Source organism: Festucalex cinctus, chromosome 14 (genome assembly GCF_051991245.1).
Source record: "Festucalex cinctus isolate MCC-2025b chromosome 14, RoL_Fcin_1.0, whole genome shotgun sequence".
Taxonomy (NCBI): domain Eukaryota; kingdom Metazoa; phylum Chordata; class Actinopteri; order Syngnathiformes; family Syngnathidae; genus Festucalex; species Festucalex cinctus.
The window spans coordinates 13,794,033-13,854,380 of NC_135424.1; the positions used below are offsets into that span (position 1 = coordinate 13,794,033).

Sequence of the window (60,348 nt, forward strand, 5' to 3'; positions counted from 1 at the left end):
ACATATAACATTATTGCAAAGAAATGTGTAAGGTTGACTTCCACTTCCAAATGTTCCATTTACCATATGACCACACATCTCTACAGTAAAAAAAATAAAAAATAAAAAATCCAAGTTATCAAACAGGAGTCATAATCAAAATAAATACAGCAATTCAGATTCAATATGTGAAAAATTGAAAAGCTGTGCCAGCAAGCAATATTCTCTAACATGATGATTGTCACTGCATGCTTGCTCGGCATTCTACCAGATGAAGAGGGTGGGGGGGGGGGGAATCCCAACTGCTCGAAAGTGTATCCATTTATCCATTTTCTATTCTGCTTATTCGAGCAGGATGGCAGAGGTGAGCTGGAACCTTTCCGAGCTGGCATCGGTAGCAAGCGTAACTATGACAAAGTAATTCAATAAAGGCAAGAAAGACCGACAGTATATGTAAGTTCCGTGCTCAAGGTGCTGCTACTGGATATATTTTCATGAAAGCCACATCAATAAATTATTTGAGTCCCAGCACAGAAAGATGTAGGCTGGACTACATACATTTCTAAACACAATTTAAATCTGTTGAAGTCGCTTCTTGAAGCATCCTTGAAGTCTATTCTTCCATTACCCCCCCCCCCCCCCTTTTTTTTTTTAGTAGTAGTACCTTTTCCTCTATATTAGACGCTACATGTTCAATTTAGTCTATTGTAGAAGTGATAAAGAACCTTGACTAATCAATACTCTTTTCTTATTGTCGTGTTAGTATGCAGTTAAAGGTCCATTAAGCAATTACACTTATAGGATGGCTTCAAATTAAGGAGAAGCTAAACAGCTCAAGATGCAATTAAGGTTGATTTTTGAACCACTGCAAAAGAAATTACAGTCAGCTATCCTGCCCCACACATAAAGCGATTCAGCATTACATATTTACTATGTATCGGGTTTTTAGTCTCCACAAGTTTGAAGCAAATTTGAAAGAAAATAACCAATCAATAGATAGATAGCTAGCTAGACTTAACTCATAATATGAGTTAAGCAGCAAAATCCAGCCATTTTTATCCATCTCAGGGAGCGGCCAACTCATAATTGTGTAGCTAGCAGCTAGCTATAGCTAGCTAGCTAGAGCTAGCTAGAGCGAGCTAGAGCTAGCTAGCTAGAGCGATCGATAGATAGATAGATAGATAGATAGATAGATAGATTTCATGTAAATCTATAGTATCTGACCTTCAAGTCTGATTTGACTTCACATTTATAAATAGATGTGCGAATCACTGAACAGTACGTTAAAGTGGGTTGATCTGTAACATAATGTGGCCTTAACAGTGAGTGGCAATCCCAAATGTGAAACAAGTGAAACTTAAAGGTCATTCCTAAAATTGTTTGAGTACTGCCACGAAACTAAAACAATCCAGAATACAGACCCCCCAAAAAAAGGAAAATGGGTTATTTATTATCCATGCTCCCAGTAGGATCTGCAGCCAACACGCTACGAGATCATGAATATCTCTAGGCAGATAAACTACAACATTTCCTGCATAACAAAATCACCCTGTCCTTTAGATTAAATTAAGGTCCTTAAGTCGTGTGCGTGAGCAATCGATTCCCTTTGGCTTTTGCTCGTCTGGAAAATGAAGCCATTGTAGTCAGTGGAGGGAATGATATTCTGAGCTTTGTAGACGAAGGTAAATAAACATCCAAAGAGGAAGGAAAGAGCGCTTTCTGAAATGAGACAGATAAGGCTTAAAAGGGGAACTCAAAAATTGTCTGGCGACTGTTCGGAAATCACTTTGACACGTGCATGAGGATGCAATTCACACTCATCTTCAGTGGTTTGTAAAATGTTACTTTCATTTTACGTAATGTTTTACCAGCAGTTTTATATAAATCAACTTGCTGCATTGTATATCTCCTTTCATTAGTCATTAATTTGTGTATAATTGCATTATCTGTTCACATGGTGTGTGTGATTGTCACTTCCAATTCAAGATTCTATTATGAGACATGTTTTCATGATGGAAGCTGGAAGGAATTCGCGTCCCAATTTCAAAGTCAATCATTTGTCTTCTCAAGACAGCATGCCATACGAAGTGTCGTTTTGACACGATTAGCTTGAACTGTTGATAGAGGGTTGAGTTCTCTGCTAAAGGTTAAAAAATATTCAAATTTTAAATATATTTTCTTTTGATGAGTATGGTACAGCTGAAGATATTGCTGATTTTGAAGGTGTAGTTGGATTCAATGTGCATGTATAAACCATTTTTCATTCTTAAGCATCAAGGTTAGACACTTGACTCAAGAAGAAAACTAGCTAATTTGCTTTGTAGATGAAAAGCAACCACAAATTTTGATGCAAGCTAACTTCAGTTTTTTGTTGCATGACAAGCAAAATCACATCCAAATGAAGCTTTGTGCGTGCTTTCCACGACATTGAGGTTGTGGATGTTCCTCCCTCTTATTCACTCCCATCCATTTCACAGAAGCAATCCCGTTCGCTCCCGGCTGTTTTACTGGATTTTGACTGATTTTGCAAGGCCCACAGAATATTGTGTTCTATATTGTTATAAAAGCATGGAACCTATCAAAAGAAAGATTAAAGTCTCTTCTTTCATCAGGAAAAAAAGTATGTTTCTATCCGTTTCCGTTTCGCAGCAATTAGCATTAGAAGAGAGCTAAGTTTCATCAGTTTTCACAAATCCATTTAAAATTGTAAGTAATTTAGTAATTTTTTTTTCTAGATGGCTCTGGTTGATCTCCTCTGTTCTGCTGCCACCTGCTGGCCGTTTGTGTATTAACTACCATTTCTGCAACCGTTCTTTGCAGTTGAGAGTCTGCATCAAAGCCTTCTGTATGCTCTAGCATTAAAAAAAAAAAACACCCAAAAAAAAACATAAATACGTCTTTGGGACACTTAGAACATAAAAAAAAAATCGGATTTATACGTTATTGGGAGCAAATGAGTTAACATTGTTTTAACTGTCCCCCATCATTCATGATCTTTTACCGCAGTTTGAGCTCTCTGTATGCAACAGTGGTTAAAAATTCAATTTCGAGTTCTCTGAAGTTTTGTTGAAACTACTCATCAAATGGATTAAAAACATTCAGTATCTGAAATTACCAACACCATTTCTATTTACACTTTTTATTGAACCGCTCACCTCAAGCCATTAGACAGGATTGTAGCATCTCGGATATTCAAACTCCATAAAATTAGCTATTATGCTGATGAGTGACATTTTTTACTATATTCAACAGCTGCATCCATTTCCCTTCCATCATTCATCAATAACTTTGGGAAGGTTTTCAGGCTACTCCGTTAACTGGACTAAATGCGAGATTTCGCCTCTTAGGAAAATCGACTGGGATGCCGAGGATAGGGACTTACCCAATAAACGTACAACCCAATCCATCAAATAGCTCGCAATCCATATCTCAACAAACCCAAAGGACACATTCAAATTGAACTTCACACCACTGCTACGCTATATCAAACAAGACCTGAGTCGATGGAATAAACTTCTACTATACCTAATTACTGGTTTGTTTGTTTCTTTATTTGTTTTGTAATTGCCTTTGGTCCCATAGTGGTCTGTGTGTGTCCTGTAAAATGCGCCTATATGTTCAGTGTGGGGGGGGGGGGGGGGGGGGGGAGTACCCACATTTGACAAGTATCTCTTTCTTGTTAAGGTTAAAGAAATACCATATAAATGTCCTGAAGTATCGTGATATATTTAATTGTCACAAAAGGGGATTGGTCTAATTTCTACCAGAAATTCTAGTTTTAGGTTTAAAAGACTCCACCAAGCATGTATATACTGAACCTCACTCAACAAATTAGCGTGTTATTTTTGAGTTAATTTAAAGTTATTTAACGCAGCTAATTTTTTAAACACGTGATAATGACCGCCCCTTACTTGGAAAGCCTGTACTGGGGGAATTCCAGTCGCAACGCAGCAGCCACGTCCATGTCATGAGCAGTAATCAATTTAATAATAATGCATGTACTTGTGGAGACTGGGGTCAAGTTGTATTTTGGAATTTTAAAAATGTGCAGAAATATGCAAGTTACTTAATGTTAAAGATTAGATAGCTCTTAATATGAAAAGAAAATGCACGGAGCTGTCACCAATGTCTTACAAACGCAATTATGCCATCTAGTGGCAGAAAATGACCTCAACACAAATCAGTATATCTTTTCTTTTTTTTTTTTACAGTACAGTACATCTTTTTAATTTTAACTCAATTAGATGAATTATGAAATTACTGTATCAATAACTAAAAGATGGAGCCATATTTCTATTAGTTTTTTTTTTTCAATTTTATGTTAAGAGTATGAAAACTTAGAAACTAAAGAGAATAAAGGTGATTTTTTTTTTTTGCAATCTCCATAAATAATTGATTATGTACAAATGCAAAAGTAATTTTCTTTATACATTGTCCTCAGGGCTTGCACCTTTAAAAAATGTAATTGTCACACGTGTAAGAATAAGCTAGCCACTGTAAGTGTAATATAATGAATGTTTAAGGGATGGCTAAATCAGTTATGACATTGGATTAGAAGCCCAAAATGTAATTTCCTGACTTCATGGGCATGAATATTTCACAATTTACAGTTCCCAAATATCTTTCGAATTTTGTCAGAATATCCCAAGAATTACAGAACACTGTACACATCCTATGCCTTTTCTCGTTGAAATGAAGTGCATAACCATCCACAAGCATACATGCTATACCAGTCCCAATGGTGAGTCCAGTTTTCATTGGTGGAGATTGACTTTGCAACAATAGCGGATTCAATTTACGGGATCAGATTTTAGAATGAGGGGGAAAAAAGGTGGAGGCACTCCAAAGACCCAGCTATTTGTAAACATGCCATTAAAAAGTTAATTTTCCATTATATACTCCCTTTAGTGATTCCATTTTAATTACAACACATCTTAAACAGTCCAGAGATTCATTCAACATTTCAGCTTTATAGTCATCGGCATTAAAAAGACGTGATGAGGTGCTCACAGGTGGGCTGCGAGAGTCTCACCTCAAAGCTGTTCTGAACCATTCTTGAGCAAACTCATGGTTTGCTTTCCTTTTGCCTGGCGTGTTTCGTCCAAACTTTTAAATACTTTGAATATATTTCTTTCTGGCTGAAATTTATAAGTTTGAATTAATATTTCAAGGACATTTCAACATTTTCTTTTTTTTTGTGAATGGAAAACCTTTTGGGGATGAGATTCTGCTGCGAAACCGAATGAAAACATAGTTTTAAAATGAGCTACTAAAAATGTAATATATGTATGTTCCCCCACCACTGCAAGCTTATTACAATTCTGATGATGTTAGACATTAATCAAAGCATCCAAAGACAGACAAGTTGTATGAGAAGGATCACTTTTTCAATCAGGAAAGGGCTGCTTTTGATTGGGATGCCTACTCAAAGAGAATAACTGCTTCCAATGCTTCCAAATCAATAGCAGCGGTACTTTGGAGACAATATCAAAAGAGGCCAGGGTCCAACAGTGGGCGGGCGTCTGACCATGAATCATTAAATGAAGGTTGAGTTACATAAAAGGAGAAGATGTTTCATTAGCGCAGTCCTACACGGTTACATGGAGAACTTCTGCCTCCGGCTTCACATAACAATTGCCAACAAGGAGGGAAAATATGCCAAGAGGTCTGCAGCAACTATAAAAGCGATGTTTGTGCCTACATGTGACAATAAACTAGTAGGTGGTTCTCGTCTGGGATCAGATTAATGGTCGTTGATGTCCTAATCAACAAGTAGCCTTGTAACATTTAATTGTGCCCTACTTTATTTCCAGTCTTCACTTCAGACGTTACAAAGTAGATGGTTGCTTTCATCCTTGCTATGTCACCACATCAACACGTTCCTGAAAACAAATGTACTGTCAGAATTCTGACATGAAAAGCCTGCACAAAGCAGGAACATTTCTTTTGTGTGAACAAAGAGGCAGTGATTCTTTCACTGCGAAAAACATACTCAGACATAAATGTGTCATTGTGAGATGTAAATCCTGCATTTCATATGAACACTCCGACAGTTATTATTTGCCCAATAGCACATTGTTTGCTTGATGGGCTTTCAGTTCTCTGAAGCCAATTTGATGGTACATTTTATGGATGTATGATGTGGGCTGAATTTAATAAAAAGCTTTCTACACAATCTACTACACAATCCAATGGCTTCCAATACAAGAGCTGTATCAAATGTCTACCTTTCAGAAGATTATTTTATATATTAACGTTGCGATAATGATGATAAGACCTAATGCTAGAGTGTTTATCTAATGTGATAGAAGGTTTGTGCATATAATACACTGCAAGAAATGTATGCTCAGAGAAGACTACAATTAACATTTGTAACTTGACTTCATTTTTTTTTCTGCACAGCTTACCTTCCAGAGCAAATTTCCACTGATTAGCTGTAGTAAGACTGTAGTAAAAAGAGCACAAACAAAATGAAAACACTAGCAACGGGCATCAAATACACAACAACACTAAAACTGTATGCTGTGTGAAATAAATATCATAAAATGTATTTATTGACATTCTTGGACAGACAAAGACAGTTCGAACCTGGGTCTGTCATGACTAGGGTCATGCAAGGGTTATGTTTGGGTCATGACCGTGAGGTCAAGTGTCTGTTTTGAACTGATGTAATCAGCATCTAGTTTCAACTGGGCTTAAGCTATGTGATGTAAGAAGCTATGCGATGTCAGGAATCTTTAATCTCTTTATCTGGTCAACAGCCAATCAGATAATACCATGTCAGTCCTGTTACCCACATGTCTAGTCACAGCCAATCAGGTCGATTCGTTGTCTATATAAGCCTGTCTAAGAAGTGTGTGTTTTTGTCGGATTATTACCACTGTTCCTCTGTGCAACTCTTGTTTCTCATCTAGTTAAGTTTGTTCCACGCCTCTCGATGTGAATAAATAGCTCAAATCTTATGTGTGTCCCACTTTGCTGCACTAAATAAAATGGTTAATGTAAATGAACTCGGGCCTTCCCACAATAGGGAGTAACGCGCAATCAAAGTGATTTTATTGAGCATTTGTAAACTTATTGTCCCTTAACGTTGAAAGTAGGCAGAGAGGTGCTGTGTGAGGGCTTAACAAGAAATATTTCTTGACATGTAAACCTTTCTGGACCATATACTGTATCTCAGGTATATTAATACTCTTAAAATGATAAACAAACAGTTCTGTCCTCGAATGAACTCAGATTGTTTTGCAAGGAAATATTACGTTAAAATGCAGCATTAGTGTATCACATTAACTAGATTACATCAATGTGGAAAACGTTATTGGAAGTACTGCTGATAACCTTCTGAACGCATAAAAAAAGTGTCTATATTAAAGTTTCTAGCCATGAACTTGCACCCAAACAAATAAACTCTTTCCAAAGACAACATTAATTTCTGGGCGGAAGCAATAATGCAGTTGTTTAGAAGTTATTTGAGTATTATCAAATGTCTGTGAAGCAAATAAAATGGGAAATTTGCAAGTTAAACTCATTTTTGCAAGGACGGAGAAGATGCAAAATAAGGGTGATTTTCTTCTCTGCGTCGGCTCATGTAAAAAACAGTCACGTTTTCTTTCTGATCCTGCCATTATTGCAAGTACGGAATCTTTTGTGTTCTGAAAGATCAGTGCAAGGAGAAGAAGATGGGGGGGAAAAAAACATGGTGAGCTCATCCATTAGGATCAGGCAGATAAATAGGAGGAGGACGTCTCTTTCTCAGGAGTCGAAATGAAAATAATCCAAGTCTCTGCTATCATACCAGCCCAGTTATGTCTAAGAAGTCATCTTACTTTTAATTTAAATTTCCACTGCGTCCACTTTGACAGTGTTTGTGCAAAGGAAATAATAGGCTCTGAGTTCAGACGCCGGCCACGCCACTCCGCAGCAGGTGTGGATAATGAAATTAATGTTGAGTTTTACTTGGCACTTCCACTTTTAAGCATCTTGGTGTTTTGCATTCCCACTCACTGTCACTCTGTCATAGCTTGCTGAGACATTAAAAATAAAGGCCTGCTGTTCGTGTTATTAACCGTCACCTATATTGACAAGATACATGTTCTTCAGATCATGGTTATTAGAGTTAACAAAAACTAACAAAATAACTCAAACTGAAATAGGAAAAACATTTTCCTTAAAGGGACGGTGTGTATTATTTAGTGACATCTAGTGGAGAACTAATATAATGCAACAATTTGGAAGCAAACACACTACGGTGCCTCAGCGAGACCACACTTGCCATTTATTATTTTAAGTGAGAGAACAGTTCGCCGGGCTGCTCACTCATTCCTGAGCAACTAGTTATAGCGGCTGAAAAGAGCGGCTAGCAAGAACTAGCTTGATCATCTAACAAGATCGGTTAGTGGCACAAACTAGCAAAAGCTAGTGAGTAGGAAAGCAGCGGGAGACAAACAGTGAGAGCCTGAATCACAGGACTCAGCGACGACCACCTGCAGGCTCCAGCTGTGGAAGGTAACAGTGGTTGACCCATTGGTTCCGACATAAGCTGCAAGCACCACCAGACGCTAATTACCTTCACAAAGTTCAAAGCAGAAAGATTGAAATATGTCACCCTCTTGTAAGGCGTGGCATGACCTATGTAATACAATTAGCGATTACTAGACCCACGATTATATTTAAAAAAAAAAAAAATGTACGTTGATGTGATTGATTTTTTTTTTTTTTTTTGGGGGGGGGGGGGGGGGGTTATAATTGAAATTAAGTGTTTTTTTAAATGAATAAATTATTAGTTTACCAGTAGATGGTGCTAAATAATACACACTGTCCCTTTAAAGAAATAAAATAAAAATGCTTTAAAAATGCAATATTAATGAAAATTAGATCTCACGTTCATAAGACTATCTATAAAAACTATAATTATAGCGGAAAATTCCTTTGTTTTGGTCATCATCAAATATATTTGAGCTTTCGGTGTTCATTTTAAATGTATTCCTTTATACATCTGTAAAGAAGAAGGAAGGTCAAATAGTTGTTTGAAATTGTAGTTTACTTCATTAAACAATATTTCGTGACTTTTTTTTTTTTTAAATCTTACACACAGAAAATATTCAAGATTTTTTAAAAGCTAAATCTAATACCAACATTAACAAAAACAGAACATAATGAAGTATTTATTTGGGGGAAAAATAACTTTAAAAAATAATAATAATTAAAACTAACTTAAAAAACAAAAGTCAAAATGAAATAAAACTAACCATAATAATAAAAAAACATTATAACCCTGCATCGGACACCTACTCCAGGGCTTGCCCTAATTAGGGTGAGCTGGAGCCTATTGTACTGTCTTTTGGTGAGAAACAGGGTCACAATTATTGACATCTATGCGGAAGCCAGACTCAAAATGATTCTGCCACATATCAGCCAAAGTTTGCACTTGCTGCAGCTGTCAATGAACTTTTTAACGTATCGTGAAAAGAAAAAAGAAAAAAAAAAAGTTCATCCCTAGCTGCCCTGTCTGGGCATTGTAACCTCGTAATGGAGGCCTGCCTGAATGTAAATGCTCCCCGACAGTCCGGAATAAATTATCCTTGCCCGCGCCTTCTTTGGGATTCTGCCGGGGACACAGTGAACTTAAAGACTGCAGCAGGGAAGAACAGCTTGTGATATATCAGACAGGAAGCTGCCTGGCCAAGCCACAGCAGCGCCGCAATTTGGCGTTTGTTATTCAAAGCTTGGTGCACCAAAGAGCGTTGAGGGATGTTGTTCAACACCAGGCCTGAGGTGTTTTCAAGCGCAACTCCGGTCCGACTGAAACTGAAAGAGCTCTTCGGCAAGCAGAACGCGTCGTCAGTAAACACCTGGTGCGGTTAAGAAGCAGCGTGCGGCGGGTTCAAAAGTCGAGCGTTTTGTGTTTACTGCGCTGCCACCTGCACAAACTATCAGCAGGACTCATTCCAGAAGTCACTGAGCATACGCTCTGATAGACTGAGGCGGTGCAGCCGGTGATGTGGGACTCAATAACTCAGAGTGGCAGCATATTCTCGGGACGTGGGGTGAAGCCTTGGGCAAAGCAGTGACAGCCCAGCACACCCACCCACGTTCAGCTCCAACCAACACCAATTACTGTTAACTCATTAAGCTCCCTGAGAGGCCCGAATCAGCGAGTACGCTCGTTTTCCAAGTGGGAATGATATATTGGCGGCTTTCTCTAATTAGAAAGTCCAAAGTCTGGTAATTACATGTTTTTGTGCACAATAATTATGACTGGATGTGTGGGGTGATTTTCACAATTTGTTTGGAGCCCTGATATCAAAGAGTTGCCACTCACATAAACAGAAGTTCAGTCTCAAGAAGAACTCATTTGGAAATAACAGCTGGAAATGGAATTACCATTGAGTTTAATCACTGAGTAAAAGGCACGTCAAAATACATTTATAGTTAATTAAAGCAAAAAAAAAAAAAAAAAGTTTTTGCTCACAAGCTCATCACTGCTAGCTCCATCGGGACTGACTGCTTTGAGAGCGTTTGAGGTCAGCTAGAGCTAGGAATCAAATGTAAAGGCTGGAGTTTTCTGGATATGCTTGCCACAATCCCAAAACATGAATACAGGGTAGGTTAATTCGGAACTTGCCCAAAGTGGCTACATTTAATAGCAATCTGAAATCGAACGTCGAGATAACCGTCAAAAGAAAGTAGAACTACCGAGACGGTTCCAATAAAAAGCTTCACTGCATCACCTTTCAAGTGAAACTCATTGCTGCTTACGCAGAAGAAGCTTGCTAGCAACAGTTTCGACTGGCTACTAGTGCGCCTAAACACATTGCTGAGTTGCTCCTTCTCGTCTGTCAGTAATCATCACCTGCTGGGTGGTGAATAAGCTGCCTTTACGAGTGTCATACTCACAAAAAACAAAAGACAAGAATAGACTGAGAAGCCATGCTAAGTGCTAAGCTAACCAAGATGAACACGCCTAGAGTGTTTACCTCAGCAATTAAGTTTTTGGTGATTTTTTTTTACACTTAATGCCAAAATCTGTCTAGAACCGAGTTAAACCAGAGGGTATCCAACTTTGAACAGCAAAACTGCTAGAAAATTAGTACATGTGTGGACTCAAGAGTAAAAATCATAAACTAAACTAAACCGGAAGCAGAAATGAAGTGACTTCCATTTACAGTGTAGATCAGCCAGGTACATTAAATAGTATGAAATATTTATAATTGATCAGTAATGATGTTTGTTTTTACAATAGAGTTCATACATTTCCTCAAAATTACATTACATCAAAGCTTTTTATTTTATTCGTAATCAATCTAATTTTTACGGAGCCTATAAGGTGATATGGTAGTGGGAAAAAATAATTTGCGTTCCCTCGCAACAAACTGCGTACCCCCGCAAAGATTGCGTTCGCTTGCAAAGATTGCGATCCCTCGCAAAGACGTTTGCGTTCCCTTGCAACGAATGCAAGATAACGTCAAGTATTTTTTTGCGAGTGGATGTCTTATTTATTTTTACGCGAGTACTTTCGGGTCAGTTTGGATAAAAAAATATACTTGCAAAAAATACTTTTGTGTTATCTTGTGATCACGTTTTTGCAAGGGAATGCAAAGTTTTTTGCTAGTGGGCACAAATACTGTGAGGGAACGCAATCTTTGCAAGGGAATGCATTTTATTTTATTTTTTGCGAGAGCATGCAAAGAACGCAAGAGAATGCAAAGTTTTTTGCGAGGGAACACAAATTATTTTTTGCCCTCTACCATGTCACCTTTTTAGACCAATATCAACTGGCTCCAGCTCAACCATGACCCCAACGAGAACAAATATTATAGAAAATGAGTAGACAGATTTCAGGGCTGGCAGAATAGTTGTGATAATTCCAACTTTTGTTGAACACGAAAATAAATCTGCTGTGCCTGCCCATCAGTCGATATTCAAAACAGCAGGGCGCACTGAGCCGAGCCCTGTCACTCTCATAGCTGCTAAATTTGGAAAACTATTTGTTGTATTGTTGTTTTTCCTTTCTTTCACTGCCACACTTGCATTTATTTCAAACTGAACGCTCCGCTGCACGTCAAAAAGTGTCACTCACGGGTCAGCGTTCTCGTTGCTTTGCAGACACTCAATAAATTACTTCAGCAAAGAGAGCTCCAACATTTGTATTCGGTTTTAATATAAATGCGCTTGAAGCCATAATCTTTGATGATTTTATGGCGTTCCAGAAGAAAAGAGCTGATTTATATGCTATTTTTTTCACTTGTAGTTGTCACTTCACTGTAATATTGCTGGTTTCCAACTGCATACACCTTCAGTATATATCAGAGGTTCTTAATTTTGGATCATTTTACTTTTTAATAAAGAAAAGTTCAGTGAATGTGAATAATAAGGTAAAGATACATCGAAAATATACACTGAAAATAATAAATGAGTCTTTCAATATTCCATCCTTGCTGAATATACAGCATTCTTCAGCTCATCAAGGCTTAGACGGAACTGTCAAGACGTGTTTTCAAAAAGAAAATGAACCTTCAATGTATCTTGGGGTGAGGCACAGAACATGTCTACAGGCAAATGGAAGTCTGCAAAGCTCTTGTCAACACCTGCATGCCTCAAATGGTGCTGAAGTTTCGAGGCGCGCTGCTGCCATATCAGCCACAGACACGCATTGAAATTCCCCCCTGCGTGCAAAATATAACACAAAGCTTTAATGCGTACTTCAGGGCTTTTAATGACTGGCCAAGATTTCTTTTTCAAGGGAAAGTAAACCATCACAAACTTCATTCAGGCAACATTTCAATTTTTATTGCATTCACTCACAGGACTTTTTATTTGTTATTGTTTATCTTTTTTGGCACTGAAATGTACTTTAAAGTATTTATTTGGCTGGAATTACTGTTCAGTGCCAGTCTATGGTCCTTTGTGCTTGTGAGAGGCAGCTAAACTTACTCGTGGAAGCACACAGCAGCAATAATCATACCCAATTAGCAATTTAGTTACAAAAAGTAACTATTGCAATTTATTCTTTGAAGTGTATTAGCCCAGTGAGAATGTTGAGTGGAGAAACAGTGATTCAGAGGGTGACACCATTTCATCAGAGAGCGATACTTTATGAGCCCCAAGATGCAATATTTTATACATCCCGTCAACCTTTCCAGGGTTCGCGTCTAAGTCGGAATGAACCCTGCCTGCCTCTAGAGTCAGTACAGAGACGAATGGTCACGTACGGTGCCACAAAAATCAAAGCGCAGACACCGCGCGTGACCCACAGTCGCACCATTCTTACTGCTTCATTTTCACTTGCCGTGCTGGGTTACATTTCACACCACTGCGTGATCAAATGAGTTTCTTATCAGAGCTAGATTTGATCTAGAAGGCAAGAAGATACTTATTCCGCACTCACTGCATCTGAAACTGAGAGACGTTTCACAGCGATGACATTTCTTTGTGACGAGTTCAACTCGATGCTTGCTGGGTCTTATTGATATCACCGCAACACTATCTTGTGTGTGTGTGTGGTGCAGAATTCATGCTGTATAATCCCCAAACAAAGTCCCATCAACTGCTTTGTAACAGAGCTGCCAGCGCACGTCAACAGATAGTGGCCCAGTTTTTCAGCGTTGCCAGCGGATCATTAGTTGCTATCGTTTTGTGGAAACTCGGCTCAAGTTGGAGTGCGGGGAATACGCTTACTTTCTTCACTCTAACTGCAAGTCCTTCCAAATGATATGCAGGCAGCGAGAGATGTTTTAGCCTCTCAACTGCACAGTGTTGGATCACACTCAAAGCTACCGTCTTCATCATCCGCAGCCCAGACTCACTTGCTCTTGGCTAACCCATATAAATAAAACACTTCAGAGCAGGTTGACAGATTGAAAGTCAAATTGTGTCGTACTTCTTAATGATTGGTGTGAAACACGACAAATTGATTGAAATTAACTGGCTGGGACTAACTGTCCTGTATATTCATTATTGCCTCTTACGCCATTTGCCTAATTTGTTTGGATCAAAAAATGTCCTTAGAATATGTTCTGTCTCAACATGTGACTCGCAAACACATGTGCAAACCCAGAAAACAGGCAAGCAGTGACGGCGGTTATCTGAACTCATCAGCACTGTAACGTCATTTTCAATTGACAACAAGTAGCTATATTCCAGACAAAATGGCCCTGACAGGATAAGAACCCTGAGGGGATTTTCTGCTGAATTCACATTACACAAACAATATTAATCAAAATACAGGGAGTCGAGTTCCGTTCCTACGCTGGCGACGTAGACCGAATTTCCGCGGAAGTCGGGTTTCACCGCTAAGGTCGAAATTTATGGTCAAAATAGTTTGTACAGTAATTTTTAAAAAATTTGCGGCACTCGGAAGTCAGCGGAACCAATATTTCGTGTTTCCTCACAGACATTTATTGCTGGATGGACGCCCGTTGCTGGAGGTAACAACAACAACAGCACAACTTTCAATAACTTTAAAACGGCGTGATTATTGTGGGAAATGTTAACGAAAAAGACGCTGCTATGGACAGGCACGGGTGTCGTAAAGTGGAAACGTCCTAGATTGAGTACGTTGTCACGTAAGATACAATATTTAGACTAGTGGGGGTGCATAGAGCATATTGTAAAGAATATTTTTTACTTGACCTCCTTTATTGCAACGATACCTTGGTTTTATGCGTTTAAATTGTTCTGTGACCAAGTTTTAATACCCAAACCGCTGGTATATCAAATCAATAATTCATCAACAATTCTAGCCTAGCATGTGTGCCTTTGAGTTTTGACCTACTGTAGCTCCATCGAGTCTTCTCATTTTGTATTTTAGTGTCGGCCGTTTGTCCTGTTCAATAAACAGTTCAAACTGCATTGGTGACTGTTGCACTCGTGATTTTTCTTCCACTTAAAAGGTAGATTCAATGATGTTCTCGAAAAGTGGAAGCCAAACATCTGTTTGTCACGTTTGAAAAACTGTTTATACGGAAGACCATCCTACCAGCTCTCCTGCTCTTCTGGGGGAAACGCCTCTCAAATGTCGCTAACGTGCGAGCTCATCTTCAGCATCATCTTCATCATCTCCCTGCAGCTTGTCCAAAATGCTGCTGCTCGTCTCCTAACTGGTGCCCATAAGAGGGAACACTTAACCCCTATTCTGGCCTCTCTTCACTGGCTGCCCATGAAATTTAGAATCCACTTTAAGATTCTTCTATTTGTTTTCAAATCTCTCAATGGTCTTGCCCCACCTTATCTCGCCGAGCTCTTGCACCCCTACACACCTGCCCGGTGCCTCAGGTCAGCAGACCAGAATCAATTGGAGGTACCGAGGGCTAAGCGGAGGCTTAGAGGAGATCGAGCCTTTGCTGTTGCACTTCAAAATGTTTGCTTTGTTCTTGTTTAACTGATATTTAAAACGGATATTCATATTTATGTACAGCACTTTGTACACAGCAATGCCTGTTCTTACAGTGCTTTATAAATAAAGTTGAGTTGAGAGTCTCTGTAGCCGGCCTCGCTTCATACTGATGTCCTCTTGCAGCTCTCAGCTATTTTCAAAGTACGCGGTCAGCTCGGTGGAGCTACAACGATGAATGGCCGAATCCGAAGCTCACTACACGAAGCTAGCTACATGCTACAAACACTCGAAGGGCGCACGTGCGGCTAGGAACAAGCACGCACGACGTCCTTAGACATATTGATTGACAGGATCGAGAAACAATAGTTACGATGATCCACCCGGAAGACATAGCAACAAAAATATCCTTGAACCCACCTTTTAACTTAGTAACTCTCATTTTGTCTCGCAACACAAAACAACAAATTTGTGACAGCTCATAGCTCTAAAAACTCATAACTCGGAGCACCGACAAGTCAAGGTACCAATTCTGACTGTTCTGTTGGTTCTTGTGGATTGTCAGCCAACAGTTTTTAAACCAGGCTGGTGCCCCCAGCATAAAGAAGAGGCAGGCAGTTGTGCAACTAAGGGTCCAGACGGTTTGTTTGAAGAATAAATGGTCGCCAATAGTGTATCATTCCTTTGTTCCTTGTTACTGATAAGACTTCAATTGTTCAGCCCACCAAAGTATACCAAACAAGAGTCAATAGCAGCAGGAGAATAAGCTGCTTGGCGAAGGCAGGGAAGATCTGGCTCATTTTACAAAGCACTTGGGGCATTATTGCAATGGGAAATAAACATTCTTTGCAACAGAATACATTTTTTGGCAAGAAGCATTGTTGCTTGTTGGCCATTGACTTAGAAACTTTGTAATATAAACAATATGCTTTTCTCAGGGGCATCTTAACAATAGTCAGAATTTTTGGTATGTTAGACAAAATAGAAGTGTGGTATAAGTATTCAAGTAATAAGTGATTAGCCCATCTGTGTCTCACAGGTGGGAAGTCCAGGGTTTGAAACTTAGCTCAGACCCTGTTAGAGATTTACAAAAAAAAAGAAAAAGAAAAAAAGAAGTAGCAGCTGTTGGCTTTCAGAGGAGTTAGAAGTGCAAAAAGAAATCAAATAGAAGACGCGTGTCCAAAGTTTTGTCTTACACAGTCACACTCGCACTTATTTGAGTCTGCGTTTTGTTAACGCTAGCGCAACACTCTTCACCCAAGTAGTCAAAAAACACCCCAAGGCACAAGCCCAGCAGAATGTAGACAAAGCTTCACTTTCAGAAGTGTTGTTGTCTGCATTGTCAGATCAAATACTTGAAGAACCCACAAAGACAAAATTCAACACATCAGACAATAATCCTCCTTGATCCACAAGTGGGTGGTGACATGCATGGACCACGCCGGAATTAAATATGCATGTTCTTCATGGAAAACGAAGCAAGCAGATATTAATCCCAGCACGATTTACCATGCTCGGGGGATATCGCGTTGGCTGCCTGCAACGCCAAGGGCCATTGGGTTAACATTTGGCTCAAAAGGAAAGTAACTTACGAAGAAACAATTGTGGTGACAGAAGGATGTTACGAGCCAGGAAATTAACGAGCCACGACATGAATAAAATGCGTCATTGTTTCTCCGGAGTGCCAAACAGTCTCTATGCATCATTAAATCTGATGCAACCTTTAATTTAAGTTTAGCCAAATGTGTAAGTGCCCCTATTCAATTTTCTGTAAGTCTGCCTAATAAGGGAGTTTTTATTTTTTTTGTGTTTTAAGCGTATGGTATCTTGGTCTTCCTGTCCCTAATTCTTTGCAGTGTTGGTTAGTTGCCCCACATAAAGCAATGTCAGTAATGCTGAATGTTTTAATTTGGTTGTTAGGGATTATTTGTTGTTAGGATCTGTGATTGTCTGTTGACCAGTTCGAAGTGGACCAAGCCTTTGAATTGCACTTGTCAAGTTCCAAACTATCCATCCATCCATTTTCTTAACCGCTTGCTCCTCACAAAGGTCATGGGGGTGCTGGAGCCCTGAACTGGTTGCCAGCCAATTGCAGGGGCACCAAACTACTTGACAGAAAAACAACATTCAAGGCCCTGTTTGCAAGTCTTGCACAAACTGCAGTCTGCGGAGTTTCTTTCTTTTGGTATTTGGTATTTGCTAGACTAGTTCACATAGAAGATGTGAATGGCGTCTGTGTCATTGTGGGAGTGAAGGCAGCCGACTCCCGGCCAATCGAAGCGGCTCCCCTCATTAATCCATATAAAGTCAGTGCAGAGTGGGAGATCGAGATCGGCACGTGCAAATTGTTTTTACAGTAAAATGAACTATAGAAAGATTTTCCTCTCACAGATGATGATGTAGCAATTGGACACCATCTTGCACCCCCTCTTGTATGTCTATGAATTGATTTCTAAAATGATTGAGAGTTCCCCATGCTGATGTCTGTAAGCGCTTTGGGCACGACATAGTGTAGCTGAAGTGATATATAAAAAGCAGTCCATTTACCATTTCTGAATGAAATACTATGACATCTTCCTCACAGAGCTCAAAGTCTGTCTGCTTTGTTTAAATCCACCAAAATCATTGTTATCTATGCCACAAGTTAGACCTGATATTAGCTAATCTAAAATCTAGTCTCGCCCACAAATGGTGCGAGCTGAGGTTTATTTGAATAAATAATAATAATTGGGGAAAAAAAGAAAAAAAAACGCCTTCTTAATGTGACAAGCTCTCCTTATAGATCAGAAAGCAAGAATAGCTAAGACACAAAAAAAAAAAAGTTGTCTTGTAGTCACAGTGCATATATTCTAATTACTGTGACTTCTGTTGGCTGGGTCTAAGGACTGGGGGGAAGTTCCAATGATTTTTATTTAGGAGATGAATAAGGACAAAAAGTATCCTGTCTTATCTCACTAGGGTAAAAACATTTGTCTTTTAATGCAAAGCAAAACTAGAGCGCAGTGTACTTGGTCGAGTGGATGATTGGATAAGGCAAGGGACGCTCTCATGGTTTAAATGTCAACTGGTCAATAAAAGGCTGGCGTCCAGTCACTTCTCATTTGTACTGAGACAGAGGACGGTATTAAAAATTGAAACTAAAATTACCAGCCTGACATTTCCACTTTTACTCACCGTTGTTTCTCATGTCCGCTTTGCACTGTGCGTCCTCCAGTAATCGTGAATCAGCATCCCTTCGATTCCTAAAAAAAAAAAAACGTTTGACTTTCACGTCTTAACCTGAGATTCCCACAGGAGTCAGGAATGGTATTTGTTTTTAAATTAAAGCTGAATGTCACACTCAACGTGCTCCTTCTTCAAAAGGTTTACTTGCTGGCCTCAAATGTAATAACATCATTTAGGCGTATGAATTAAATTCTGAGGCCGAGATGTAGGAATTGTGGGAGAACAGCTGTTGGGCCTGTCGAGCACATGCATTGATTATCTTGGCAAAAGCTACGTGAAAAGACTAACTCAATTAATGTTAAAATCTGTTGGCTAAACAGGAAAATAAAGATGGCAATCAAAATCTCTTCCGCTTTTCGCTACTGTGTGGTGCCAACCTGGCTCGACCCAACTGGATTCACTCTTTGACATTTTAACATTAGCAAAAGCATTATTTCCTGAGGAAGCGCAGATCCTTAAAAATGTGCAGCAAGATGTTGGACATATTTTACCAGTCTGTCATAGCAAACATCAATTTTTCTTTTGCCTTCTGGGGGAGCAGCAATACAAAAAAAAAAAAATATTGGTAAACTCAATAAGAAGGCTGGAGACATCAGGGGCTGATGACATCATACATCAGAATCAGTGAGGGACTAGAGATCACTCAGCAAACTTCTCTACATCTTGAACAATCATTCACATCCTTTTCACGACAAAATAATTCTGATGCAACGGTTCAGATCATCTTTTATTCCATTCTGGATTTACGGAAATGGATGTGAGGAAAGTACTCCTGCATACTATGCAATAATGTTTCACATGTATATGCTTACACCATCTATATTCATATTAATCATACTTGGTGTTCAAACAAACTTCATTGTGCAATATTCATTGGCAGTTTTTTTTTTGTTTTTTTTTGCATGCAAAATATTTACTAGGTATTTTATAATTCATCGATATGCTCATTGTGGATCATTGTCACTATGATTATTTCCTTTTGCCCAAGTTGCAGGGCTATGGCTGTGGTATAATTTTACAATATTTATATTTGAATTATTACTTGTCACAAAAACACGCAAATATCACTTTAAATCTCTGCCTCCTTTTCTTCTTGCTTAGATTAGAAATAGTAAATAAGGAATAGTAAAAAAATGTTTTTCATTTTGCTTGGGTGGTCCCCTTCCAGTGCTGCCTTTTTATTTGTTTTAATTAGTAGTGTGAACAACAACAACAAAAACAATATTATTATCATTATTATTATTTTAATGTAATTTAAGTATATATTAATTCAATTTCGATTTTACATTACTTTTTTTTTTCTTAATATGACAACAATTGTGGTGGTTTTTGGGGGGGCTCATTTAAATTAATTTCAATGGGGATTTAATTTTTTTTTTGTCTTTTTTTTTAATGGTTGTTCATATTTTGGGTACACACGTCTACAAATGGCAAAATAAACACGAATGTTGCTGTGCAAGTGCAATTATGATCTTGATTGAAACAAGAAAAAATGTACTTGAGCGTGTAAATTAATAAGTATGACAGCACATCCTAATTATGTTGTTAATGTGAGTACCGGTACTTTGTACAAGAAAAAATGGCACTCGATGCATACGAAAACAAAAAATGATTAGATATTGAGAGTACAGTGCTTCTTTCCCCACTAATAGGCTATTATATAGTCAATAAAAAGAAAGTTTTACATACAATATAGTTTCAATAGTTTCACCTTTTGAAGTCATAAATATTTTTCATCTATTGTTCTTTTTCTTATAACAAGTGAGCAACCCTGACATTTCTTGGTACACAATTCCTTTAAGTGCCGGTAGACTATTTTGTGCATGAAGTATCTGAATTGTGATTTGTGATGAAAACAAATAGGAAGCGAATGGCTCAGCAGGAGGTCCTTCTCAGAAAATACTGAATCATGTATGCAAAACTGGGAAACCAAACTGTATGTGCTTTTTATGGCTGCTGCCACACACAAAACATCTCATCAGCTGTTAAAAATAGTCATTGTGTGCCATCCCTTCCCTAAAGGATACCGTGCAGATTAAATTGGCAACAATAAATACGTTAGAGTTTGAATAAGGACAACAACGCTGGCAATGAGGCACCCTGCTGTCTGGTGATTAAACCACTGAATACAAGTAAACAAATAAACAAACCACAGAGCCAGAATCCTGCCCACAAAAAAAAAATTAAGCTCAGAGCCAAGTAAAAGGCAGGCTGCAGATAAAACTACTCTCCTCAACAGACTCAAATCTCGAGACAATGGCTGTTCTCTTGTCCCATTGAGGAGAAGAATATTGTGCATGGATCGCTTCAACTTGCCATTCAGTAGAACAAGCTTCTCATAGCCGTGTAACTTCAAAAGGTTCTATTCAGTTAAAATCTGAGTGTCCAGTGTCTGCGATTTATTTTAATTCTCACCTTATTATGTATAAACTATATTTGTTGAGGTCTACTTCTCATCTAAACTAGTGGCAACAGTCTCAATGCTTAATTCCAGGCTGCTACATGTCCAAATATGGACATGCTGGCAACCTGGTCATCGTCATCTTTCTTTCCACAAAACCTTTCAGACTGAGTAAGTGCAGTGCGAATAGGGCTTTAAATCCACGCTAATCTTTATTTGGCTTTACCCACATTAACTCATTCACTCCCATCCATTGTTACTGAAGCAACCCCCTTCGCTCCCAAAGTATTTTGACTGATTTTGGAAGGCCCACAGAATATTGTGTTCTATTGCTATAAAAACATGGAACCTACCAAAAGAAAAAGATTCAAGTCTCTTCTGTCATCAGGGAAAAAATATATATTTGTAGGCCTACCCATTTCCATTTTTCACAATTAGCATTAGAATATAGCTAAATTGCATCATTATTCACAAACCTGTTAAAAATACTGGTGAAAAGATCTTTTTGCAACATGGCCCTGGTTGATCTCTTACACTCTGCTGCCACCTGCTGGCCGTTTTTGCAAAGCTACCATTGCTTTAAGCAACCTCTTCAGGTCAGAGGCTGCATCAAACCTTCTGTATGCTCTTGAATAAATAAATAAATAAATAAATAAATAAATAAATAAATAAATAAATAAATTTTGGGGACCATGGCAATAAATAAACTAGAATGTTTTATACGTTTTGGGGAGCATTTGAGTTAAGAACAAGCTGACCAGTCACAAGAAAGTGGTACAGAGAGTTTATTGGCTGGTGAAAAGAAGACAACAGCAAATGACCAAATAAGAGCAAAAATGTAAGAAATCAAATCCACATCCAATATTAAAACTAACAAATATTCGCCTTACTTGCAAGAAGCCGATTACCTCCACCTGTGTCATCAAGCAGGATTAAGCACAAACTACTGGGATGGTTTTTACTCAAGAAGCTGAAGGCTGAAGCAGAAAGAATCAATTTGATTGTGGGGGCAGATCTCAAATGCAGGCTGCATACTGAAACCATCATCGTTTTGACAGCATGTGATGCTTTGTCGGTTGCTCTGACTCCAATAATGATGCTACTAAAACAAAAAAAGTAAAAACATACACAACAACAAATTTCAGATCCCCAAGAAATTGCATCTGAATGCTGAAAGATGAAAGATGAAATATGATTTCAAGCATAGCAAATTCTAAATATCATGCAAATATGCCCTCAGGGTGCTGTGAGAAGTATGACACAAGAGTTAATTGCATGGGCATATAGAACACTGACTTTTCCACTGCTTGCATACTCATATTTTATCACTTGAGGACTGCCCACCTCTCAAGTGCCAAAATCACAAAACCAAGTAATTGTTTTTGTGAATTTTCTATGTGAAAAAAAATAAAAAATAAAAAATAGGGGTTTCATCCGATTACATTTTTTTAATTTTTTATTTTAATTTTTTTAAATCACATGACTTCAATAGATAACTCACAATTAATCCAAAACTTTAGATCTGTTCTAAATGTACAATAAAATATATATATATTTTTTTTAATGTTTTCATACTCTTGTTAAAAGTGAAGAAAATCTAACAGAAATTGGCCTCATCTTTGACTCATTGATACAGTAATTTCATAATTATTCATAAAATTGTGTTAAAATTAAAAAGATGTACTCATGTAAAAAAAAAAAAAAGAAAAATGTGATAATGATGTGTTGGTCATTTTTCTGCCACTAGATGGCATAATTGCATTTGTAAGATGTTGGTGAGAGCTCAGTGCATTTTTTTTTTCAAATTAAGAGCTGTCTAATCTTTAATATGAAGTAACTTATGGACTTCTGAATATTTTTTAAAATTGTAGAGTACAACTTGACCCCGTTCTCCACAAATATATGCATTATTTTTACAATTACGGCTGCTGCGTTGTGACTGGAATTCCCCCAGTACAGGCTTTCCAAGTAAGGAGCAGTCATTAATCGTGCATTAATAAAATTACTGACATGAAAGGAACTTTAAATTAATTCTAAATGAATTTTGATACTGAAACAAGGCCCAATATGCTTCGTTTAAGAAAAATACCTGCACATAGCATAGCTGCTCAGTGGTTGTCATGGTAACAAAACCATATTTGCATTGTCATGTCACAGCAATATTTGTACTTTTTTTTTTTTTTCAAACACTCATACTCAATATTTCATACCTGGCAATACTGTCAGTATTCATACATTATCGTTTCAATTTTAATGCAAATGCTTGATTCTCCGCATTCCCGCAGCTATTGTTCGATGCCAATCAACCAATACTTAATGAGTGATGTCGTGCGTCTCAAACTCATCTCGATGATGTCACTACATCGCATGGGTCAGCATGTAAAATGTGTCACTCAAACAGGTGTCACTTCTCACATGTATTTCTGCCGTTGTCTGCAACTTGATATAATGAACTTTTTAGATGATTAGTGAGGCGGCAGAAGGTGGCAGCGAAATTAATCAATCATTCATCTCTCTAGTGCATTAATTACACTCATTGATTACTATGTTTGAGTGACCTGTTGCTAATGTTCTCATCTGCTCAGTCTAATGTGAGCTGATGTCTCTTGGGTGCTTGTGCAACATCTGCTCGTTCACATCACCGGCCCACAATTTGTTTCCTCTGCAGTGATTACAAAAATTCAACAGGAAGTCCTCTGGAGCGAATAAATCGTGTATGCATTAAAAAGAAAGTCGGGCCGGATTTCTCCCTTTTCCTGACGGTGCCACACAAAAACCTGGCATTCATCTGATAAGAATGGGCATTGTGTGTCACTCCTCTATAGAGCCGAGCAATTCCTGCGCCGGTGAGATGTCAACAGTGGTGACGTCACGTCAGAAAAATGATTTGCTTTAGTGAACTCAAATGAGAGAGAGAGAGAGAGAGGAAAAAAAAAAAAAAAAAAACTCATTTGAATGCTCACTTTTGTCTGCCTATTCATTCACTGTCACCTTCAAGTCAATCAGTTTGTCAATGTCATCGTACCCGACTGAAACTTTATTTCAATGTTTATTAATATTAAAATGTGTCATGTAGAGTTGATTCTGTGCAAAACAGCTGTGAATTTTCCTCATCTGCAGGCTACCTTTGTCCTTTTCTGCCCACCATTATCTATACAAAAACATATTATTGAAAATCAGTGCAAAGCATAATTCACACATTTTTGCCATTTAAATATTCTTTCAAAAATACTCATATCACATAAAGAGGTGTCAATAACAGTGGTGTTGAATAATTACATAAAAATGAACATTCAAGTGAAATGAACGCTCATATTTGTTTAATTATCCGTAGTTCTCATTTCAGCGTTTATATAATGATGCATATCATTTTCATGTGTTAAAAGACATAATCATGGTGCCGGTAATCAGACATTCTATAAACGCCATGCTGTAAAGAAACTTTTCATTTTGTATTGTGTACTTTTACTGTTAAAGGGATACTTGACTCATTGAGCCATTTTCAGCGGTAAAAAGTTGTTTTGTCCAGAACTAATTTGATAACTTTATTTTTCTTGTATAATTAATAACGTAAAAACTAATTTGTCCACTTCCTGACAACTGAAAATGACATCACCTGTGCTGAGGAAGTAGGTCACGACCAATCATGGCTTACGACAGCAAGTGGGAAAAATAGTTTTTAAAGTTATTAATTCTAAAAGAAAAATAATGAAGTTACCAAATTAATTCTGGACAAAATATTACTTTTTGCTGCTGAAAATGGCTCAGTGAGTCAAGTATCCCTTTAAATCTTGTAGATAAACACTACGACATTTCGATGACAGTTCTTTTGAACCAAAATATTTTTCACTTGAGCAAACATCTTAGCGAAAGGCAAACAACATATTGCTGTTTGATCCAATGTAATTTTATTTTCCATGACATTAGACGACTACAAGCCCCTAGACACCAGTATTGTTCTAAGAATACCAACTTTGATGTCATGTCAATTCATTTGAACAGGAACAAAAGTGTGACATAGCAACTTGCACTTGCCGATAACTTCTCACTTGAATCAAATCCCTGGAGAGCCCTTATGATACGCAGTACTTTATTTTGAGCAAGCCGCTAAGATGTTTGTTCATTTGCTTCAAGTGCTTGTTTTTGAGAGCAAGCATCAATTAAAAATAACACTTAATTTTTCTATCTAATGTCCCTTCATTTGAACTGAAAACATGAAAGGAAAGTATCTGAAGCAATCGAGCAAGCGTTCTGATGAGAGGCTAATAAAAAGAGACATTACAGGGGATCATTAAGCACCATGATTTAAAAAAAAATAAAAAAATAAAATAAGTTATCTAAGCAAATATCGATGATTTCAAGTTGGAACACATCCCCCCATTAAGTAACAATGCAATTTAGTCATAAATAAAACACTACATGACAACACTTTCAATGTCAAAATACAGTCTGAGACAAGATTGTGGGACTACAAAATTCCTGCATAAATAAGAATGCTCTATATAAACGATAGCTAAAACTAAAGAGGCAGAACTAAAATGTTATTCAACACAAATCTACAAAATAAATGAATAAAATAAATACAACTACAGGCCTGTGTCATTATCATGCCAGTTCACTAAAATACCAGTAACACTTTATATAAGGTTGGAAAATTTCATTGAAAAGCATATTTTACTGTCAAACAGTTCATATGGATTTAGAGAAAATAAATCAACAAATAACGACATGAATGGAATTGACAGAAGAAATTACAAGTTACAATGATAAAAAAAAAAAAGAAAAAAAAAAGTGGTGAGCGGTGACCTTTTCGAATGGGCATGCTGGACTAAGGAAAATGCTGAAAAATTTAGGGGTATTTTTATAGTTAATTTTAACAAATATTATTTGTTATTTAATACCACTGTGTAGGTATAAAATTAAAGGGGAAATAGTCACTGCGGTGAGTGAAATGTCACTATCACATGCCCTCAAATTTGCCAATACGTTGGAATTTACAGTATTCGGAACTGGCTCGTGCCCACGAAGCGGGCTCAACCCGGGAGAGGAAAAAAAATGACATTGCTGTCATATGAGGACTATTTGCACTGGACTTTACGACAGTAGTCGGAGATTTTTTTTTAACCGCTTGTGTTTGATTGTACTCTTTCTGAGCGACAATTAAAGCATTTCCTATTAACTACAAACACTTGTGCGGATATTAGATCACTTTACAAACTCGGCGGAGCCATAAGCGATTTCAACCAACAATCAACAGTTTGTTCACCTCTGGACAGCGAGCCATTTACATCCTGCCTTGAAAGTGCCGGACGAAATTCTTCCCCGTTTTCGTGATGACTACTTCAGGAGTAGAATGACCACTTCAATTATTCTTTTCCTCAAAAGTTCTCCGGGAAAAGTGCACTCATTGGGATTCGGCGATTAACTTGAACTGAACCAGCGACTGTTTACCGCAGAAGAAGCCAAGTAAGCCAATTATGCGCAAGCGCGTTGTGAGATACGCTGCTTGACTGCCAGCTTTTTTGCCATTCAAAAAGGCGCACGTACAGAAACAACATTCTCGGAAATAACGCACAATTTGATTTCTCATTGTGTATACACGAAACAAGCTGTCGGCTCCCCGCGAGGACAACAGGACAAAACATAGGAATTTAAGACCAAAACAGCAAAACTATGGTATTGTATTTTAGAGGACACTGACAGATAAATATTTTCAATGATTTTATTTTGAAGGGCTTTGGCATGCATCGCATTAATAGCTTATTATGACCACATGCCACAGCAAAAAAAAAAAAAAAAAAAAAAAATGTAGTGAGTCTAGAGTCAAAGTTAACCACGTCATGTTACTTCAAATTTTGGAAAGATATGGTATGTTAGAAATTTATTATTTGAGAAACAGACGAGTTTGTGCAAATGTGGGACGACTACATGATAGCATCATGTCTACAGACAACTTTTGGGGTGCCACAGGCATCAGGATTGGGTCCTAAATTGTTCATTTGTTCAAAATCGGTTGTAAATAATTGTCAACAGGAATGTTTTACAAACCAACAAAAGAAATGTAATATGAGTGTGGAGATGTATGAATGTTTACTTCATCTTATTATTCAAATGCTGCAACTTGTCTTCTTGTTTTTGTTCATCTCATTTTAAAGTTAGTCTCAAAATAAACATAACATTCATTTACTGAAGCTGTTGTCGTGCCGTTTTTCCTCCTCTTTCCTTTCCAAAATTGCACATCTGATTGCTCTGACCTTTTTCTTTCCATGTTTACGATAAGTGAGCAAATTCCACATGTCATATCACGTTGTGGTAAACAAAATCGAAAACCATTTCGGTAGCACTGATTTTGAATATTTTGGGTTATGTTGCAGCTCACCCAGAAATGCTGGCTTGTGCAGCTGCACATATGGCACACGCCAATAAATGCCGGCCAGTGACAATTTGTGAAGACAGTAAATGGAATTTCATATAAGGAAACAAATGATGTTGGAGAGATTGTGGCATTATAAAATGTTTGTTTACTTAGTGACTGGGTATTATAAGTGAATCAATTTAATTCTGTACGAGTTATTATGACACATCCTTTCCGGGCATTTGGTGCGTGCATTTTCAATATTGTCTCAGCATTTTTACTAGAATATTTTAAAATCATTGCACTGCAAAATTATTTTTTCTTTCAGGTGCAAGATTTGATTAATTGTAGTCAGACGGGTGGTGCTGATGAGCATTCATTTTGTCAAATCTTGATTATTCAGAAAAGATCAGCTTTGATCATAACCCCCCCCAACAGATTCATATTATGATAAATGCCATTTTTATCAGGCAGACACGCATATCTAATGCTGTGAAAATGGTCTGACAGTGAAATGGTGATTACATAGAATTAGCATTGTGAGCGAGCGAATCGAAAATGGCAGCAGAGATTGCGGAGAATAATTCATCTTGGTTGAAATATTAATGTGCATTGTTTGCCTTGATATTCCACAGGCCTCTTTATTAACTATTAAAGCCAAAGGAGCTGTCACCTCAGCATGTCTGGCTGTGGAGCTGCCATCTGGAGCTGAAGACCGACTGCTGACTTCACCAAGATCTTGCACTGAAATGTCGTGATGAGTAATTCTTTTCATAAACCAACTTCTAAAAGCTATTTTGATTTTATTCATCAGCACACAGCTAGAATCCGAAGGTGGTTGGAACTTACTGGGCCTCATCTCAGGGAGCGGCCATTTTGCTACTTGCTGTCGACTGAAGATGACATCACAGAGCCGAAGGGCTTAGGTAACGATGGTCACATTAGTAAATAAAGTTCAATAAATTCATTAAAGAGGAAGTCAGGCGCACCCAAAAAAAAAACAAAAAAAAAAACTCGACAATAATTACATTTGTGGAATATGAGTTAAGCAGCAGAATGCAACCATTTTTGTCAATCTCAGGGGGCGGCCATTTTGCCACTTGCAATTGACATCAGTGTTGCTCAGGGCTCAGGCAACGACCAATCACAGCTCACCTGTTTTCTGAAGCTACACATTTTTCAGCTTGTAATATTTTCTCATTTATCTTTATTTTAAAGTGGAAGTCAACCTTAAACATTTCTTGGCAATAATATGTTATATGTGACCTCACTAGTCTAAACATGACATTATGATTAAAATTACATTTGTGGAATACGAGTTATGAAGCAAAATCCAGCCATTTTTGTCCATCTCATGGGGCGGCCATTTTGCCACTTGCTGTCGACTAAAGATGACATCAGTGTTGCTCAGGGCTCAGGCAACAACCAATCACAGCTCACTGGTTTTCTGAAGCTGAGTTGTGGTTGGTTGTTACCTGTGCAATATTGATGTCATCTTTAGTCGATAGCAAGTGGCAAAATGTCCACACCCTGAGATGGATTAAAAAAAAATACAATAAAATAAAAAAAAAAAAATAAATAAAAAAAAATAAAATAAAAAAAAAATAAAAAATTGGATTTTACTTCATAACATATTTCACAAAAATAAAATTAATCAGAATGTCAAGTTTAGACTAGTGAGGTCACATATAACATATTGTCAAGAAAAGTTTAAGGTTGACTTCCACTTTTAAGATAAATGAAAAAATATTACAAGCTGAAAAATGTGTAGCTGAGTGGAGAAAGAAACTTTAAGTATCAAGCTATTCATCCCCCATACCAGCTTAATCTTCCTTCAAGGAATTTAAGTTTTTATTTTCATTTGGTGGTTTGCTAGTTAGCAGCAATATGCAAACATGACTTAACCAATTACCACGAACCTTTGTGGCTACAGTGGAGCTTTGGTCATAAAAAGGAATTTGGTATAGATCCAGATTTCATTTGTTCTTTTGGTTAATATTGCGAGACTTTGTTGAGCCTGCTTTTCCTTCACAATGAATGACTCTTCTATGGTACAATTTGCGAATGATCCAACGGATGATTGTTCGGAGGTTTGCACTCTATTGAGTGCAATTATAGCTGATGATGTGACTGTTGTCAGAAGTAGAGAGGATGAGTTCTCAAGTGTGTACGCTTTGCTCACATTCAACCAGATGCTCCAAAAAATGATAGGATGGCGCTTCACAGTGCGGGTACAAAATGACCCTAAACAAAAGCGAAGACAAAGAAACGGAAGATAATGACCAAGTCAGTCTTGATCTCAACCCTCCAGAGCGCACTTTTCACTTGTTGAAGACAAAACTCAAGTCGGAAAGAGACTGAGGCCGCAGGGAACACCTGATAAAGCATCTGCATGGAGGAGAATTTAAATTGGCTGATGACTTCGAGCTCCAAACTTCAAACGTTGACTGCAAACTTTTTTTTTTTTTTTTATATGTGAGCGATGTACTTTTTGAGACATACTGAACTGTCAGAGTCTGTTGTCAGATATGAAATGAAAAAGCATCAGGAACATCGATCAGGTTTATGGAATTACAGTGTCAGCTATCGGACATCAGCTTAAAAGTCTTCACGTGTCATAAATGTTTTTCCAGGTTTATGGAATTGCATCATCGGACTTGCGTCACTATCGGGAAACATCGGCCAACAGACAAAACAGCAAACGCTACACTGTCGTGAATTTTTTATTTAGTACATATTGAAAAATATACTATGCTAACTATGATTATGCATAACAACAAGGTTGACTTGGGATTACCAGTAATGTAACCAAATATTTCTGTGAGGGGCATTGCTTTAAACCACAGATATCAAACTGACAACCCAAAACAAACACATTGGGGCTCAGTTTCTGGCTAGTGGACATCACAAAATGAAGTTTATAATCAGTAGGCATATGTCATATGCCATCAGAATCATTTGTCAAACACTTGAAAGCTTTATTAAAAATTCAGTTAATTGTTTCTTTTTTAGAACAGAGCTTTACTATGATCCCAAAAGATGACACTTTATGTTGATAATAATCTGTACATGTGCACAAATCTCTATTTATAATTAAATTATTTATGTATTCTTTTTTTGGTTGTATATTTTTATTTCCAAATAGTTCAAGAGACCACATAAATACGAATAGAGTTTCAAAGTTTAATAATAAATTAGACAATGACTGCACAGCACTCAGTTTTATTTTATTTTTTTTTTCTTCAATCAGAAATGCTTTGCTTAGGGGAGTTACTTGGCTGAACCCCCCCCCCCAAAAAAAAAACATGTCATAGGGGGTAGGTGCATCACTGAAAAAAGGTTAAGAACCACAACTCATCGGAAATGGCATCAAAAGTGATTATCAGCTCAGCACGACAAAGTAACAAGAAAAGACTTCTTGTGGCATTTAAATGGTCTCCTGGGCTCTCAGATAAAGCAAATGCAATCAAAAATGTCTTTATTTGTATGAGTTGCACTTTCCTTAAAAGAAAATCTTTAATCTGTTGATGGTTCATTTTAAATGTCATTAAATCTATTCCTGTTGGCACTATAAAGAGGTTTGTGTTGCATTTTGCTCCTTTTATGGTACCCAACGGGAACCGAACCTTAATTGACCTTAATACAGGGGTGTCAAACATGGCCCGCGGGCCAGAATCGGCCCATCAGGGGGTCAAATCTGGCTCATTATTTTCACGAAAATTAACTGTAGTTGCTAATTTTGTCCACTGGAGGGTGCACTGACAACCACTTAAATGACTGCAATTTGGAAAATTGAATTTAAAAATAAATAAATAAAATAAAATAAATAAATAATAATAACAAAAAAAGTGTCTTAAAACTAAGGTACATATTGATCTGTGATTGTTGGAGTACTGTTGTGGCTTGTTATTCTGTTTAACCCCTCGCCGACACCCCCACTTTTCAGCACCATCCATTCACAACAGCCTCACGGGGGTAAAAAGAAAAACTTTAGCGACTGTGAAAGGGATTTAAGTGTTTTTCCCGTGACTGACAGGTGACTCACTGTAAGTTAGCCGGGATTGGCTCCCGCTTCCATGTTGCCCCGAGCAGGATAGGGATGGATGGATAGCTTGTCAACCTGGAGTGATTATACTTAAAATGGCGTAGACACCAAATTGTTTGGGACAGCCCTTGAATTAAGCCTAAACTTTAGGCATATTTTAATTGTTTAATCAATGATGGTTTAAGGTTCAAAATGTTAATTTGTCATACTAGGGGTGTCAGACGACTAAAAAATTTAATTGTAATTAATCACGACTTCAATAGTTAACTGCAAATTTTATATCTGTTATAAATATACAATAAAATGGACAATTTCTGAAGTTTCATTTTCGTTTAAGAAAATAGAAATATGGCTGCATCTTTTAGTTATTGATACAGTAATTTCATAACTCGTAAAATTTAGTTCAAATTAAAAACGTACTGTAAAAAAAAAAACAGTGCAATATTGATTTGTGTTGAGGTATTTTTCTGCCACTAGATGGCATAATTGCATTTGTAAAACGGTGACAGTTCAGTGCATTTTTCTTTTCATATTAAGAGGAGAGCTATCTAATCTTGAACTTAACTTGTGAAATTCTGCACATTTTTAAAATTGTAAAATACAACTTGACCCCCAGTCTCCACAAATACCTGTATAATATAAATTTTGATCGCATCTTTAAAAAAAAAAAAAAAAAAAAAGGCACTTTAAATTAACACACGGATTTTGATATCCCTCAAATACACAGCAGAAAAATAGTGTTTCTCTGAGATATGCTGTATTAGACACATTATTTACACCCCAGAGACTACTTGATGATTATAGACATTGTATGTTGTATATACAGTGTAATGATGTTACTGTCCACATGATTACAATTATAGTGTAATGACTGCTGTGTGTGTCTATTCATGTTACACAAGACCCTTGAGTGTCATCCACAATTCCCCAGGTAGCTTGATGAGTCACACAGGACAATTCAAGGCTGTGATCAATGTGCGCTGCATCACAGCTCAACCAACCGGCAGTTTAATTCACCTACACTTTCTAATCGGAAGCTCCTTTGTATTAATTCCCAGCTGCAATCACCATATTAGGTTTCATATTAATCCCTGCAGCATGAAAAGTGCATGCAGAGGCCCTCCTCAGTGAGTGTCAAGAAAATTAGCACGGGCGCCAAGAAATGTGCCGTGACCGCTGAGGGTCTGAGACTTTCAAAGAGAGATGGGTTCATTTCCGCACAAGTCCCCCCTGATTTAAACGTGTGGGCTTTATTTCCTGAAATGATTGCAGCGCCCAAGTGTCTCCAGTGCAGCAAAATGAAGTCTCTGTGCAAACTCGGATGCGCTTTCTGCTGACTGGATAGAAAGTGAGGTGGCTGCCTTGGGATAATTTGCTGCAATGCTGCTGAATTTAGTGTGGAAGTATTCATTAATTTATGCTTAAATGAAGAAACGCAGCCTAAAGAGTCATTTTCTCGGACACGTGAAACGATGTTGTGTTTTAGTGTTTTGGAAAAGCTCATGAATTATACATGGAGGTTAGGTAAAAGGGTTAGTACTAAGTGTAACTGAGTGTAACATGATTTCCCATTCCAGTCAAAGGACTTGAATAGGCCAACACTTTGAATGGTATTTTAAACCAAGAAAAAACAAATACTGTCCTGATAAATTCTATTCACTAGAAGGAAAATAATAGCATTAAGCCCATGCACACTGCTATTAGATAGATTTAGTCCCATAAATATAAATACACTCCTCAAAAGTATTGGAACAGTCATGTAAATCCTTATTTTTTTTGCTGTATGCTAGTAATAACGTTTGGGTTTGACAATAAAAGATGAATATGAGACAAGAGATGTGGAGCCCAGATGTGGCCTGTTACATTGATCATTCAAACAATAAAATTTCAGTTTCACTCAGTCAGGCTCCAGGAGCTCTTTTACCTGTGAAGCACCTGTGGCTAAAGTGCAACTGTGGCGGGGTTGTTACTTTTTGAACTTGGATTTGTCACCTCTGAGTTTCATATTTGGGTTTTGCCCATGAAGACTACATTTATACTAGTTAGAGGTGTTACACTAAAACCAATAAGAACAATTGCACACAGTCTTGTTCCATCATAAATACAAAATTTGTTATGTCCAGAAGAAGATAGAAACCACTGGTGAAGACCGACAAACAATATTAAAGGGGGGTGGGGGGTCAATCCGGGGAAACAGCAGAAGTGACGGAAAAATATTTGAGAGCCACTGCAAAAAGGACAGTAGAAAAATACACATCTTGGGTTTTCGTACGTAAAACTACTCAGCAGAATATCACTGCCAAAAGTCACGCGAGTTTTATCTATAGTTGTAGAATTGTTTTTTTACGTACGCATAACATTTTTTTGCACTTGATTTTTTTTTTTTTTTTTTTTTTGTAATTGAAGATATGCTTCTTTGTGCGCGTAGATCAGGTTTTGTGCACATAGATCACATTTTTTTGTGTTTACAGGGTTTTGGCATGATTCCATAGGTCATTGGATGTGATTGGTGTGTGCACAAGCTTTAGGTTAATATCAAAATTTGATATTTGTCCACCATGAGAGACTGCCAAGTGATCAATATTGTTTCCCCCTCCCAAGAGAAAGTACAAAGAACAGCTATATTTTCTGAAAATCACTCACCGTGAGAGCTAATGGAAGAGGGAAGTTCTTCAGGCGAATGCAGCATACTCATCAAAGTCTCCCTGTGCGCTGTGATATGACACACTTGAATGTGGAAAAGGAACATTTACGTGAAAGACGACCCCCGTTAAGCAGTCCAGACACGTAACAGGAAGGAATGAGAATGTCATGCTGGTATTAAGCAAGCAAGTCAATGTCATCTGCTGCAACGCAAACATGTTATTCTTGGAGCCCTGTGACACTTTTGCGTGCACGCGGCAGCTGAACGACTCGAGGCCGTCCTCGACCAATCTCCCGCGGACAATTAGGGAAGCCATTAGGATTTATCTTCATTTACTTTCTGCTACGCTGCAATCCCTGAGAAAGGGATTTCATCATCCGGTTACTCTGCATATTTCTTGAGCGTCTCATCTGCAGGTAGCGTAAAATCAATATCAAGCATGCAGGCACTGTGCAAACAAAAGTTACTGACGACACCTCTTGTCTATTTAGCTGCAGTAAAAAGATAATAAATAAAAAAAAATCTGCTCTCCCCATCTGTCTGCAGCACACTAACTATCTGGCAGTGAGAATTTTTAATAGAACCACACAAGCGAACGCGTTAGAAACGGTGACAAATGGAATCTGCTGTGTATGCAACTCTCCAGGGACCCGCTCTGCCTCTAAACAGGACAATGCTGAAGATGTGCCAAAAACAAACAATTGGCAGCACGACTGCAGGGAAACGCGGGACCTTCACAGAGCATAATGACAATAACTTGACTTGGGGGACGATCATAAAAGAATTACACTTGACAGCCGTAATGCCCCCACCAACCCTCTAATAATTAACGACTGGACTTGAAACAATGGCCCTTGTGAGATGATTATCCAAGGGAAGGAAAAACATTATTTATTTTTTTTCTTAGTCAAATCTGTGAGCAGTTCAAAAGCATGATGCTGTTTTATGGCTCCGATAACTACGTACATACATCTTACTGGAAACAAAACAAATCAGACCGCAATGGCAAAAATGTCTCACTGTAGATATGACCTGTAAAAGGTACAAGAGAACGGACCTCAACAAACAAAAATGACAAAAAACACAGCGAGCCAGAAGGACTGAAAGAAGACAGGGACCTAATGCTGCATTTGAGGAAGGCGGGAAGTCGGATTTATCTCGCTCGGATTGTCCCAGTTTCTACCTCAAACAATTTGAGGTGAATGTAAACAACAAAGATGGCTGACAGTGATTCTGATAAATAATTTTTTGTTCTGGTTCACACTGTCAGACACGCAGTATACGTTGTGTTACGTAAAGTTATTTATTTTGAATAACTATCCATCCATTTAAATATCACTTGAGAAATAGAAAAAGTATATGTGGAAAAAATCTACTTAAAGAGTCAATGCTCTTTTATTTAAAAAAAACAAACAAAAAAAACCTCACTATTAACTTCAGTAATATGCAAAAAAGAAATGTTCTAACATATCAACGTACATTATTTTATATATATTTATGTATATATAATCGTAGGTCCAGTAATCCCTAATAGTACATTAGTCTTCCTGCACCTTACCAAGAGGCTGACGGGTTTCGCCGCCATCTTTGTACGACGGTTACCCAAAGGAGACAAACTTAGCGAACTGATGCACTGTATTGTGCATGCTTCAAAATGCACGTACTTTGAAGGTGGTAGAATTATATTAGTTCACCACTAGATGGCACTACATTCTACACACTGTTTCTTTAAGTAAAAAAACAAAAACAAAACTCTCAATTTGAAATGTACTTAAAGTAAAAAGTATAGTAAAATTAGTACTTGATCGCAATTTAATCATACTGGTTAAAGTAAATATCAATTAAAAACGAAGTGGCATGTAACGTACTAAGTAGTGGTGGTGGTGGTGGGGGGGGGGGGGGGGGGGGGATGGAGTGCCCCTTCATAAATTTAACTCATGTAATGTACAAATACTTACTTTAGTGCACCACCTCTAGATTCCGGTGCACATTTCCAGGTCAGAGGTCAGAACAGTCCGACTTCTCACTTTCCTTGAATGCAGCATAAATATAAGCAAACTGGCAAGACAACAATGATCATGCGAGTGTTTGGAGGGTGCTGATTGGTTTAAAAAAGGAAGCGGGCTGACACAAACAGGTGGAAATGAAACCTAACGAGCAAGACATAGAAAAGGCGCACAAGGAAACAAGACTTTACATGAAACTAAACTATGTGTTATCGAAACAAAGAAAACCGATAATGACAAAACGTCTGCTTTATTTGACACACAACACATTCAAAGTCACATACTTTGGAATGTGAGGATAACAAATAATGAAATAAACAAATAGCACAGTTTTTTTTTTTTTTTTTTTTTTTTTTTTTTTAAATCAGTGAGGTTTCTACAGTGTATTTTTATACTTATGACAAATGTTGAAATTACTGCTTTAAAAATTGCTGGAAGAGTTCATAAAGGTTTCATGATGGACTTACACGAAAATAATTTGACTGAGTTGGTTTGTGTGCAGATGTCAGCAAGCTGCATTTCTCTATAAGTGCCGCTGAAGGGTAATGAAACAATGTGTCACGGTATGTTCATGCTATATTTATAGATGTTCAAAAGAATAATGTGGTGTTCTCCCAGGACGGCAGAAAGATGCCATCCGTCAAAGCCGAGCCCGGCTTCTGTATTTTAGTACACAATATGCTGAATGAAAAAATGTTGGCGGGATGCCATAATACTGTTGTTGATGGAAGTGTTGCCATGCTTATGACACTGAGATTTCTGAAAAGTCAGTTGGAGATTTTCACTGTATCCCGCTGACTTCAACATGCGATTGATTTACTGTACACGCAGAAATCGTTATTGACGGCCCAGCAGTCGACAACCCTCGCCAAACCTCAAATTGATTGTTAGCTCTCGTGCCAATTGCAAATAGATTTGAATGTATGATGAATGTCTGTGTGAGCCGCTTGCAGGGTCAACAGTTCAAAGGTCTTATTTGCAGCCAGATGCCGGCCATCTCCTTCGCTGCACTCATTGGTCGTGAACAACATACAAATGTGCAGATTGACGTACCAAAGATGTTTACAAATTGGGGATAAATAGAGGCAAAACTTGAATGTTGTTTGATTCATGCGTTTTAAATATTCATAAATAACCTTTGGCACTTTGATGGATTTTGTGTCGCCCCCGTAGAAACTTTTAGAGGCTTTTATAATTGCTTATAAATGTGGTGTGCATAATGGAGGTAAACAACCAAGGTTTTCGATATTTTATTAAATAGAAAACTAAAATGATCAAAAAACTGCAAGTGCAGTTTTGGAAAGATGCCCACTTGGCTGAATTCTTTCCATTCAATGTTAAGTAATTTAAAAAAAAAAAAATCATCAAATTCAATTTGTTGATTCACACATTCATACTGTTTGACATTACAACCAATGGCTGGCACCCTCTATAATTATTCACACAAAGACGTTAATGAACCATTACTGTAAAACCTCCCGATAATGGTCTCGTGTCAGAGGGTGCATTTCAAGTCCTTTATTTCCAACCCTCTGTTATGTGTAACGCGACCCGGATGGCTCCCGTTGCCATATTATTGAGTCTCTCAATCCCTGGATCACCGAGGCTCCGTAGGGAGCGATCAGTGAGGAACAAGTGTATGTATGCTTTGCAGAATCAGTTTTGGTCGTACCCTCCTGACTGCCAGCAATTCAAATTTGTCCTCTGTAGTGGACCTTTTTAAACCTGAATATCTCCCACCCAATGCATACGATTGAATTAACTCCTTTTGTGATCTAAAGAGGACATTCAGAGCTTTCCAATGATACCGAATGTGTAAGGGTGGGGCATTGCTACCTTTGATTGCATCATAAAAGAAAATGGCTTCCCCCAGTGCAAACACTTTTTAGGGAAGAGGAAAAGTGTACAACACTTTTTATTGAACAAATTTAGGCTTTAAATGTTGTTAGCATGTTTTCTATAAGACTCTTAAGAACACATTAAAGTATTGTTTGAATTAATTTAACTGTATTTGAGCCTAGCATTTAAGTTTTAAAAAATGTCCTCTGTAGCGGACACATAGCTTAAAAAAATTTTTTTTTTTCCCTCGAACATTTCTTTTGCAGTATTCGAGTTACTTCACAAGTATTGGGGAATATCAAAATAAACATGATTGGACAATATTTTTTCCCTGGTAGTCAGGAGGATATATTTGCAATAATTTTTTTTAAAAGTAAATCTTACAAGTTGGTTTATAAAGTGCAGGACATAGAAATTACTGTTCTTTCTGGTATGTCAAATACAAAAACAAAGACATTTATTTTCCCTTTACTGGGTCTGCACTTAGCATGCAATATTCGAACACGTATTTAGCCACATCAAGAAAATTAAAACATCCCCAAAAGTCAAAAATGTGTTGGTGATTCTGCCATATTTTTGTGTTCCACATTATCCCATTTCATAAAGAATCATTAATTCATCATAGTTTAAATGGATGTTTTTAGTCTGCCAATGTTTCAATTGGATACTTTATTTTCATTATATAATGCACGCAACATATCAATCACATTGCTGTTAAGGTCGCTTCTGTGCTGTGTGTTGCAGTGCCGAAATAACATCTGGAACATGCACTATGATGACAGGCGGGATGTGTGCCTGTGCATAAAAGAGATCATTATTACAGTGTACAAAGTGTGGAATTGGGTTTTGGCAGATTTGTTTGAATATGTGCAAATACGGTATGACAGGATTTTATTATTTTTTTTAATCAGTTTTTGCCAAAGGATAAATACTGCATATTGTATTTTTTTTTTTAATTTAACAGTTTCCTAACTGGTTTATTTGGATCTTACATATTTTCTGATCGTATGTTGTACAGTAATAATTGGAACGATAGTAGTTATGGAACCAAATCATCATAGCAAGGCATATGTGTCCTGCCTTAATCAGTGACGTTGATTTGTTACTTACTGGACATCCTCTAATCATGACGACTTTAGTGATGGGAACTTAGAAAATATAAGTCAGTGTGTACTCTTCATACGAGAGTGGCATGTCAATCAATTAGTAACTCGCAAGTGCTTCTGAGCCAGTTGAAACAAATTAGAATGTCCTCTTCAGTTGAAATTCCTCTTTCGAAACGTTGGAGTGGAATTAACAAGCCAAGCGATCAACATGGATGAAACGTGCCATTAGCACAAGGACGAAGCGTCATTATCTCTTTATCTACTTTTAGGAGAGCGCTGTATCAAAGCCTGAGAACGAAACCCCGAGTGACGGCGAATCAGTTTGCAGTGAGAACGATCGTGGAAGTTAAAGTCATGTTTGCAATGGGAAACAAAGCCCCGAGGAGATTAGTGCCGGATGAAAGACTTTGAAAAGAGGCACCGACACAAAAGGTCAATTCATTCCTGTTCTCACAATGAGACTCCTTGTCTGTAATTATATATTTAATTTCATATCCAAGGTAGCATTAAATGGATTTCTTACAATGATACAGCTAATCTTCTTTGTAATATTCACAGTCTGTTGTTTTTTTCGTTTCCAACACGGAGGTCAGAAGTAAAATCCCCGGAGCTAAGAGTGAATCAATTTCTCGCTCAAGCGGCCAGAAAATAGGCAAATTAGCTCAGGGAAGGTGCTGGGAGGAGTTCGGGTGATTGGCATACAAAGTCAGTTGTATTTGCATTAATTGCTGGTGTGGCAAGAGAATCACTCAGAATAACTGAAAACGTCATTCAAAATCTGATCCACAACCTGATCTTGAATACTTATCTGATAAATGGTTTTAATATGATTATTTGTGCATGACCGATGGTGTTTGTTTAATGACTGGCCAGTTTTCGGCATTCACATTGTCAGATATTTTCATTGGGAAGCAGCGTACATTCTTCCACTCTGATAATATCTGATTTCGTAACCACGCATTGCGAATGAATCCGGCCCACAATTCGTGACAAAGATGAATAAACAGTCGAGCTGATGCATTGAGTTTCATATCATTGTATTTGAGAATGCTGGTGGTCTTCCAAAAGGTCACTGATTCTAATGACATTTCTGAGAGCTTTGGTAATGGGGTTGACTGATGCATGGCGAACACTCACAGGCACGAAAACACAGCAACGCACAGCGTGGAGCATGTTTGCTAATTGATACCGCCGCCTTTTACGCAAGCATGGCTTTGTTCTCTCGGTACCTTGCATTGTTTGTGCCTAATTTCACGATTATTTGATGCAGGGACTAACAAAGCAACTCATCGATAAATGATCAGATTGGAACAATATGTTCTACTCCAGTCAGTCAGTCTGATTCGTTTATGGATTTGTTTCTGTAGTGCTTCGGTTCACCACCTTCGCAAGATCTCAAGACTCCGTCCCATTCTATCCCTCCCAACAGCAGAACAACTTTCCTCTCGACTTGATTACTGCAACGGGCTCTTCACCGGACTACCTTGCAATTCCATTCAGAAGCTGCAATATATCCAAAATACCGCTGCCAGGGTGCTGGTAAAAGCCAATAAATAGCAACACATTACTCTCATTCTCAGATCACTTCACTGGTTCCCTGTTTCATCCCGGATCAATTTCAAAATTCTTTCACTGACTCATAAATGTATCCATGGATCTGCACCAACCTACCTCAAAGAACTGATCATGCTACAATCCTCCACCCGCACGCTCAGATCCTCAAACACGTTGCTCCTCAAAGTACCTAAAACCAGGCTCTCCACCATGGGAGACAACATCTGCGCAGCCGCACCACAACTCTGGAACAGGCTCCCAACTCAGTTGAGGGCCACCCAGAGCCTGGACTCTTTGAAATCAGGCCTGAAAACCTTTTTATTTAGAAAGGCTTTTGATATTTAATTGAGAATCCGATTTGATTCTATTTCCTATTTTCTTTCTATGTTATTTTATTTTCTGTGGCACTTTGAGATCATGCTGATGAAAAGTGCATTACAAATTGAATTCATTATTATCATTATCATTAAATCAGAAAAATTGAAAATTGTCATATTTCATCCAATTTTATGGAAAATGCTATATTGGGACATACTGTATAATTAATTATTTTAATTATCTGTCATTGTCTGTCTCTGTACTTGGTATCGTCTCGAAGTCTTGGTATTGGTTACTACTTAAGTAGTAAGGTGGTAGAAAAAAGGTGGTATTGAACGTCCCTATTTTAAGAAAACAGGGATCAATAGTTAAAATAATACACAAATAAATAAATAAATAAATAAATAATATGATAGAGAAAAACTGATCTCAGTTTTGGATTCCGTATCCAAAAATGTGTTTAACACAGCTGTCAAACTTAACTCAACAAAAACAATTGTATTCCACAGTGTAATTGAATGTAATATCATTAGAAACCAGAAGAAAAATGATGTTGACAGAAGCTGATGAATTGGCCAATAGGAATCAGAGGAAAGGAGGACATCAGAATCCAACAATAGCATTTCTCAATAGTATTAGCACGAGTAGCAAGTGAATGTGGCTGCAGCGATTCAGAATTTTTTCAAGTTCCAGGAGCCGCAGATTTTAAACATTTGTTGACTGTACAGTATCTTCAACCAATTGTTTATTCTGGTTTCATGTAAAATGTAGTCATATGTCCTACCCTTGAAACCATTCTGCATAAACGACCATCAGTGGCAAACTTTTTTTTGTGGCACCTCTAAAATTTAAAATGAAAGTCTACACCGTCATCAAAAAATAAATAAATAAATAAAAATAAAAATCTATTGTGGCAGCATACTGACAAATTAAATATCTAATATAGTGACTGTCCAAATACTTCTGGATGTTACTCTGTGCAATTAATAGCCTCGTGGGAACTATTTAACATGATAATGAGCTGCCGTCTTCTGAAGTGATCCGTCAACTGGAAGGTATTTTACACTTTTGGAACTTCTTTTCACAATCACTGCCTTTTAAATTAATAAGAACGTGAATATGAAGAAGGAGCAGGTCCGCCTCACTTTTGACAGTCTCTGGGTTCCTTCCTGTGTGGAGTTCGCATGTTATTCCCTTGCTGTCTTTTAGATACCTCCCACATGTTCAAAACATGCATGTTATACGAGTTGAAGACTAAAAAAATGAGTTCATTCGTTGTCTGGCAAGCATTCCAGAATGTAATTTCAACTTTATAGAAAATGGATGGATCCTGGTAGCTTCTTGGGAGAATCCCCTGCTAGTATTTAAATTAGCACGCATTCCCTGACATGATGACATTCCAAATGTCCATGTCAGCGTGGCCCCTGAGGAGCGAGAGGTCGCCCCAGCCTGCACCTGATTGAACCATCACATCTTTAGCTATGCAAGGTTTTCACGACTGCTCAGTCCTCTCGTTTGCATTCCAAGAGCGGAATTTTCCTATTAGGGACAGTTAATAAGATGCTAATACTTTGGAATTTCAACCTCAGCAAGAGGACGTTGAGCACTTTAAACGCATTAACATGCCCCGTGTGAAGCCTGCGAGCACTCCGAGTGCAGTCGTCTCATTTTTTTTGAGCCCTTGCTACTCTCTTCTGTAATCTGCAGACTTTGATTAAGTGTAATTAATACATTACTCCTCATGCCAAGGAGCGGGAACAACATAATCTCATCAAAGTTCCTACAAGGCTGCAAGGAAATGAAATCAACTGGAGCCATTTTTTTTCGGAGGGATGTGATAAATTGTAATTCCCCAGATCAAGTGCCACAGTTAACATGTCGAGCTGATTGCATGCCTCCCAATTGTGGGCTGGCGTGTGAGCCATCGCTGGTGTTCTTCAACCGGGACATTTAAAAAAAAAAAAAAAAAAAAAAAGCGAAGAGCCCATGTCCTTTCCCGTGGACGTATATGTTGGAAGTGCAGCTGATCGATAGGAGAGGAAAACACTCAAAGCGGTGACGGCTGCCGAGTGCCTCGCTCTGGGACACGCACACGCTTTGCAGCTCTCTAAACATGTCACTCACCGTGTGCTACAGATACACACACAGAATCAGTGTCGAAATTAACATCATAGCTCGATTTGATACATCTTAAAAAAAAATTTTTTTTTACATTTTATTCTGTGCTGTACTGAACTGCTGACATGTTACGCATTCATTTTAATGCTGAACTGGTATGTGTCAAAATTGTCTCATCAGTCTGCAATAATGCAACTATTGGCCTCATTGTGTCAATCTGGTGAGGCAATGTTGACAAGCGTACTCTTTCAATGCTTTTGTGTGTCAATAATGTAGCATTGTGTACAATTGGACTATTCACTCAGACAACCAATTCTTTTGTGCTGAATGTCAATAATGTATTCTTGCACAGATTCAATCAGATTCAAAATGGATGTTTTGTTCTAATGTGGTGCAATTCAAATAGGCATCATTGTAGAGTTAATAGAAACATTTTATATTTTCAGATTTGAATGAGGCTTTTTCTATCAATCGTGGATACATTTTTTTTTATTATTATTAAATTAAAAAATTTTTTAATGCAGCACTTGATTAGTTTTGATTGAACCTAATAAAGACTATGGACTAGACCTTTCATAGACACCTTAAAATTCTCACAACTTACGTTTTACCAATATCTGGGAGTGTAGGAATTGCATTTTAGAAAATAAATCACACATTTTTAAGTAGGTATATAATAATGATGACAGTCACAGTAATGATGTTTCATAAAGTAAAATGTTCCAACACTACTCAAGTGGAAGTTGTTGAACTCCAAATAAAATGTTGAATTGATGTGATTGTATTGTACCGCTGTTAACGTTTTTATGTTGTGTTTCTGTAAAGTGCTTTGTGAAAGCTACAGCTTCAACATTAGGTGTCACTATATGCAGCCAAAGCGTGTGCATTTCGAAACTACGGTGACTCAGCGAAACCACACTTCACAAGCCTACCATCAATTATTATTTGGCGTGCGCTAACGAGCATCTCGGTGAGCGACGGCATCTTAGCAGCCCAGCGAAAACCCTGGCGAGCGACGGCAAAAGACAGGGCGAGCAGGAGAGGCTAACAAGAGTGGCTAGCAGGTGTTAGCCAGAGCCATAGGCCAGAGAGGCTAACAAGAGTGGCTAGCGGGAGAAGCTAGCAAAACCTTGCGAGAGCAAAGCAGAGCCCGAATCACAGCACTCAGGATGGATGTGATAGAAAATGTTTTTTTTTTTTATTGTTATTGAAATCGATAGTGTTTTTAAAATGAATTAATTATTAATTTACCACCTGATGGTAAATTACACACTGTCTCTTTAAGGAGTACTGAAGTTCCACTGTATTGCCTCAATCTGGTTCAGAAAAAGAGATGCAAGAAGTAAAACAAAGAGAAATGAAGAAGAGGCCTCATACTTTGAAATGATTTTCTTTTGAATATTACAGTGTCAAATGAGGTATGCCTTTTGTCTGGTATAAAAAGACGCTTGTGTTCAATTTTATGCTTCACACACCACATCACAATTGCTTATATTAACTGTGTAACTTTTTCTTTCTTCGGAATGATCCAATAATTCTATGTTTTGTTTTATCTATATTTTTTTCTTTATTATGACACAAATGGACTTTACTTTATGGAGTTTTATGATCAGGACAGGATGCATTACAGCATAAAAAAACAACAACAAATGGAAGTGGAGTGGAAATGCAGACTGGAAACACAGTTTAAGTGATTGAACTTAGAAACATGCATAAAAGTAATACAATTATTGCATCAAGGAAGAAATATGAGATAGCTTTCTGGTCTAACACAAAGTATGGATAAATATTGCACACATTTTGCTGTAGAGTTGGAGGAGGAATTTTTTACAGCACCTACCTGTAATGTTGGCATGAAACCAAATAGAAAGTCTCATATCTCTCTCGTCACAACTCACCGACTCCAATAAACGACCTCAGCCTTTGTTGTCACCATCCTAATGACAAAGACAACACACCCTCAGTGGCCATTGTACCGAAGCATTTTGATGCCACACTAAAAAAGAAGGCTTAGTATCATGTGATTACGTAAATGGATGGAAAATCTTGGAATTAAATGTTTCATCATCAAATACAAAGTACATTTTGATTCAAAATAATGTCCCTTGAATATGATTCTTTCCTGTAAAAGACAAGTTGAACAAATGATCAAAACTTGGTCATCTTTAGAGGTATTTGTTATATTTTCTTCTCAATTCTCAAAACCTCTTGCTTAGAAATGTACACAGATTAGCCAAATGATAGAAAAACATTACCGTCATTCCTTGCCCCTCCAGCTGATCAATGAGAAACGACGTGACCTGTCGCCTCTTTTGGCACAACCCCAAGCACGTCAAAATCCTAATCAGAGTGCTCGTACTGATACCAATCTCGTCAATGGTGCTCAAGAACTGTAGAATCTCACTATGTCTAAAGCTAAACATAAAGATTTCATCTTTTTGCATGAGATCAAATTTAATTGAATCATGTAAACCGGTGTTTCCCAACACTGGCTCTCGGGGCGCACTATCCAGCCTGTTTTCTATGTCTCCCGATTCCAACGCAGGTGAGGACCGTTATCGGGCTTCTCCAGAGCTTGCTAATGAGCTGTCATTGGAATCACCTGCGTTGCAAATAGAGAGACATGGAAAACGGGCTGGATAGTGTGCCCTGAGAACCAGGGTTGAAAAACACTGATGTAAACAAGCAATGTTCTTGCTTCACGTCATCTACTCTTTACCATTTCCTGTTTATCTTTATTTGATCTTATTTTTCGATAAGATATGATATAAGATGAAAATATCATATCATCAGAAGATTGAATTTTTAAGGTATAACAAGGTAAATGGGCAAGTCATATCAGCAAGCCGTTTTTTTTGTAACGTGCATGTCAATCACACTTGTCATATTTTAAATTTTAAACCAACTTTTAGACATTCCTACATATTCAACAAGCTACAGTGCGCACTACTTTGACTAAAATACACTTCCCCTGTTTCTTCTCAAGCACTCGTCCTAATAATAAACCTGAATGGATCATGTCGCGTCATCACAACACATGCTGGAGGAATATAACAATATCCACACGCTCATCTGTCGTCCGGACGGCTCATTAGTGCGGCAAGTCACCACCAGTGCACAAATTGAGTGAATGTAAATGCTCGGTAGAAGCCGAAGGCGTCTCTGTGGGTGGCACAGCCCAAAAACGCCTCCAGTGATGAGGATACTATAAATCATCGTGTGTCAATACCGCCGCATTTTATCACAAGGACTCCCAAGTGGATTCGTTAAGGAGCAGTTACAACTTAGCTTTAGGAAATAAAAGATATTGAGGGTCAAGATGGAACATTGTGAAGCCTCCTGAGTAAATTCCTTTTATCCCTCCAAGAGTATCTGACGGTAATTTTGTGGTCATCTGGTCTCAACGTCTGCTGGCACCCAACTTACGCGGACTGCCTCCTAAACATGTGCTTCACATCAACCAGTGCTTTGTGGTTAAAAAAAAAAATCAAGAAGTCATTGACAAAGGAGCAATTTGCTACATGCTGGGTGAAAACTCGACAAATCAGACAATGGTCCTGTTGGAGTGATTTGGAAAGCGAGCGGTTTCGTTTAATAAGGAACGTTGACAACTCTGCAATAAAGCAATCATGCTGAATTCATAGTAGACCAGCCTGAACCATGAAATATATGAGCGGAAATTCTGATTCTTTGTAAATAGCGTCTTCATTAGTCCTTTTGGAAAATAATAATAATAATAATAATAATTTTGTTTTTGTTATTGTTAAAAAAATGAACTTCTTCATATGAATTTTGATTTGTGTCATATTTGATACAGCCGGTCACAATGCTTTAAATTCGTACATTTATAATTGTCAAAAATGTAGTAATAGTCAAATCAAACATACGAGTATTTCTAAAAATCAGAAAGAACATTTTCCATTAATAAGTTAATAATTAATAAGTATAGGTGTCTCTCCGTTCTCTCTCTCTCTTTTTTTTTTTTAAAGAGAGAGCTCAGAATTGTTCATTTGGTAGTCTTACCGATTCAACATCTTATCATCATTGCTCGCTCTCTTTTTTTTTTATGTGTATGTGTGCATGCGTGTGTATGTGTGCGCAAGCGTGCACGTGCGCATGCGTGTAAATACGTATAAATTTATACTCATTAATTCACCTAAAACCTAATAAAAATCCCATTACCATTCACCTGAACCGGATACTTCAGAGTCTCGCCAGAGTCGTGAAGTTCTGAAGGTCAGGAGACCAGAGGACAGATAAAAAAAAAGAAAGATAAATCAAAGTAAAATCCAGCACCAACTAAACACTTCCTGCCATCCACATGGTTACAAAATCAGAGTCTTACGCCAACCCCAGAAACCTCTAAATTCCAACAAATTAAGGAGATCTCAAGAGACCAGAGGAAAAACTAAAGAGAGGAAGGAGGGAAGGATAGATGAGGCAGAGTGAGATCCACAGACACCAGCACATCCAGTCCATCAAAGTTCTCAATTGGGACGATCTTGCAAGTTCGCTGGAAAAGCCACCAGCTGGGTGATACTGCCCTCTAATGGATTATCTGTGCAATGCATGTCAGATCATGCGCAGCATAAAACGAGGGAACACTGTAACACTGATATTTAGCATTTTCCCTTTATTCTCCAAAAGTTCTTGATTTAAAAAACAAAAGGCATGTCATTGAAGCGTGCCGTGACACGTCGTTCGTCATTTGACGTCCTCATCCTCTGAACATCATCTGGGTCACCCTCACGGTGACCCCATCAGGCTGAGTGTTTCACCCGACTCCGACGTCTCTTCGAGTGACATGTTTGTCTTTGAGGTGCACACTCTCACAACTCCCTCGGGAGCTGTCATTCCATTTCATCCACATGAGTTGGATACAAATCATCATATACATTCACGCATATACATTCAAAACTATTTAGTGTCTATTGTAAATGTACAAACTTTTACTAGGTAGTCGATTAAAAAAAATATTCAATGACTGTACTATAATGTTAGCTTTAATGCGCTATTGTGATGTGTGGCTAGTCTGCTACTAGTATACTCTTTATACTCGTTAAGACAATTTAGCACACTAACTATCCATCAATTTGTTCAGTATATGTTGTAATTTGATGAGAGAATATGGGCTCACAGTCATAACGGTCGTTTGAGAAAACCATAACTATAATGTGGCCTGCAGCAAAAAAAATGAGTTTGACACCCCGCCGCCGCACCACGTGGCGGTGCCACATGTGTCGGGTACTGAGTCACATGAAATTAATTCATCAAATTAACATTTTTCTCCCTCTTGTGTTTGCGATTTGTGTTTCTCGTCGTTTCTCAACGGGAACGTTTTAAAGCTGCGTTTAGCTGCTGAGCTGTTTATTTCCCCATTTGCAAAATTGGGCCATGAAATTGATTGTCAAATTCGGCTAATTTATTAAGTCTCAATTTGTTCTTTTATGAGCCCTTTAAAGTGGACTTGGGAAATCTGTTTTTCTATTAAGACCCAACTGTGTTTGACTTTTTTGTTACGACCAAAATGTTGTCCATAAAATCTATGTACATGTGCTTGTTGTGGTGTCCCAAAAGGATTGTGAAAAAAGAAAGAAAAAAAAAAGTCTCTTTGAATGACTTTGAATCCGGACTGAGAGCACCTCAGACTGTTTTATCTAATTCATATGTCATTTAAATTGTGTTTAAACTTTTGTCACCTCTTGGCCAGGCTCCCTTCGAAAATAAGTTTTTAATCTCAATGGGACATTCCTGGTTAAATGTTAAATGAACAAAAATGTGTAGAAGTAGAGGTCATTTTCATCCATCCATTTTCTTGACCGCTTATTCCTCACAAGGGTCGCGGGGGGTGCTGGAGCCTATCTCAGCTGGCTTTGGGCAGTAGGCGGGGGACACTCTGGACTGGTTGCCAGCCAATCGCAGGTCATTTTCATTGCTGATCTATATTAGAGGTGTCAAACATACGGCCTGCGGGCCTGGGCCGGTCATCTGACGGTCCAATATGGACCGTGGGGAAAGTAACCAAACTGCAGTTTTTCACTCAAATTAACTGTTGTTGCAAATTTTGTCCTCTGGTGGGCACACTAACAACCACTTAAATCACATTTTTAAAATTTGGGTATTAGGCCAACTCAGGATTTGATGCAAAAAATGCTGCACTAATTTTTGTTAAGAAATTTCAGATAACTTGGCAATGTAGTACCGTATTTTCCGCACTATAAGGCGCACCTAAAAGCCTTCAATTTTTTCAAAAGCTGACCATGCGCCTTATAATCCAGTGCGCCTTATATGTGGATCAATATTGAGCTGCAACAGGTCTCGCTGTCAAGACCATGCACGATTGGTGACACGCATGCGCAGAAGATCCCGCCATCTTGGATCACTAGCTAATACTAATACTTTACCTCAGAGAAAATAACAAAACAGCTGTTTATTCTTTTTGGGAGTGAATGGAGTTGTCAGAAAGCTGGTTTGTAATCTATTAATAAATTTTGACTGACCTATCTGACTGTTTTGTTGACATTCCCTTTAGCGCAACACCATCTAATGGATGCATAACGTAACCCCAGCCTCGACTGTAGCACGTTATATATGGCAAAAGTTTTAAAATATGTCATTTATTGAAGGTGCACCTTATAATGCGGCGTGCCTTATCGTGCGGAAAATACAGTAATAATAAATGGAAATATTTTCAGAATTTACATGTAATTATTTGCACAGAAAAAAAAAGAAAATATTTTGTAATTTACAGCTTACGGTATTTGACATACTGGGCCAGCCCACTTTAGATAAAATTTGGTTGAACATGGCGACTGAATTACAATAAGTTTGACACCCCTGATTAATATACAGTAGGTAATGGATGGATGGATGGATAAGTAATTAGACCATTAGATGGCCACTGCAGCAATATTCACTAATACGTTCCCCAAAATAAGATCCAGTACACCCGGTATGTATTGTGCATGAAACATCTTGTAAATATGCATAGTAGGAGGAGCCATGAAGAGGAAGTGAACAATTGCACATGATGACAAGATGATTGCTCAGTGATCGCTGGTCACTGATTCAAACATCTCCATCTTCAGTCCAGTGATATCACCAGCCATCTAATAAGTTTATTGATCCTTGTTGTGATGCCGTTTCCCCAGCAGGCAACAGCAAAGTAGACAACACTTGATGGTGGTCCTGGTCACCTTATAGTCCAAAACAGGTGGTAAAAGGCGGGAGGTTTTTCCCATATAGGTTAGGCGTATTTTCACTAGCTGTTTTCTCACCTGTTACTCTGGAGTGTGTGTGTGTGTGTTTGTGTCTGGGTGCTTAAGATGCTTTGGAGACTGAGGGGGGTGAAGGTAACATAGGTGAGTGGGTTGGGTAAGGGCACGGAGACAACAGGGGGTGCAGAGCTGAATCTATTGAAAAAGCAATTCAACCCATTAGCCCTCTCCAGAGTGCCTCCCTGCTGCAGATGGCCTTTAGAATCTCATTCAAACCTGGATGTCGAATTCAAGTCACCACTTTGTATTACACACCACTTTACACGCTATTTCGTGCCTTTATGGGTCAGCCTTGTTTCAATGAAAGTACGTGTAAGCAAGAGGCGGAGCATGAGTTTTACGACTGCAGTGGTTTCGCAGGCTGCCGCTCGTCATCTCGCCGGCAAGTGTATTTATGTGGGCTGGGAATCTTTGACTGTCTCATGATCCGATTCGATTACGATTTTTGGGTCTATGATTCGATTCAGAATCGATTTTCGATTCTCGATTCAAACGATTTCCGATTCAAAATGATTTGATTGACAAATGATTTCTGCTTCAATTTACAGATATGGACAACATTCTCATGATCTACTCCAGTCTGCTTTGCAAGACAAAATGACAAATAGTGACATTAAAGTGTCTTTTTTGTTTGTTTAAACATTTATTAATTTTGTATTGTAAGTGCCTTTTTCCACAAAAACAGAATGTGGGCTACAACTGCCTTTCCACCTTCTTCTTAATTTCTAATTTAAATAAAATCAGTTTTTGGATATTAATATCGATTCGATTCGATTAATAAATGAGAATCTCGATTCTTTTATGAATCGATTTTTTGGCACACCCCTAGTATTTATGGCAGTGGGCTGGATCTCACAGGTAAGTGTGCGCTGCAGCTGGCTGCTTCTCCTTTGCGGAAGAAGAGCCGAAATTGTGGAGGAGAAAGCAACCGCTCGTAAAGAAAAATCGAATGAACACATCACCAAACAGGAATTCCAAAGACCCAATTTGGTACAAATAATAACAAGTAGATATGTTCATTCAAGTTGCTGTAAAACAATAGCACAAACATGTACACAAGTGTTACCCAGTGCTGCCTTGACTTAAGAGTGCCTCAATTTTTCAAGTTATGAAGGTTTTCCCCTCCCTTTCTATTTCAGTGACTTATGAAGGAATGTCGAATGGAGTGAGGAATAAATAAATAAAAAAATAAAATAAATAAATAAATAAATGGGAGCAATTAATTGCCTCACATGTGGGCAAAGAGTACGACAGTCACTAATGCACATTCAGCTTTTGACAAAAAGTCAAACACAAAAACAACACAAACTTTTTCCTGCACACATCCAAGACACTAATACTACAGTGCATACAGTTATTACATTTTAACTAGGGATGGGCGAGTACCGATACCAGGTATCGGTATCGGGCCGATACCAGCCTTTTTTCAAGTACTCGAGTACTCGTGACGCAGACGAGTACAAGCGACCGATGGCAGAGGGAGAAGACGTTAAGTGAGTCCTCCTTGCCTGTAACTGGCGCTAGCTTGCAGCAGTTTTTCACCAAAACTTCACCGGTTTGGAAATACTTCAAAATTGTGAATCTTAAACTAAAGAGCATTTTTGTGTTTTATTTTGAGCGTTAAGACTATTGAAGAGTGACTGTGCTGTTTTTTTTTTTGTCAAAATTAAAGGGTTAAAAATATCTTTTAGTGATTTTTTTTTTATTTGTCAAAATGTACTACTGGTATCGGCAGTTGGTATCGGTATCGGTGAGTACTGAGGGTCTGAGTATCGGTATCAGTCTGAAAAAAAGGGGTATCGAACATCCCTAATTTTAACAGTTATTACATTTTATAAAACTTTTTTTTTTAATTCTCGTTTTTTTTTTTTTTTTTTTTTTTTTATGGTGCAATACAAGTTGAATTTGTTCCATCACTACATTTGTAAATTAATACATGTGTGACGGGCCACTACTGGATGTGGCAAATGCAGCACCACGTCGCTGTTGCTTCATGCATCACAGACACTCAGGTGGATAGTTGTAGTTTCTTTTAATGTGAGATCACTGCAACACAGTGTGACAATACAAGGCAGTGGTGAATCGCTGGGTCTCGGGCAAGCGGAATCACGCCAACACTCCTCGTAGCTCTCATTTGACATAAAGTTACTCTATTATCAAATAAAACAACAGTTACACATTTCTATTAAAGTGATCGTATAGTGGTATTTAGTTTTAACATTTCTTCTTAATAAACAACAAAATTCACATAGAAATACAATACAACAGAAAAAGAGCACTTTCACTCTCGTTCACGGAGTGTCCCTGAACGCATCACAAGCAACGTAAAGTGCTTCACGGCAAAATACAAAAATAATGGCGGCCACGCTGAGTCGTGAGCTCGAGCCATTAATACAATCAAGGAAAACAAAACAGCACCATGAAAAATAAAACAGCAAAAGGAAAAACATTTACCTGCAACACAGTGTGACAATACAAGGCAGTGGTGAATCGCTGGGTCTCGGGCAAGCGGAATCTGTACAACAAACGACCGTTGGGACGTTACATCAACCGCCAAAAGTTTGGACGACAAAACGCTACTTTTAGAATCAACAGAAAAAGCTATGTGGGTTTACAACAATCAAAGACAACTAGGTGAGCACACCACACAGTATCATAAGTACAACAAATCAAAATTAATACAGTATAATTATTAATTAATCCGGACGCCCACGAGATGCGACTCACCACGCCAACACTCCTCGTAGCTCTGAGCAAACGCTACGGGGCCGCCCTCCAAGTCCCACTGCGTGCCATTGCGTCACTTCCGCCATAATTTAATACTGAATATATCACTCCGTTACATACACCCCCCTTAAATTATGCAGAAGTGAGGCAACATCACTGAAAAAACACAAGACAAACAAATTGTGGTTGACAGGCCATAATGTACGAAATAAAGTCAATTACAGAAATTCTTCCCGAAGAAGTGCGAAGGAATAGGATGGTACCAAACCCCAATCCCATCACTGACCACTAGAAATGCCATTTACATTTCTCATAACTGCACATATCTACGCCTCTTAATGGAGGTATTAAACTCCCGAGTCATAAAAAAAACAAGCAAACAGTGACAAAATTACACAAACACATCATTCAAAACAAAAACGGACTCGCACAATACCCAGTAGCATTACTATACCCAAACTAATTCTGGCACCCCAACCCTCTGATAGGACGACATCTCACATATAAGCCTACTAGGGGGTTTAACACTTCTACCACACCTTGTGAAAGCCACAGAGCCCTGTGTGTCTTGTGGTTGTGTGCAAACAACCTCCTCTAACTCAACCTCAACTGGGGAAGGGATGTACAAGGTAACAGGTGAGTCAAAAGTCAAATGTGTAGTGTCAAATACCGGATCTGTCAAAAGTTCAACTTGTGCATGAATATCATGGCTGTGCTCAGATTCAGCATGGGAATTGTGTGGCAGTACCACCGGTTGGCCTCCCTCAATCACATCCTCTTGACAGCCATCATCAGAGTCTTCTTCATCGGAAATGCACCCATTTTCTGTCTCCGCCTGGGCTGGTGATTGCATGAGCCAGTCCTTAGTGCGCTCCTGAGCATCTTCTTGATCATCAGATACAGAGCTCTTGACACTCCCACAATGTGCTTCCACCTGCGACTCTGAATCTGATTGGTACTCCACCCGCCCTGGGAACGTCAGGAAGTCAACTGGGAGCAACAAATTCCTGTGCACGACCTTCTCTCTGCCTGTGACGCCATCACGGATCCTGTAAACATTGATCGACGGCCTCACAGACACCACATCATATGGGGTTGAATCCCAACGATCCGCAACTTTCTTTCTGCCCTTCTCGCCACGGTTGGCTAGCAGCACCCTGTCACCAACAGCTAACTGCAACCCCTTGACTTTGCGGTCGTAGATTTGAGCGTGACGAGTCTGTTCCTTGGCTGCATGCTCTTGAGCAATCTTTGCGGCTTCATTGAGATCTCTCTTCAGGCAGTTCACAAATTCGTTATGGCTGACAACATTGGCATTGTCCAAGACATGATGGAACATTATGTCAATGGGCAAGCGGGGAACTCGGCCGAACATCAAGTAAAATGGTGCGAAGCCTGTGGTCTCATGCACTGTGCAGTTGTAGCAGAAAGTCAACATGTTCAGCAATTGTGGCCATCTAGACTTGGACTTCGGGGGAAGTGTTCTGATCATGCTTCCAAGGGTTCTGTTGAATCTTTCCGCAATACCGTTGCCCATGGGATGATATGGCGTCGTGTGGGACTTGTGCACTCCAGCCATCTCCAAAAGATCCTTGATGAGCCTGCTCTCAAAGTTAGCTCCCTGATCCGAATGGATCCTTTTGGGGAACCCATAAATGCAGAAAAACTTGTCCCACAAGCAGCGGGCAACTTGCTTCGCTGACTGGTTCCTGCAGGGGAAGGCAAGAGCCAACTTTGAAAAATGGTCCGTAACAACAAGGACATCAGTGGTCTTCTTGTCGCTCGACTCTGCCGTCCAGAAATCAATGCACACTAGCTCCATCGGGGAGGAAGTACGGATGTTTTCAAGAGGTGCTCGGGCGTCAGGTTCAGGGGTCTTACCCACGATGCATCTCTGACAGTGCTTTACATGTCTCGTGATGTCCTTTTCCATCCCAGTCCAGAAGAACCGTTCACTGGCCAGAGAGAGTGTTCTTGAACAGCCCTGATGACCGGCAGCATCGTGCACACCATGCAGAACTTGGCGTTTGAGAGACTCAGGTACAAGAAACTGAAAGATCTTCCGGTTCATGAGGCGGTCTTTCTTCACTCTGTAAAGAGCTCCATCACGAACTTTCAACTTCTTCCAGTGCCTCAACAAGACAAGCACACATCTAGACTCGGCCGCTCTTTCGCGTGCGCTTGGTCTGTTATGTCGCTGAACATAGTAGAGGACTCTGCTCACTGTAGCATCCTGCTGCTGCAGATTGCGTAACTGGCTGTGGGGAATGACAACAGAGGGGTCCTCTTCGGGCAGCTGCAGCGATGATGGACTTACTCCCGGTAGCCAGGAGACACCTCCAGTCCGATGGGCATCCAAGACTGCAGACACCTCCTCAGCACCAACAGCATTTCCGGACGACTGACCGGGAGCTTGTCTCTGGGGGACTTCTCCATCAGCAGAAACTCCAGAAGCATGAACTGCCTGACAGTTGGTAGTCAAACGGAAAGCATCCTGCACTGTCTCATTAACAACTCCTTTGACCTCCTCCAGCAATGACAGATATGGCTCTTTCACCAGACGATGACTCACACAAGACTGGACGAAGGGTTCACGACTCAGTGCATCGGCTACTATGTTCTTGGGCCCAGGAACATACTTCAGGTCGAAGTCGTATGCAGCCAGTTTCGCCACCCATCGTTGTTCGCAAGCATCTAGCTTGGGCTTTGTCAAAATATATGTCAAAGGATTGTTGTCAGACCATGCCGTAAAGTGTCTACCTTTTAGCCAGTGGGAGAACTTGTCACATATGGCCCACTTCAATGCCAGAAATTCGAGCCTGTGAGCCGGGTAGTTCAACTGGGCTCGTGACAGTGTCTTACTAGCAAAAGCTACTGGTCTCGCGACTTTCTCACCAGGCTGGAGCTGGGAAAGAACGGCCCCAATGCCATCAAATGATGCGTCAACAGCCAGGATGAAAGGCTTCCCAAAATCAGGATGGGCCAATGTCACACTGTGAGACAGATCATGTTTCAAGGTCTCAAAAGCATCACGACATTCAGTGGTCCAGTCCTCTGCTGTAAGCTTCACATGACTCGAAGGGTTCAAGGCAGGCTTCTTCCCTCGTTTACCTTTGCCACCAATTCTCGGCCCTGAAAGGAGCTTGAAAAGGGGCCTGGCCTTGATTGAGCAATCTTCAATAAAATGCTGATAATACAGCACCATCCCCAAGAAAGAGCGAACCCTCTTCTGTGAAGGAGTGACGCCGTCACTGTCCATCAAGTCTGAAACCTGCACCTGGTTTATGGCCTCAACCTTCCCAGGGTCCGTCTGCACTCCTGACCCAGAGATAACATGACCGAGAAACTTCACTGATCTCCGAAGAAAGTGGCACTTCTTTGGAGCCAGCCTGAGATTATGATTCTTCAAGCGGGAGAAGACCATCTCCAACCGTTCAAGTGCTATCTGCTCCGTTGGGCCAAATACCATGAGATCATCAAGGTAGCACAAAAGGCTAGTGAAGTTCTCGTCTCCGAAAATGGAAAGCATCATTCGCATGAACGTGGCCGGGCTGTTCGATAGACCTTGCGGCATCCGGTTGTATTCATGCAGGCCAAAGGGAGACGAAAAAGCAGTGAACTTCTTGTGTTCCTCAAAAAGGGGCACATTATAGAATCCTGAGGTGAGGTCCATGGTGGAGAAGAAGACGTTTCCACCAAGTGCAGCAAGAGCATCAGACTGATGGGGCAGTGGGTGTGCATCTCGCAGTGTCCTTGCATTGAGCCACCTGAAATCAGTGCAGATGCGCAAATCCCCGTTCTTCTTCCACACGAGTACCAAGGGAGAAGCGTACTCACTGGTGGATTTCCGAATTATGCCCTTTTCTTCCATTTCATTAAGAGCCATCCTTAGCTTCTCATATTGACTTGGCGGCACTCTCCGATAAGGCAGGCGGAATGGCCTCTCATCCACCAGATGAATCTTGTGCACAAAGTCAGATGCCTCTCCACAGTCCATCCGATTCCGTGAGAAGATAGACTCGTGTCTCTCAATTAATTGGCAAAGTCTGTCCCTCCACATGTCAGACACAGCACAGGCATCCAAGTCCAAATCATGCAGTCCAAGCTTGTCCAGTGCCATTCTAATTTCATCATTGGACCTCGGCTTAGTAGCATCAGTGACAGATTGTGAGAGAACTTGGATGCTGTCAGGCTGAGACAGGTCCTCGGCAGCTACGCAGGGAAACACGTCTGCCAGCTTGGTGTTCCTTTTCAGCATGACTTGTTCACTGGTGGGGTTGATGACTTTCACAGGCAACCATCGATCGCCCCACATCGGTGCAATAACTCTGCCAACCAGAACTTTTCTTGGTCTGCACCTTGACTGAGTCGGTTCAATTATGACTGTGCTACCAACTGACATCGGTGAAGAGGCAGGGAGCTTAGCCCAGATAAGATGCTCACTTTCCGGTTGTAACATCACACATTGTCGCAACTTCAGCGTGCCGACTTTGTCAGGCACAGCCTCGCCTCTCCATTTCTCTGTGTTGGAAAGTAGCGAGAAAAAGTGGTGGGAGTCATCGTCAATTTCACTACTGGGCTCAGACACGAGTCGCCAGTATCCTTGAGTCTTCCTTAACAGCTGGAGAATTTTCTTGATAGCATTACTACCCAGAATCATGTCATCTGTCTGTCCAGGGACCACAAACATAGGCACAGCCAACTTGCAATCATACACCACCATTTCCACATCACAGGTAGCTGAAGGTGTCAACCGATGACCTCCACATCCAATAATGACAACATCATCTGCAGCGTAACGTTTCATGTCTGGGTTGGATTCCAACAATCGTGCCACAGCTGACTCACTCAATGTACATCCTGTAGAGCCGCTGTCAATCATTGCTTTCAGGGAAACATCTGCTACAGTGGCGGTGGTATAGAACAAACTGTCCGACTTCGGAATCCTGTGTGTGCCTTGAAAGATTATAGTTTTACCTGGGGGTATGTTGGAAGTAAGCGACTCCAAGACAGAATCAAAATCAGCTATAGAACTACTGGGAGGGTCGCCAATTGAATCCACATCGTACTCCCCTGGATGTAGATCAACTAGTTTCCCGACTGAGGTGTTGGTGCGGACTTCGCCTGTGCAGGGCAGTTGCGTCTGGAATGATCGGACGAGTAGCACAAAAAGCACAGTCTTTTTTCACGGCAATGAGCGAGTGCAGAGTGCTCAGCACTGGCACAGACAGCACATGGCAAATTATTCAGTCCCTCAACCATTGGGAGTCTTGATTTACGTCTACTGGACACAGGGGTAACGGAAGGGGTAGCCTTCTCCATCAAAACCCTCTCCAACATAAAAATGACACGTTCGAGAGCAGCGAAGTCTGGTGCTCTGGCTGACTGACCTACTTGACTGTCGACAGGGACTGCTGCTGTCGGAAGCATCTCAACATTGTTCACGTAAACATGTTCACTGGGTTTCCTACCGACCACAGGCGCAGCAGTAGCCGCCAAATTCACCTCCGTTCGGTACTCATCCAGTATAGCCTGGACCTCAACTGCTGACCACTTGTCGATTGTTTTCGACCTGAATGTCATGGAAAGTTCTTTAGACGGGCAATTCTTAATAAACATTTGAGTCACATCAAGAGAGGAGCATTCCAAGTGTCTGCCCTGTTCACTGAGACGGCTAGTTGCAATGTCAGCAGCATGGTTGAGCCTCAACCAGTAGTCATATGCATCCTCACCAGTCTTTGGTAGCGTAGTGTAGAAGTCTGCTAGGGGAAGAGGTGAACAAGGGACAGTAGCAAAATGTTTACGAAGAAGGCCATAAATAGCATCCGGATTCTGGGTCACATCAATTGCACTGTTCCTTGCGCTCACTTTCACAACATCTTTGGCTCTACCCCTGAGGTGAATGAGTATTTCTTCTCCCTGATGCTCAGGAGCAACTTTCGCTCTCTTTATGTAATTCCTCATCAGCTCTTCCCACTCATGCACATTCACGGTATCTGTGTCATCCCCCTTGAAAGTTGGCGGGTCCCTCAACTTCCTATGTGGCACTAGTAGAACTTGCGATGAGTCTAGATTCTGTGTGGATGTATCAACAAGCGTGTCATGTACCACTGAAGTGTCATGCGTGGAAACATTATGTGCTGGAGTAAGACGTGCAACAATACTATCTGCAAGCTGCTGTCCTACATGCCTTATTATGTCACTCATTTGACCAACTACATCAGGCGACTGTAGAACGGAATCTGTCGCGGGTGCAACAGTAACCTGTGAGCTCAATGTAGGTACATCACGGTGGCACTGGGAAGGAACTCTGCCCCCACTAACCAAAGTGGCCTCAGCTCGATCCTGTCTTTCCCCCACTCCATGAACTACACTACTATCAACAGGACTGCTAAACTGTAACACAGCCGGAATCCCTCTACCTCTGCCAATACACTTATTGAAAGGTGTACTCGATGTTCTCTGAAAAGAACTCATCTTGAAATATGCTACGAAACAAAACAGCACACGGGAAGAAAAAAAAAATAAAAAATCACGGCAAAAAAATATACCAATGGCAAACAGTATACAAGATCAGGAAAAAAAATTTGCAGTGTATGAGCCAATACTCTGTCCACCTAGTGCTGTAATGAAGAAGCCTTCCAGCGCTGTGGTCCCGGTCCGACGTGGAGAACCAACCTGAGATCAACGAGTCACGGCACCAATGTGACGGGCCACTACTGGATGTGGCAAATGCAGCACCACGTCGCTGTTGCTTCATGCATCACAGACACTCAGGTGGATAGTTGTAGTTTCTTTTAATGTGAGATCACTGCAACACAGTGTGACAATACAAGGCAGTGGTGAATCGCTGGGTCTCGGGCAAGCGGAATCACGCCAACACTCCTCGTAGCTCTCATTTGACATAAAGTTACTCTATTATCAAATAAAACAACAGTTACACATTTCTATTAAAGTGATCGTATAGTGGTATTTAGTTTTAACATTTCTTCTTAATAAACAACAAAATTCACATAGAAATACAATACAACAGAAAAAGAGCACTTTCACTCTCGTTCACGGAGTGTCCCTGAACGCATCACAAGCAACGTAAAGTGCTTCACGGCAAAATACAAAAATAATGGCGGCCACGCTGAGTCGTGAGCTCGAGCCATTAATACAATCAAGGAAAACAAAACAGCACCATGAAAAATAAAACAGCAAAAGGAAAAACATTTACCTGCAACACAGTGTGACAATACAAGGCAGTGGTGAATCGCTGGGTCTCGGGCAAGCGGAATCTGTACAACAAACGACCGTTGGGACGTTACATCAACCGCCAAAAGTTTGGACGACAAAACGCTACTTTTAGAATCAACAGAAAAAGCTATGTGGGTTTACAACAATCAAAGACAACTAGGTGAGCACACCACACAGTATCATA

At 39.2% G+C, this 60,348-nt stretch overlaps 1 long non-coding RNA gene across 1 annotated transcript; it reads right to left on the minus strand.

Moving 5' to 3' along the window:
• Positions 1-5,287: 5,287 nt before the first annotated feature.
• On the minus strand, positions 5,288-44,859 carry LOC144001191 (uncharacterized). The gene is made up of 4 exons (XR_013278405.1): positions 44,820-44,859; positions 18,485-18,552; positions 6,387-6,424; positions 5,288-5,861 (listed from the first exon to the last, which is right to left on the minus strand). It is a non-coding gene; the product is annotated as an uncharacterized LOC144001191 (long non-coding RNA).
• Positions 44,860-60,348: the final 15,489 nt, after the last annotated feature.